The sequence below is a fragment of the Gobius niger genome (genome assembly GCF_951799975.1).
Source record: "Gobius niger genome assembly, chromosome: 17".
Classification (NCBI taxonomy): Eukaryota; Metazoa; Chordata; class Actinopteri; order Gobiiformes; family Gobiidae; genus Gobius; species Gobius niger.
Window position 1 is genome coordinate 8620202 of NC_136868.1, and position 51052 is coordinate 8671253.

Below are 51052 nucleotides of genomic sequence, written 5' to 3' on the forward strand. Positions count from 1 at the left end.
ACTATAAGTTTCCTGGGAGCGTGACATCTCCAGCTCGTCTCAAATGAGAGGTTGCTAATTAAAAGCAGGCAAATATGACATTTCAATAGGTTAGGTTGATCTAAATCCATGATTTGATTCCCCATGGCAGAAATAGCATTTTCTGTGTCTAGATTGTCATTGTACGCATGTTTTGTATTACTGGCAACAGTAAAATCCAAAATGTTACACAGCGTGCCTTTAAACTATTCAAGTAATTTTTCGCTGTCATTTATTACTACGGATTTCCCATCAACCAGTGCTCCTCCTGTGACCGCGACACAACGATCTTTCACCAAAGAAAAAAAAAGAGTGGTGCGCACTGAATGGGTGCTGCTGCCGGATGCTCTCTCATCGAATGCAATTTCTCCATCTGTGAGATCAATAAAGTACCATCTTATCTTATTAGAAGTATAGTTCAGTAATATCAAGTTACAGTAACAGTATAGCTTTTTGTAGTTTGTGCAACTGCAAACTGATATTGAAAATATCAGTTTCACTGGACACGTTTACGCATGACTTTGTTTTCAGCTTGAAGTTACTTTGGGTTTAAGTCTGAATGTACAAAAAAACACCCGATCATTAAGTTATGAAAGTTCACAATGTCATCATAGGTGTGTAGTGTCACGTGATGTAGTACATACTGTCTCTCCACATGATCAGACCATATGTGATGATAAAAAGTTATACATTATGATAAATAGGCTATATTTGGAGGTCTCCATCAGTGCCAGATCAAACTAACTAAAGGACAGCTTCATCCACTGGCTGCTGGAAAGCTGAACTCTCCCCTTCCCTCTGTTTCCCCCCTTATGTATTTGTTATTGGTCAGTAAATTGTCTTTTTCCATCAATGGATTAAGAGAAACAATATTTCTATATCTCTGTACAGTATGCATACGTAATTATGTAATATGCAATTTAAATGTTCATCATAGCCAGTTCCACGTGGCGTAGTTTTAAAAATGTGATTTATTATGAAAAATTCCAGCACCATACACTCTCCTGTAAATGCAACAGATTTCATTAACAGTTCCCAACTGTCAACAGCAGGGGGTGCTGTACTACAAAGTATGGCTCTACAGGCTGTTTTCCCTTTCAAATGCCTTTTTTCTCCCTCTTATTTGAGTAGGCTGCACTGTGATGAAATTAAGTCGGGTCTGACACTATGCATTTGTGCAGTTTAGTGACCTTTTACGGTTTGCAGAAGACTGTACTGACAGGAATGGTCCTTATCATTTTGTTTAACCAGAGGTCAAACTTCACGCTGAAGTTATTACAGCTCGCTTTTTATTGACTTGAGCAAACTATAAGCTCATCTAGTGATAAACAGCCATTGTGCCTGTGTTGGGTGTCGGCATACCAGAGCAGATTAAAGACCGTCGAAACTGCGCGAGCCTTGACGAGACCGCATTAAAAAGCCCAGCGCGTATATTTTCCGTCTCACCCAAGTTTATTCTTCGGCCTTTAAAGCTATTTAAAGTGAAGGGGAAGGTAAATCTTCAGCTCAACAAGCCCCACACAATCCCATTCCCCCGTCTGCACCAATGGAGAGACGCGCCGGAGCTGCTTGCGCCAATCACAGCGCAGTCTGAATACGCACTCCGGAGACGAGGACCATGGAGCGGCCGTGTCGTGTCCTCCTCGATTCTACTAACAACTAACATTTGGGTTTCATTCAAATAAGTGGTGAGTTTGTTGTTTGTGTGTCATTGTGATGCATGTATGCAGCGGCGGGTTTTTTTTTTTTTGTAGATTATGAACTCACGCGTAAAAGGCAACTTCGGCACCTCTCGTGGTGAAGTTGCATGGATTGCCATGAGCGACAATTCCTAGAAAAGTAGGTCGTTTTTCTCGTCGTAAGCCTTGTTTTTCTTGTGCGTAGCTCTCCTTATATCACATCAATTTGACTTTCAGTTGTTTGTTTATTGTGTTGTGTTCAAAAATTAAACTTTGCAGGATAAATGTAGCCCAGTGACCGAGTTAGCCCCCCCAATGCAAGGTGATAAAAGTTCTCACGTCGCTCTGTCTTGCGTAATTTTTTATATTGTACATCAAACAGTCTTGCTACACAATGTTTCTTACTGGAAGTGACTAGATGCAAACTTTCTATGCTATGAATTAAGCCAAGTCTAGGCTCAAACAACTTCCAGCCTGTTGGGAAACCTGGGGGAAAAACTCCTAAACCAATCATTATAGTTTAGCAAGATTAGACAAAGCATTATGACAGCTCTGCTCTCACCACATCAATGACACCCAGGTCGGTTTCCCTTTGCAGGAGTATAAGGAGGAGGTGAACGGGCTCCCGGAGGAGAGAGAAGAAGTCATGGGGGAAATAGAAGGATCATACCGGGTCCTGCCCACTCCTGGCACCAGACTCGGGGCCCAGTTCAACGCTGGTATCAGTACACTGGAGCCCGGGCAGAGCATCAGTGCCAACATGGTCAGCGGGAACCGAAACCATGGAAGAGGCCTGCAGATCCGTGTGCAAGGGCTGGATGATACTCAGGAGTTTTTCGACATTGATGTGAGTCACTTTTTATACTTTCTTTAACCAACACTTTGCTCCCTTAGACCAGTGCTTCTCCAGAATGGTGTGAGTGGAATTCTTTCAATGTTTAATTTCCGTAGAGATTTGATCGGAGTTGGTTGATTCCTTTATTTGTCTTCATGGTTCTTTCCTCGATTAGCCTTCTTGGTCAGCTCTTTGTAGCAACAGGCATCGGTGGGTGATATGGACAAAAATGTGCAACTCAAGTTTTTAGGGGGACTTGATAACGAGAATCCAGATTGTACATGTACAGACAATTGACTATATTGTAAACCATAAAAGGTCAGACCCATCTCTATCCTTTTTTGATTCATTGCATTCACTTACTATTATTCTATTTCACCTGCACCCTTGACCACATACTTGATATTGTACTTTTGTAGATGTTCAAGAGTAACAATTTCAATTTCAAAGAGAGATTAAAACCCACCACCGAGGGCTGTCACGATCTATCGACATCAATAAACAACAGATAAACAATATATTTTTATCTTTATCATCTGTACATTTATTAGCGTTCCCCGCCATTTTTTCTTTGTAAACTTATATTTCATGATTATTGCGGCTTGTGAGGTATTTTTGCAACATTTTGATGAACTTTTAGAACAAAGGTTTACTATCATTATTATGTCTGAGAGTTGACAGTATCCAGTATCGTTAGAGTCAATAATATCGTTTATCGCGATGCTTTCCTGCCATCGAACTTCAAATTTGTTATCGTGACAGGCCTATACACCACCTCTTGTTCCACATTCTTGCCGTTTTAGTCCTGGTTGTCCTTCTACAGGTTAAGCTGTGTTTAGTTTCAGATGTTCCCTGACTTGTAATTATTGATATGTTATATTTCGTCCAGTTTCGGGCCCATTTTACTACTTTCTCAATTTGGGAAGCTCCAATGATGGGTCCGAATGGTCCTATTTGAAAGCTTTTGAGCGTTCCCCGTCTGGTCCTGGTTGTTTACACTCTGCTGGATGCGTTGCGTGTGCCGCGGTGACAGCTGCTGCCACATGGCTTTGATGCTAAAATCCCTTCCTCATTAAAGCGTCTTATTCGGACAACTCGGTGTAACACATCAAGGCACTTTTTTTTGTGTCATGGCTGTTGCGTTTTTTTGCTGGATGTCGCAGCTCTCGGAACATTTGGTTTGTCGAGTAAATAAGATGATTTGATAACAAGGACGCCCTGTTTTGTGGAGTTTTTATTGTGTGTTTCAAAGCATCCTCCTGCATTTGGGACTTTTCAATATCAAAGACAACTATTACATTGGAGCAGCCGACAGGCACGTCTAGATTAGCACAAAATGTTAAAAGGCTCCAAAAGTCACACACCCCCCCGTTACAAAGAAATGTGCCCTTTGCCTTTCCCGTTGTGATTACATTACAGTTCAGTTAATCCCTGTTAAAGATTGGCAGAGGCAGGGATTGAGCAAACTTTGAGATTCGGAGCAGCAGTGTTTCCCATGTTGACTCGGCAAGCGTCTGCAGGAGTCGTTCACGAGGCAAATAGGAAGCAATAAGGAAACCGCTTTATCATAGAGAGAGCTTCCTGCCCCTTCAGCCAGGGCCGCTCATCAAAGCTTTCAATCTAATTTTACAAACAAGGAACTACAGCAACATGTATTTCACTAAGTCTGTAGCTTGATTAATTCCCGCTAATTACGCCGAGTATCTTTTATCCCAAATCCAAAAAACAATGAGGGCAGACTTTTTATAATCTTATCATGCCATATGTTCCTGTCTGAGCCCCCTGGAATAAACCAGAAAGCGTTAATTCAAAGTATTGAAGGAGGAAGTTGAGGACAGCTTGGACCTGCCAATGCTCGGGTGCAGCAGATGTATTAAACACTTGGGCACCGAGGGTTCAAAGCAAATGTGGACGCGGTGTTGATAGGGGAGGCTAAACGGAAATATACAGCTGCATAGAGGACATGGCTGTGATGTCGTCAAGCAGAAAACACGAACAAGATGGCCACTGTCTGCATAGCTCAGTATTCCTTTTCATTCAGTAATGTAGTCATCTGCCAGGAGTATTAGCAAGTAGTGAGGCGTAATATTGGGACGCCCTATGAAATTCTATCCCAATTATTCAGTTCACTGTTCTGCTGTTTGAATCAAGATGTCTCCAGCTGTTGCCATTGTTTTTGTTTATTGTTAATATTTATATCTACCCTCCTTACCGTGTCTGAAATGTCTCGTAAATTTCTTCTAAAGTATGAAAAAAAAGACAACCTCTCGTCTCGGCTTATTATTCCACCCACTGATAGTGAATACAAAAATAGATTTAAAATTGCAACACTGAATGGTTGAAATGGTTGTGGCCTTCAAACAACTGCCTTCAGTGGCTGTGGGTTTTTCCGCTGCCCAAATATATGGATACATTTGTCTCGATCAGCCGTCACTCGGGCCGTGCTTTGGCTCAGTTCTGTAACTGTTTGAGCTAGAAGGGAATGGGATGCACGTTTTGCTCAATGTCTTTAATCGATTAATTGGTCACCTTAATGAACAGTAGTCGATTAACTGTTACCTGTTGGCTGTATCTCATTGTGCAGTATATTTGAATAAACAAGAGCTCTTTTCCCTAGTAATAATAATGAACCATAATCAGAAAAAGTACTATGATTATTATTATTATAGACTTACTTTAAAAAACAAACAAAAAACAATTGCTTAACCTCTTCACCCCCACCAGAACCGAGCTCATCTTCTTGTGTCAAAATATTAGGGCTGCAACTAACGATTACTTTGGTCATCGATTAATCTACCGACTATTTTTATGATTAATCATTAATTGCCTGGCTTTGAATAGTGTATGAAAATTGTATTTTTGGTATCACATAAAGCTAAAGTGGCACCGCTTGGGGGCATGTAGATGGAGTAAACTTAAAGTGAGTGTTTTTGGAGGCTCTTAGTGCTAGTCCTGCTTTCTGATTGGTTGAGACACAGACAGATATTTTGTATCAGTCAATGTACAAAACACAAGAGCGACAAAAAAATTATGAAAAAGTGACAAAAGCTCTTGGCTTTACAATGACCTTTTTAGATTTGGGTTGATTTGAACTGGAGAAAACGCATTAAGGCAGGGGTAAAGAGGTTAAGTGAATGGCCAATGATGACACCCCTAGTTTTAGTGATGTAAAAGCTCCTCTGTGTGTCTTTTACACTGTGTTTCCGTTTTCTAACCAAACATTTTAATTACATAAACGCTGGGGCTTAGGACTAAACCAGAGGCCAAGATCTAAACCAGGACTAGACAGATACAATCTAGATTCCGGATGACTGGAAAAATCACTAAACAGGATTCACCAGGACTAAACCAGTGAGCTAAACCAGGGCTAAACATTGTATTTTATTTCCCCCGTTCTTTTGATTTTGCAACCTATTTCATTTTTCTCAAATAGTGACTAATATTTATATCCTTGTAACATTTTTCACCTTTGGACGCACAACAGACAAATCATATCGCGTCTCTTTGAAGTGCAGGTAGCCCGCATGGTCACCGTCAGCAAGACAGTATGTGCTCCTCTGGCTCTTGTCCACAAGCCCTGCCCACTCGGAGCACAGGAGAAAGCCTGGCCTTGTGGTTTTGGGACAGGGGAGGCAGGGCAACCGGGCCAGAGAAACACAAGCTCCCTTTATATCCGCAGTGCAACTTGCAAGGAAGAAAAAAAGATCTCGAAAGAAGGAGCAGGGGTCGGACCAAAACCAGGACTGAAACTTGAACGAATCAAAAACCAATAACTAGAGTATGCTAAAGGATGATATCAGGGCTTAAACCAAAGTGTGTTGAAGATATTGAGATTTTGTCCTGAACGTACTGTTTGTGTCTTATAATATTTCGTTATATTCTCATCAAAAACATACCTGGAGTTGGTGTGTCTTTCAGTTTGAGTAATCCTGCACATTCCCTATTCAGAGCCCAGCACGCGTGATTCCACACTGTGATGTCATTAGGAAGTATTCCAAAATGTCTCCTCTTGAACCACCATAAACTTTAAAGCCATATTGTTTTAATAGATACAGGCAGCATCGCATCAAGGGGAGGGAGAAAATAGAATCTTTTGGGAAACACAATTTTTCACTCTTTTTATCCATTTTCTGGTGGAATATAAACTTATTTATCACATACAAATAAAGTCAAGTGTAAATCGGGCCCATATGGATATTTTCTCACTGCAGATTATTCAGCAGACGTGAAATAGAGTTCGGGAATGTGACGTCATATCGCTAAGCATTATGGGATTAGCAGCAATTGTAAACTAATGGAGATTTTAGAAGTTAAAATACTGGAGTTATTGTTCACATTAAAACACTTGGACGCCACAGTGAGTTAGATGTATTTACCAGCAGTAACTCAGCAGCTAACGGAGCTGTTCCACGGCTATTTTCTCCACTTTATAAACTGTTTTTAGCTAATGTTAGTCAATGGAAATGTATGCTAACAGCTGCAAAGATGGCCGATCTCCATGGTAACTGTAGACTTTCCCGAACTCTATAACGGCAGTCGTAGCTTGCGCTAGCTAGCCGTTAGCATTAGCACGATGCTATCATGAAGCATCCTGTTAGCATTCTCCGTTCTTTATGTATTTATGCGCTGTTGAACCACTTTGCTCCTCCCCATGTCTTTGTATCTTTATTTGGTAGAAAACTATATTCATAATTCAGAATTTGTTAAAGTAGTTTTTGAATAATTAGAAAAATTAAGATTTTTCTCCATTGTTTTCCCCCTTAACTGTTTTCAAACATGACCATATATGGGTGATTCCAGAGCTGCCGTGTATCCATCCCTGTCAACCTTTCCAGGTCAAAACACGGACCAAACCAGTATTGGACCAGAAACAAACTGGCCAATTAAACCGGGACAACTGAGCCAGGACTTAACTGGACATTAGTCATCACATAAGGTCTACAAACCTTAACTTTATCCAGGTTCTCTCCACTGAACTCGAACTGTGTGAAAGTGCAGCATGGGACTTGGCTGTGCTTTGCTTAGCGTTGGGCAAACAAGGACATAAATAGCGCGGTTGACAGCGAGTAGGTTGTGGTGAAGGGGGGGGGGGTTGAGAGCGGGGCGAGCTTCTGGTGGTAAAAGAGCAGTTCTGAGGGAGCAGTCACGGACGGGGCAAAGTTTGCGGGCCAGTGGGGGAGGGGTGAAGCCCAAAGCTCGGAGTGTGGCTGTGGCCTGGAGGAATGTAAAAAGATGAGCCCATTTAAACCGGTGGAATTGTAGGGATTGAGTTTCATATAAGTTTTCATTTGAGTACTACTTTTTCCCCTTTTGTGGCGGCCAATAGAATCATTTTCTCCCTCAGTCTGAAAATAAGATGAGCGTTGAGGTTTTGTATGTCACAAATAATGTTTTTTGCTTCATAAAGATCATAAATGTTAAAACTATGCTGCACTAATAAAAGGAAAAGACTGTTTCATAGGGCTGAGTACCATTAAACGATACCAGTATGATATCAGGAAAGTAAAGTTGAAGTTCTACTGGTATCGAAATAATAAAAGTATAGATTTTTTCCTATACCTTTAGATGCCAAGTGTTGATGCCTGTTGGGTCCAGCTACAGCACTAAAGGAAGTTCAGTTCAAATAAATAAAATAGTCTTTTATGGATCAGTGGTTCCCAACCTTCTTTGTCTCGCCTTGAGTTATTCATTTATACTATACAACTACCTCGAGGATCTTGCCAAAATTATTAGAAAATGACCAACTAAACTAAGATTATTCAGCATTTAATAGGGTGTTGTGTTCAAAATTAAGCTAAAATATCTCAAAATCAAAACTTCAACTGTAAAGCAGAATAGAACAAACATTCCTTTGAAATAAATTGTAAAATCTTGCTGTTTCCACTTTCTTTTTTAATCTGAAACAATTCCAAGTCCCCCTTGCCAAGTGATCAAGTACAGGTCAGGTGCCCAGCGCTACTGTTTCAATTGTAAGCCATGGCAATAAGTGACATATTTATTCAAATAATTGCACTAGCTAAAAATCAAAATGATGTTCACAAGTGCTCCATAGTTTCAGCAGACATTTGCAAGGGAGCTCTGACACAGTAGTACAGGTGCAGCTAATACTGAAATAAAGTAAACTTGCAATTTCCAAAATATTCAAGTTCTTAGTTCGACAGAGACAAACACAACCATCACAAGCAGCAATACATTTTTATTTAAGTGAAAAGATACAGAATCACAGAAAAGAAGCATAATTCTGTAAAAATGTACTGTACTGTGATATCAAGCCGGTGATAAATTTCTTGATAAAAAGACTAACCGATCACAAAAACTGAACATTTGCCTGACGGTTTGTGAATCTTGCAGTACAATGTGAAGCACACAAAGAAATGTAACATGCAGTCACACTTGAAAGGCAGATATTAATACATTTCAGTGGCATCTTATTTGCAGAAGCGAGTGGAGCAGCCATAATATTTACTGTTAAGAAGGTTAAAGTAGTCAATCATATACAAACAAAAGTTAAAAGTATTTTAGAACTGAGTAACTGAGCATTGAAGATTCTGATATTCCCTAAGAATACACACATGTAACGCAGTACCCTTCTCTGCGTATTTGTATTGTAGTAGTTGCATCATTGTATCGCGTTACTGTTTTGTCTGTTCTGTCATAAGCACTGGCTAATTCAGGTCTGGCTTGGCTGTAGAGGCTAAAATTAAACGTACTCTTGCGTTTTTATTAGTCACTGGAGCGAGCGTTATCTCACAGTACACAAAATTAGCCTAATGACTTTGCTTAAAAGGATCACAGCTTACACCCGTAGACAGTCGAGGAATGCTGGATGTGGGAACGGTGGCGTCAAGAGCACAAGATGTGAATATCGTGTAGGTAAAAGCAATACAACCAACTCAACACGATTATATTGAAGGTTTTGCTAAAAAATTTACCCAACTTTCTTTAGTTTGACAATTTTTGATTCACTTCCTTTTTTTTAATTTACAGTAAATCATATATACATTATGTACATTATATATTGGATACTGATGTCAATGAACTGCTGTGGCGCTTTAATTTGTTTTTTTTTTTTTTTGTTTTTTTTTTAACCAGGAAACCATTAAGATTAAAAACCTTTTTTTTTCTAAGGTCCTGGCCAAGATGTTTTACATTACATACAATTACAAACACATTATGAATCTGTCACTTCCTGTCAGTGGCTTTAAAATTCAAATAAAATATAACTTTTCTTTCCAACTTTTCTTCTTTAAAATTGCTGCTTCACTGAATTAAAATGATGATTATTTCTTAAAACGGGTGTGATCCATCTAAATAAGTTTCAAAAGCATTAAAACCTGTCATATGCACTATAAACAGACCCACAGATGCTTTAAACATCTTAGTCTGCACACGTGTCATTGTCATTTTGATTATCAATTGTTTTTCTTCATGAACACCTTGTCATTCAGTTAATTGATGGTCAAAAACACACTCAACTGGAGATTTTGCCTAATTGTGTTTGCTCAAAAGCTGAGTCCAATTTACTTTTGCTCATCTAACTATACACAATTTTAATATGAATCGAAATTGATAACAACAAATCTTCAGGGTCGGAAATGCATTCACACACTTTAACATGTGAGACATACCAAGAAGAAGAGGTGCAACAATGATCATTTCCTCCTAGTTTCCTCTGATGCTAACGCTTCTGTTTCCTTACAGCACAAAACATTCACACAAATTGTGTATTTGCTGAATTTTATGCACCTCCATTCGTCAAAAAAGTTGTCAGTTTGCTCCAAGCCCTTAAATGCATTTGTTTATTTCTCTCACGCTCTGTCAGCTCCTGGCAGGGGGCTGTGGAGCATGTGTGAGCAACTTAACCTAAGCTTTCTTCATGAAGTCATAGTTGTACTAACGATTGCAGTGCTTTGTAGTCATCATTATCCTGCTTTGGTGGGATGAAGTGATTACATTTGGTATTTGGTGATGTGGTTTTAAATGGTTAGACTAGAAGCTTTGAGAAATTGTACTGAAATAATGGATCCTGCTGTCAGCTGTTATGGCACAAGACCAGCCACCATATAGTTTCAATCAGCCTTTTAGTATGTAGGTTACACAGGTGATCCTAACAGAAGGCGTAGTGCCTCAGCTGACCCCGATTACTGCTTTTGTGTCGCCGCCAACAAACCCTCGCCAAGTGTCCTCGAGTGTTCCCTTTAAACCAGGTGAGAAAAGACGTGTTGAAGTTAGACTCTCTTCAAAGAAACCCACAGCATTCACGAGCCCGTCTCACTGCCTCGTGAAAGTGGTTTTAATATGCATTTGAGCAGGAAATCTCCCTGTGGCAAAAGCGAGACAATGAGCTCCCCACTGGGCCGCATGCAAGCTCCAACACACCCCTGCAGCCGGGCGGCCCTGCCTCTCCTGGAGTCTCGAGTGTTTAGTAAACTGGGGCCTAACCTGTCAAGCAAGATAGACATAATCCCTGGATCTTTACCGGGGCTACCTGATCATGTAGTTCCCAAGTTTTATCGTTCAGTATCGTGCAAAAGCCTTGGATGTTTTTAAGGAGATTAGGAAAAAGTGTGAATTGTGCCCTTTGATGTCGTCTCATAACCCAAAAATCTCCTCGTTCAGTTGTTAAAGCTTCTTCCATTAATCCACAATGCAGTATTAGTCAAAGATATCCTCTTCCCCATTGTTCTTTTGAGAAGGGTAATGTGATACATGGGATGAAATCTTCTAGAACACTTCCGACTTAAACCATGATCCAGAGATGTGTTTTCCTTCTGTTTTACATTGAAGTTCCCTGATAATCTTTAGAAGATGGTCAGCTATAACTCTTAAAGGGACTATACGGAGTTTGAAAATGTTAAAACTAAATATTTTCATCTCCCTACATGTTCCAGCAATGTCCTAATATGTAGAATGAACTCAGACCTGTTCACCACAACTGCCTCTAAAATCCTGCACTCAAAAAGGTGTTAATTCAGGTCCGAAGTGCCGTCATGCACAAGCTTAATATAGATGCTGCAGTTATGCATAAGACCTGAGGTGGCAGTAGTGAGCATAAAATGCCTAACTTGCATCTAGCCCCTTTAAATGTTGTTACAATACATTCAAAACTTGCCCTCTGGATAGTGAAAAATAGATTTATAAATGACGGCGTGGAATGGTTGAAATGGTTATGGCTGTGAAACAACTGGGTTTGTCAGCTGCCCAAATATCTGGACACATTTGTCTCAATCAGTCGCGTCGGCTTCAGTGTGTGCTCCGAGTCAATATTGTCAGATCGGTGTGAAAGGTCCTCCTCCTATTGTTTGTTTCTTTATTTCTCTCTCACCATTTATGGCTTTGAATGATGTGCCAGCTTTTTGGTAACTACATAATTAATACCTGTGCAAATCTCCAGGCACCAAGACTGACTCCCATACAGTGTAGTAGAAATATGAAAAAAGAACTAATTGTATCTTAAAATCATGATAAATTCAGTCCAGTTTTTGTCCTTCCTGTGCAAACGCAAAGCCACTGGTGTCCCACAACCCTGTGAACCCAGCTCTAGCGTCACGCCCCTATCGCCGCAGTAACACTTGTGGCAGAGAAACATCTGTTTGCCATAATCCCTGCTGTCTTTCTGGCCTGATTGGCTGACCCACTGACCCGCCTCGACGCTGGTGCCACTGACGAATCCACACACCACAGTCTCGGTGTGAGCCGGATCTCAATGCCACTCCTGCCAAACTTTCAATTGAAAAGATAATAGGTGTGTTATCGTTTTTGCAAGCGCCTGCGGGCAAGCGGTGCATGTCTGTTAGATTTGTGTCCAAGATGACGCAGACTTGCTCTGACGCAATCTGTGAGCCGGTCCCGGGAGCGAAAATATTTTTCCTAGGATAGTTGGTAAACGGTGGACATTCATCATCCAATCAGAGATGTATTAAGATTAGGCACCAGCCCACTATCCTTAAGGGTAGTGGCTAAGGCAGAGTCAGGGTTAAAGTGACTGGTCGATATATGTTTGACGTTTCACCCATGACTTGTGACTGGTTGATCTACCAACTATCCTAGGGAAAAAATATTTGTGTGCCGAGACTCTCATGAGAGCGAAGGCGAGTACAGTCCCGGAACCAGGTGGGCGCAGATGCCTTTCACCAACTGAGCTCATCTACAGGGACTACTTCATGCCATTGGTATGATGGGAAATGATGCCCTGTGAACCGGTGCGCTGACAGTTGTCTGACTGATGAGGAATGAACTCTGTCTTCATGAGAAATGTGTCGCCCTGATGCACAGCTCTCATCATCACCACAGTTTACTTTAGAGCAGTGTAAATGCTTCATTTTTGACAGAAAGTGCTGTGGATGTCCAACATAGTTCACATACAGGTGCTCGTCATATAATTAGAATATCATGAAAAGTGCATTTACTTCTGTTATTCAACTTAAACTGTGAAACTAATATATGATATAGACTCATTACATGCAAAGTGAGATATGTAGCCTTTATTTATTATGGCTCACAGCTTGTGAAGAACCCCAATTAAAAATCTCAGAGAATTTGGAGTATTTGAAAATTGGACTGTAAGCCATAATCGTCAAAATTATAACAAACAAAGGCTATACATATCTCACTTTGCATGTAATGAGTCTATATCATATATAGACGGTGGTGCTCTTGGCAGAGTGGGTCGTCTCATGATCGAAAGGTCGTGGGTTTGAATCCCAGCTCCCGCAAATGCACACTGTCGTTGTGTCCTTGGGCAAGACACTTCACCCTACTTGCCTCCAGTGTCAGCATACATTGGTGTATGAATGAATGAGTGTGAATGAGTGACTGGTTCCTTACTGTAAAGCGCTTTGGGCCTGATAAAGGTAGAAAAGTGCTATATAAGTCCATTTACCATTTTTACCATGTATTAGATTCACATTTTAAGTTGAATTACAGAAATAAATGCACTTTTTCATGATATTCTAATTATATGACTATCACCTGTAAATAACTCCTTTTTGAGTGATATGAATGAGTTTGAGTGATATGAATTACGGCTATTACCCACCATTCTTTTCATTTGCACAAGTTCACAATTTTCACCAATCGTCTTTTTGAACTTGGCTGTTTCTAAAACTGCTAGAAATCATTTCCGCGTTGATGCTTGAGGAGCCTTCATTGAATGTACACCTTTCACCGCAATAAATGTCTGCCTTTTAAAAATCGAAAGCACAAAATGATGAACCACAGTCACACTGGTTCCTTTGTGGGTTTGACAAAAGCGCGGGTGATTTCCAGACGCCTCGCTGTGTGACTGAGGCTCTCTGTTGAAACGTCGTCGTCAGATCTTTGCAGATAAAGCAGCTTGACACAAAGCGGTCGACCGGAGGACACTTGAGACTAGAGTGGTGTGAATGGACTTTTGCATTTCTCAAGTGGGATAATGAGTAACCGGTGGGAGGAGCCTCTTAAAGAGTAAACACATGCCAGAACAGTGCAGCAAGAGGCAAACATTCAACTGTAATCCACACTTGACAGGAGAATTTCTCAGTCAGCTTCATAAACAGCTCCTCAAAGACAAGAAAACATGTATTAGTGAATAGTATGCTTTTAATTACAGTTAAAGGCCCCATATCACATTTTTTTCATTGCAAAGTAAACAGTAAATGCTTTATAATTACATGCAGAGTAAAGTTGTGGTAGAGCGATCTGCATTTTATGTGATATTTTGTGATAACGTTGCCAGCTTTTTTTCTTTTTCATTTTTAAATAATAAAGCAAGTGTAATACACTACTGCTGTGTCTTCATTATGTTTGGGGCTGGTGGTTGGAGTGTGGACTGGGAAGGAAAAAATAAAATGGGCAGTGGCTCTTTTTAATAGCATGTTTGGCTTCGGCTCAAAGACAACGCGGACAAAGTATTTTAACACATGTTTTCTTTCCTCGGTAACTGGATTCAAAGACAGTATGGAAAAATGAACTCTTTACTACGCACTGTTATGGATGTTGTTTCAGCAGAGGGAGAGGAACTGGGTACTTTACTGAAATAGTTAATTTGAGTGTAATTTTTTAAGAATATATTGCATTTATTGCAAAACTTTTGACTGCTCTTGAAGAATTTGAAACAATGTACTCATTCATTCTGGCAGTGGTAGTGATGCTTGTAAAGTACTAGGTTGTATGGTAGTTGTGGCAGTATAAGCAGTAGTAGACTAGAAAAAAGTCTTTTCCCTGCACTCTCCACTTTTCATGCAATTTCTTTTTCTTTTATGTGACTGTAGAACATTCTGTTCTGTTAAATTGTGCTCTGCAAATAAACTTTCCCTTGCTTAGTAATGGCGGCAATGGTCTAAATGAGAATTGTACAGAATTAGTTCAGTAAATTGTAGAAACATGTGACACAAAGTGCTTTACAGATTAAAATCACCCCAACCCCCAAATGACAACATACCTGCTGCCCCATGAAACTGAGTTTGATCGATATATATCGGGTCGATATTTGTGTATTTTACAATATCGGCTGATAAAGGCCGATGTCTGCTGTTTTTTGCTTTGGAAAGAGCAAAGTCAGAGCTTTAAGATCAGGCCTCAGGGGAGCTGAGAAACATTGCGATGAAAATACGGCCACAGGTTTGTGCACCTCGGATCGTATTTTATATATTTTTATGTTGCAGACTTTTGCTTATAATTTCAGAATTATAAGAGATACAGACTTTGTCGTTTTTTTAGTTTTGGAATATGCTGATTTTTGTCTTTCAAACAAGCTCCATCTAAAGAACCTTCTAAATATCCATCCATCCATCCATTTTCTTCCACTCGTCCGTTTCCAGGTGGTGGGGGCAGCCCTTATGGCTCCTCCTGCAGGTGGTGGGTCCACAGAAGGACAGCCTCATGGTTCTTACCAGGCTGGTCTCTCATAAGGGGCTTCTGGACCCGTCACCTAGGACCTGTTTGCCATGGGAGACCCTACCAGGGTGCACGAAGCCCCCGACAACAGAGCTCCCAGGATCATTCGGGTGCTCAAACCCCTCCACCATGTTAAGGTGGCGGTTCCAGGAGGGGACCTACTAAATATATCAGCCTCAATAAAGCGCCCCCTGCTACAGTTCAACATTTTACAGTTTAGTAGCATCATGCACATGCTAGAAATTTGTTAGAAAAGTTAGAAGTGAGTTTGGATCACAACTAACGGATTAAAACGCTCCCTCTTTCATCGTTCGTAAACAAAGTCAGATATAGGGCCTTTAAGACATCTAGACTCCCACATTTGTGTCTCTGATAGATTACTTTTTCTCCAACAGTATCAAATCCTTTTTAAAAATTCTTTCTCCAGTGCAAAACAGCGGCTTTTAAAAATACTATTTCACATTACGACCAGATGTCCCGGGCTATAATTTTCTCTCAAAGTCTCAGGCCCGGCTTCCAAACCTCAAGCGCAGTCAGTTCTTGGTACATAGTAATTAGCTGTCCGTTTACTGCAGCAAACCCCCGTCGGCCTACGGGACAGTCCGAAGGTGCAGACCTTATTGTGTGCGAATTCGGCCGCGCTCTGTTCTTCGGCATAGGACACATTTTAGGAGCTCATGGAGACGTCCCATACGTGGAAACTATTTTGATTGACACAGGGAACATGTGCGCCAGTAAAACGTGCAATGCAGAGGGATGGTTTACAGATGGGGCGCTGAGAAAGTGTTCACAAATGCAAGACCAAAGACGTGCAGTGTGTAACTTTTGTTTGTTAGCTTGTTGCACAGGAATCTGCCACTCTGAGCCAAGCACCACATAGTGCACATAAATCTTATACTGTAGTTGGCTTGATAGGTCAGAGCTAGGGACGCACCGATCCGATATGAGAGCGATACTGGAAAAGAATATGATGTAATAATATGTGTTTCGGCTACAAATATCAGATACTGAACCCATACTAGTTTTGGCTCTCACCACTTTAAAAAAACAACTTTAGTTAAATCTAAGTGAATATGGCCATGCTGTATGTCTTTTTTAGCTATAATCCTGGAGAATTCAATCGCTGAGTTAGTTTTAACTTCTGCAAATATATATTTATTCGCCGCAAAAAGTGCTGTGGCTAGAAACAACATGCTAAAGCTAGCGGGAGCATGCTAAAGCTAGCGGGAGCATGCTACTACTAACGGCAACTAATCAAGACTGGGTCAGAAACTATGACAGATATACCTAAAGTAGCCTAATAAAACATTTTATCGTCACTGCTGGAGTGGCCAAGTGTTGGCCAGATCACTTTATGTGAGTTGTTTATATCAATGTCACCTAAATATCCTGTCATGTAGTCCATTAGTTTATTAATAAAGTTCAGGAATGTGATGTCATATCGCTAAGCATTATGGGATTAGCAGCAATTGTAAACTAATGGAGTTTATTTTTTATTTTTTGTGTTAGATGTATTTACCAGCAGTAACTCAGCAGCTAACGGAGTTGTTCCACGTCTATTTTTTCCACTTTTTATACTGTTTTTCGCTAATGTTAGTCAATGGAAATTCATAAAATGGAGAAAAGAGGAAAATTCACTTTTTCACTCAGGGCCACTTTTAAGAAAGTCTCTTGGTATCAGTTAATATCGGATATCTGCAGATATTCAACCCTCCCGGTATCTGTATTTGAAGCAAAAAGCTGGATCAGTACGTCTCTAGTCAGAGGCGCAAGTAACTGAAGAGAATAACTCAAAACCCTCCTATGTTTTCTTGAAATGGGTATTTTTTTTATCTCAAAGGGGAGGAGTTGCAAATTAAGTACTTTTCCTTGAATTGTATACAAAATGCATCTAATACTGTCAGAAATAATGTAAGCGTATTTTATCAAACCGTGTGAAATCTGTCTCGTCTTTGTCAGCTGTTCTTCTAATTGATCAAACCAGGCATCTTTTTTTTTTTTCCCTCTTCCAGCCGAGGTCTCTGGGGCAGACGCTGCTGACGGAGGTTTTCCAAAGAGGAAACATTATGGAGAGCGATTACTTCGGCCTGGAGTTTCAGAACACACAGATGAACTGGGTGAGAACTAGCGCTTCCTGTTTGCAAACGTCTACGCCGAGGGGCAAGGCGGGGCAAACAAAGGTGAAAGGTCAAGGGTCACAGCTTGAGGTCAGCAAGATTTAAGCCACATGTGATAAATTCAACACCAGTATCCGCCATAAGCCATTGTTGATAATTGCTTTGTGTTGGACAGGTTCAAAAGTGAATGAAAGGCGACTTATTAGTGTGATAGTTACATTTTTAAAACTTTCAGTTGAAGTTTTATCATCTCCTTCATCAGTGGCTTCCAAACTTTTCACACCAAGCACCGCCTCATAAAATATTTGACCTTTACTAAAGCATAAATTTAATTCCCTGTAGTTAAAATGATTAAAGTCTAAAAGGCCAGAAGCTTCATCACCAGTGGGACGTGCACCGCAGTCAGAGATGATTCATATCCTCTCAATAAAGTGAAAAAAGTTTGAGAACCACTGTCTTGTATGATTGATGTTTAACCAGATTTCCATCACTTTACATTCAGTGAACATATTTTGGTTACAGTATACATGGAACAAGGCGATATCAAAATATCAAACTTTAAACATTCAGTGGTCAATAATTGTCATTGATTGGTTCATTGATTAAGGCTAATGTCCACATTTCAAATGTCCAGATACTCTTCACAGAAAGCCCTCAGTTTATCTTGTTTTCTCCAACATTGTAGGAATGTCCTCATGTCGCTGCAATAGTCTGATAGAAATTGACTATTGATAACTGAAAAAAGACCAACGTTAAAGCTGTACCACCTGATTCGATAGTTGTGAAAGTTGTAAGTAGTTGAGTGAAATCTCTCAGCTGTTGCCTAAATGTGTTTCTAGCTCTGACAGATCCTCTTGAGTTCATTTGAAGCTCATCTTTTAACGGCAAAATTGAATTTAGACGAGGGCTGGGTACCGTCAAATGATACTAGTGTGGTATCGAAAAATTAATATCTTAAGAGAAGTTTTGATGCCTGTTGGGTCCAGGGACAGCATTAAAGGAAGTCACTCAGTTGTTTCAGCTCAAATAAATAATCCAAATTTCAATTAAATTGTATTTTAGGAAATAAATTGACATTCTTGTTCTATTCTGTGGTTCTAGATAACAAGTATTTTAGTATAGATATCAATAAAAGTCGTTCAGGTATCCTATTGAAAACCTAGTATAATTATAGTACTGGTATAATGGTACCCAGCCCTAATTGAGACACACAACAGCCGCACATGGTCATGTTTTTCTGTTGCAAATATTACGTTTACAATGTGGATCTATGGTGCCAAATAATGTTTACTCTACTACAAGAAATATATTCGAATACCACAGCTTCAATATAGATACAAGAAATGAATACATAGGACAATGCAGAGAATTTTACAACTCGCACGACCCAACCATAGCATATCCAGTTGAAATTCCTCACAAATTCTTCGCAGTACTAGAGAAGTGTATTCCTGTCCTTTGAACTCCCCCGTCTGCTGCTGTATCTGTGAACATTGATGACGATAACGTCAGATGATCCACATTTGTCAGAGCCGCGATGTGGATCTTTCACATTCCTCTTTAAATCAGGCCCAGATGGAAACAACTGAGGCTTTTACACACGGCCAAACACATGCCCTGAGCTGGGCCGCAGTATACCGTACACACCACACATTTAGCTCAGTGATGTAGCTCTGATTTCTGTGGCACTTCTGGGAAATAAACCCTTTTTTATTTCCCTTATTAGGTTTGGCTAGAGCCGACCAAGCTCATTGTGAGACAAGTGAGAAGTAAGTAGTCCAAAATGTCTTCTATTACAGCGTATTTTTTCAACATAGCTTTAATGTTATTGACATAAACTGATTTGTTTGTTCTTCAGGGCCTGCAAATACGCTCTTCAGACTGTCGGTCAAATTCTTTCCTCCGGACCCTGGCCAGCTTCAAGAAGAGTACACAAGGTTAGCAACTTCACTACAGGTTTCGTCTTTCTGTTGCATTAACTGGACCGGGCACACTTCACTTCACAGCGCAGTGATGTCATGTTCAGAAAATGGAAATGTTTTCAAACCTAAAAGTATCCACTAAATTTAATTACATTGTCATTATTGCATAGGACTGGGCAGCGGTGGCCAAAGAACTTGATTTCATTATTTGAGTAAAAGTGCTCATACTGCTCATACTGCTGGTGAAATATTGGCAATAAAAGTAGAAGAGGATTCAAAGTTGAAAATACAAATCAGTTTAAAGTGTCAGGAAAAACAATTTTGCACCTTCAAAAGCACAAACATTGCTACCGAATTCCCCAGTTTACGGCAACACGACGGGGGCAAACTTTCTTCCTTTGGGGTGAATCAGTGGCGTTTGATGGTACATCCCCACAGCGCCACCTACTGATCGTAGAGAGAGCATCATTAGGCTTTCAAAAACAACTAAGCACATGGACAAAGTTACTTCTTACTTTGTGGTGGAGTAGAAAGTATTATGTATCTTTCAAATGTAGTGGAATAAAAGTTCTCAATAAAAATTCAACTCAAGTAAAGTACAAATCCTCAAAAACTTTATTTAAATACAGAACTTAAAAAAATGTACTACTACTCTATGTCTGGGAATGATACACACAGGTCATTTACTTCGTGGTGGTATGACTAATCATAAAAATGAACCTTGACACTCAAGACTGACATTACCAGGAAACATGGTCACAATCATGTGGAAAAAATGAGTGCAAAATTCTGCATTCTTGACATTGCTAAATGACTATCAACTATTTGTTAATACAGCAAGCAGAATGAGTCGCTAAGAATGTTGGAAATGGAAGGCATACTGTAGTTTTTCATTTATGACTTCATGTTTTGAATGTATTTGTAATTATGTTATTAATTGATCGTAGGTCGAACATTGTCGCTGTGTAATCTCGTACCAGAACATTAACCAGCTTTGTCTCAAATAGAATAGTTTTTCAACACACACATTTCATTAGCAATGTGCTCATTGGTTAGCATGAGTTAACTTTTTTTCTATTGTTTTTGTAGATACTTGTTCTCTCTGCAGATGAAGAGAGACCTGATCGATGGAAGACTGATCTGCAGTGAAAATACTGGAGCCCTCCTGGTGTCTCACTTAGTCCAATGTATGTTTGAAATGAGCATAACATTAAATTCACACACTCTTTGTATCTGATATTAAACCTTTAAACGTATTACCTACTTTAGGTGAAAATAAGCCACGGCTGCATTATATTATTGTGATATTTTATTCACAATTACAACACCAGTTAGTCCACTAAAGTTATTTTGAAATTAAAATGTGTCATTATCCCAACAGAGCAATATTAGGTTTTGTTTTAAGCTGCGTGCGCTAGTGACTTTTTATGATATGAATGTTGCATCGTGTAATAATGTAATGACAATAATATATAGTGTAATGTAAGCAAAATATTGGACGGCCGTAAACCATCCCTTATTCTGGTACCAAATACCCCTTACCTTGTGTCATAAATTGTTTTCTATTCTTACAGCTGAGGTTGGAGATTATGACGATGCTGCCGACAGGGAGTTTCTGAAGATGAACAGTTTGTTGCCTTATCAAGACAAAGTGGAGGACCGGATCATGGAGCTGCATCGGAGGCACCAGTAAGACTTCAAATAATGCACTTGTTTCCTTTAAAAGTTTACGAAATGAACCCTTTAGAGCTTTTAATTATGTTATAATGTCACCATAAACATACTTGACATGGAACAGCAATGTATAAGGGAGACGCAGAGCTTAAGTTAATTTTGTTCACAGCGAGGATGAATAGATTTTGCAAAGTCTATATGAAGTGTCCGCTGTTTTCAAGTCTAGAAAGGCCAGTTTGAGATGGTTTGTGAAAAGGAAGGGCACTTTACATAGAAGAATGCTGAGGTTAGAGCTGCCAGGAGGCCCCAACGACGTCCAAAGAGGAGATGTATGTTTGTTGGAAAGCGGACATGAAGGAACGGTGGAAAAGGCGGACCATAAGGTAACAAGGCATTGATATAGACACGTTTGTCAGTAAGTTTGAAAGCATCTGGGTGAGAGAGGTCCAGCGGGTAGAGCATTTGTTCACGGATCAAAGGTCAGCATTTTGAATCCATGCTCTGACTGCACAGTCCCAAAATCAACGCTTTTATCCTGGATCCCAAATCCATCCCAAACTTTCCTGAAAATTCTCCTCGTCTTGGATCAGTAGTAACTGTCTGATTAAAGATGCAACACACACCGAAGGCCCCCACCCCACACCCCAGTCTGCAAACTTGTCCTTAAAGGAATAGGCCACCTTTTTTCCATACTGAGATATGTTCTTACCTGAGCTTAGATGAGTTGATACGTACCTGTCTGGTCTTTGTGCGTCCCCATGGAAGAGCGTGGTAGCTTCCATCTTCACCCCTGTTTGGAGCTATAAGAATATGTTGGGAGAGGCCAAATGCTAAAAACATCTTTGGTCTTTGTGCGTGACTAAGGGCACGCACAAAGACCACACAGGTACGCATCAACTCGTCAAAGCTCGGGTAAGAACATACCTTTACAGTATGTAAAAACGGTGGCCTGTTCCTTTAAGGCTACAGTCATTTCTCCTTGAAAATGCAGACATTTTGGTTATGACTGACTCAGGGATCGCTGTAAACTTTCAGGACAGTAAAGAGGCAAGAAAGAAATGCACTAGAACTTTTCTTACTGAAGTGCTTTACTCACTCATCCCCGCACTGAACTAAAATGTTTGGGGATCAGCGGAAAAACACTTTAAACACTTCTACTTGTGTTTAAAAGAGCAGTGACACACGCACCAACAATGTTAGTGCTCATCGCAAGGACTGACGAGTGTGCACAGCTTGGTTGGCATTGCACCTGGAACCCTGTCACGATTTTAAGACATCTGGTCACCCTACCTTGCCTGCCATTGAATGTTGTCTGAGTGAGTGTTGCAGATTATCAGCCACACTTCCGTCGGCCTACCCCAAGCTTACCACTACGGCATGTGGAGAGTTAATGATAATGACAATTGTGTTGCGTTCTTTAGAAGCTTGTCAAGATTGCAAAGCGCACTACAAATGCAGGGAATTATTAAAACAGTTCTTTACTATGTGTTACCCATCAGAGGCCTCCTTGTTATAAAGCCCAACACTAAAGCCAATGGGAAGTCCTTTCAGCCCGGTCTATTAGGTGGCTCTAAAGACGTGCTAATCTCTTTCCTCGGTAGCCAGTCATTGGAAGCACTAACAGCCAGTTCCCCCAGGCCTAATCCTTCACACTGGCCGCTCTATTAGCCTTGAGGCCAGTGGGGCAGGGCCTAAGCAGATTTCGGTGCTTAGCGGATGAGCAAAATTAGACAGTGGTGATGATTGGATGGATATGTCTTTGTAACATGCTGTTTGGTTGTAATCGCCAAGTTTGAGGTAATTCCCCCAGAGAGCCTTGAAATTTAAAAGAAGAAGAAGATCTTTATTTATATAGCGCCTTTCACAGACATGGTCACAAAGCGCTTTACATGAGACAATTGTACTTCCACACTCGATGGTGTAAACTACGTTTGTAGCTTCAGTTTCCCCTGGGGGAGACTGTCAGAAGCGCTTTCGCGACTACACACGTCTGCGCCAACGGACCCTCTGACCACCACCATACATTCACTCACACACATCATTCATCCTGGCCTATTGTGCATGTTTTCAGTGGTAGGGGAAACCGGAGTACCCGGAGGAAACCTACGCAGCCCTACCTAAAAGGATTTACAGAGACACTGGGCAGCACTGAAGAGCTGTTAAAGTGTCAGAAATTATATGCTTGATGTCGGTGGTTTAATGATTTCCTTTGCCTTAGTATTATAGTTTAAAAAAAAAAAAACTAAGCATGGGTTTCAGTCACATGGCTTTATCCTGTTATGGACAGAATGGTGTCAAATGTTCGAGAACAATTTCCCAATGCAGAAGATGGCATATTCGGTTTTGAATGCTTAACATTTTTCTTATATTTCATCACTATGTAACCCATGTTCAGGGCTCAGCAATTAATCTTTATTATTACAGCCAACAATTGCAAAAATAATTGAGGAAAGTATCTGTAGCATTTATGTAACAATGCAATATATACTGAACTTTTTATTTTTTATTTTTTCACTTTGTTGTTGTTACCCAAGTAACTCTTTGACTCACGTGTCCGCCATTTTTTCCCCCAGGGGCCAGACTCCAGCTGAATCGGATTTTCAAATCCTGGAAATCGCCCGCAAACTGGAAATGTACGGCGTTCGCTTCCACCCGGCGGCCGACCGTGAGGACACCAAGATTAACCTGTCTGTGGCACACATGGGGCTGCAGGTGTTTCAGGTGAGGACTGGGAACGATGGTAGAAATGCTTGTGCTGGGAATCAATCACAATTGCAGACAAGGTATCTGCAATTGTGATAAGATCGACTTCATGTTATATTTAGACGATTAAGAACGTTTGGACAGCCTTGACCTTGATATAAACAACCTTACAATTTTACAATTTGCAAGGAAGCGAGTATCGAGAATATGCCAATTTTCTGGCATGCTTGGAATCACAAAGCCAGACAATTTACCTTGATAGATATTCTGCAAAAATTATAAGAGCATACCATATCTTGGATGCTTCTAGAGTCCTGTGAAAGACATCCCCTCTCTGAAAACTACCAAGGTTTTGTTCTGCTTTTAAGATTGTCGTATTTGAAGCTCCTTTATTTATTTCAGAAGTCAGTAAATCAAATTGGTGCAATTAAAAAGACGTTTAGAGTGACCGCAGGTGACGAGTGGGACAGACATTCGACCCCTTTGTCAATGTGCAGATCACTCTATATAATGTTTTTGTTTTCCTCAGGGCTGCACAAAAATCAACACTTTTAACTGGTCCAAGATTCGCAAACTGAGCTTCAAGAGGAAACGGTTCCTGATCAAGCTCCACCCGGAGGTCCATGTAAGTGAGAGTTTATTGTATCATGTACAATAACCTCTTTGCAAAAGTTACATGCAATAATCTTTTCATCTACATCACTTTTACTTAGGTCACTTTATCAACCACTTGCACTCTGACTGTGTACTTACATTTTTATTATATTTTATTTTTTATTGTTCATAGTTTTTGTCCCTTAAAGTTTTTGGTAGTCATTGTATACAAGATGCCCCTATTTACTATTTAATTGCACATTTCCTGTCTGACAAGTGAATTTCTCCATTGTGAAATCAATAAAGGCTTATCCTATCTTATCGTATTGTAATGTGTTGAACCATGTTGTTATTACATGTTGTGTCGGTTGTAGGGCCCTCATCAGGACACTCTGGAGTTCCTCATGGCAAGTCGGGACCAGTGCAAAATCTTCTGGAAGATCTGTGTGGAGTACCACTCATTCTTTCGGCTGTTCGACCAGCCCCTGCCCAAAACCAAAGCCATTCTCTTCACCCGAGGCTCCTCCTTCAGATACAGGTGTGAACTACTGCCTGAATTAATATGAAAACATGTGCCGTTATGCAGTGTGTAACGGATACGCACGTGCCTTTACAGTGGAAGAACTCAGAAGCAGCTTGTGGAGTTTGTTAAAGAAAATGGAGCAAAGAGAACTCCCTACCAGAGGTGTGTTTAGATCTGCATTTGTTGTTATAGTTTTTTTTACCTTTATGGATGTGATGATGGAAACATGTTTTAATATGTGTGTAATAAAATGTGTTTTCTTCATCAGGAGGAACAGTAAAATACGGATGTCTGGTCGCTCCATTAACACCGATGTGCCAAAACCGGTCAGTCTGAAAGCAATATGGTTTTATTGACCACAGACATAAAAATGCTTAGAACTACAAGTTTTAAACATACAGTATTATAAGGCTTTATCCTCAATAAAATACACATATTTTAACACCAAGGCCAAGGGGTACAAAGAAGCCTGACTAAAGCATATTATTAATAATGCAATAACTGTCCTCTTTTCTCATGTTATGCTTCACATTTCAGAGTTTGTCATTCAATGACAGCCTCAGGGCCCAAGGCTCTCCCTCATCTTTGTCCTTCCACCCGGCGCACATCTCCAACCTCTCCAGCCTCAACCCGAGACAGGACGTCCTGCCGCTCTCCGCTCTTAGCCACTCTCCAGCTCCTCAGCAGATGGTCCAGCCGCAGTCCCCTCCTCAGACCACCAGACCCCCCAGCCCGCCGAAGGAAGACTCTAAGACCTCTGCCCCATCTCACTTCGTTTTTCAAGGTGCACCTAGTAATGTGTTTGTGTGTGTAGAGAGTGGCAAAAGCCTACCGTTGCCCTCCCGAAATGCCAATGAGGATGCAGAGCAGGGGGGCAGAAGGGGCACAGGGCACTCAGTGGGAGGAGGGCGGGGGAGGAGGACAGGGGTGTTGTCTCCTGAGGCTTTTGAGGCCGAGTTGCTGAGAACTAAACAGAGTCCCATGTTCTCAATGGCGCACTCCCCTCTGCAGGTGTCAGAGGAGTTCATTGACGATGATCCCACTGAGATCTCGTTTTACGGAGGGGGGGCAGAGGCCTACTCCTATGGCCATGATGAGAAAGTGGATCAGTTCGACTTTAGCGAGGGCTCAGAGCTCAGTAAAAACAGGCTGTTCAGTGTGGGCCTGGAGGACCTGAATGGAAACGCCCATGCGTTCCCTGACAGTATTGTTGGTCACTCAGAGACCAGCTCTCTGATTAATAACCGCTCCGAGTGCAGTTCCCTGGACAACCTTGGACTCAGCTCCGCGGGAGAGTCTATGTCTGCGGGCTACGGGGGCCCTGACTCCGCCTCCCTGCGCCTTCCCGGCTCTGACATCCAGTCAGAGGCCAGCTCCATGGTCAACTTCCCGGCCTACTCTGTGCGCTCCGAGAGCAGCAGCGCGGTGCAGTTCAGTGAGCTGGTGGAGCAGTTGGAGCAGCTGAGTTACCCGCCCACTGCCACCGAGGGCTCGGGCAATGGGTCGGACTCGGACTCGGACTGGGGCTCAGACAGTGTCCTGCCCCCAGAGCAGAACCTTTTCTACTCCAACGCTCTGAGTGGCTCCAGTGGCATTGAGGGCTTCCTGCTGCAGTGCCACAACCTGCAGGCCCTGGCACTGTCCGAGCCCTCGGCGTCGCCCCAAATTAAAATGTAGAGCACAAGCCTCACTGCACTTACTGAACAAAGCACAGAGCGCTGTTAAAGCACATCTAAGCCTCAAACAGCCTTAAACGGTGCTTTTTCAAACAGATACCAACTGACTGAGAGCCTACACAGACAGGTACCAACTAAATACAGTATAAACAAATCTCGAGTATTAACAGAAACACAGTGCTAAGCAAGTGAGACTAACTTAAACAGAATCTCACATGTTGTCATAGGAATGTGACGGTACAAAGTGGAAAGTTTTCCACTTTAAAATTCAGATGTAGAATTTCAAAACTTAATGCCATAAATTTATAGAATGTACTCTTTTTTTCTTCAAGCTGACTTTACATAAAAATGTATTAAGTGTAGATGTAATATTAAAGTATGATTTTAAATAATTTACAAAACATTTATTTGAGCAACTATTAATTCATCAGTCGCCAGTCGACGTGAAGTTGTCCAGGTCCGTCCTGCAAATGGAGACCTCACAAGAAGCCTCGGTACTGTGTGCCTTACTGCCCCCTGCTGGTCATTTTCATTACCAGGAGGTTGTGAAGTCATTAGTGCAACATTGAAACATGATGCAGTTTATTACTCTGGACCAGAACTAGCTCGCAAACCAATAAAAATCATAGTTGTCTGGTAGAATGTAACCCGCATTTTGATGAGCCATTGAAAATACAGCAACAAACATAAAGAAATGAATGTATTAACTTGTATAAAAATGAGTTATATTTACGAAAGCATGTACTGTAGTGTTTATACAGAAGTTCTATTACATGAATGTGCACCACGTCCAGGAAACATTTGCCTCGTGGCCGAGGCCTCTACGATTCTGTCCCACAAAGTTATTTACCATAACAGTCTCGCCCTCTGCATGGTTTTGGTTTTGGCATTCACGGTCTGCAGTCTAGCCATCTGGGGATTTTGTTTTGCACATTAACTTCTCTACAAGCTGTTTCTTTATTTTTCGTAAGCAGTTCCTAGTGCCACCAATTACCTTTGGTGCTAATTTAGCCTTTTTAGATATGCTATGCCTAATTTGCCTTTTCCTAACATAGCTTTTTGTTCCACCCAGTTTTCTGCACTTTTACCACAGTGCACTTAATCTCTCAGGTATGCGTTTTTAATAATTGTAGGCTTTTGCTGGGCAGAGATTTCAGCCTTTTTTTTTTAAGTCGCTCCTCAGTTGTTCTCATCGTCATTTTGAAGGATGGCAAAGCAGCAAAAATGTCTTTCCTTTGTTCCGTTTTTTTGCAATCTCTACAGCCACAACTGTTTGTGTGTCACCTTGGATAGTGAAGTATCGTTTTGTTTCAGTGAAGGCCTGTTGCAATGATTTTCTTTCTTTTTCAAAGGGATAGTCCAGCATTTGGTGTTTGTACAATAGAAGATATTTTCTGTGGTAACTTTTTTTTTCTACCACAAATAGCAGAGAAAGCAGACAGGAGCTGCAAAACGTATTACATTTCCTAAACGGGCTTTCTTATATTATATTTTATACAATTTCAATCATTCATTTACATTTCCTTTACTTGAATATAATATAAAACTGTTCTTTATTCCACTATACATTATACACTCTCCTGTCTGCATCCTGAAAAACACCTGACAGCGTTAACACTGCTTTAATATCCTTGAGTCGATTGCCAACGCCGAATTAACCCAATACTGAACTATCCCTTTAGCCCTCTCAAAAACATAAAGTGACTCTTCAGTTTAACCAAGCTAAAACAACTGCACTTAGACCTTACCTAATTTCCACATAACCCTGGGACTTGTACATTGACTAATTATAAAGCTCTTGTACTTAATGATTGTATGTTTTTACTCAAGAATAAAGTACTTACTTTTGGTACCACGACTCTCAGGCTTAACTTTCTTTTAAAATTGCTCGAACAGCCTCCCCATTACAATGTGATGGCTGACAGAGACCAGAGCACAGACCGTTATTTTTCCTCCTATTGCCGCTAACGTGACAAAAAGCAGATACCGGTTTTGAAGTGAAAACTCACATAAGCATATTTCAGCTTTCCTTTATGACCGTTCGCTTTTCGATTGCAAATCACCTGCCTCCTGTTGTGTGAAGCGATTTGCAATTTATGTTTTAAGAGCAAGATCCAGTTCACTCAGCGCGCACTTTAAACATGTCTAGGACCATTTAAAGGAACAGGCCACCGTTTTTTCATACTGAGACATGTTCTTACCTGAGCTTAGACGAGTTGATGCGTACCTGTCTGGTCTTTGTGCCCGTGGACTCTGACTCTGTTCTGACTTCAGCCCCATTTGGAGCTATAGGAAAACACTGGGAGAGGCCAAATTCTAACAACATCTTTGGTGGGTGTGTGACTGAGCACACGCAAAAAGACCAGACAGTGATGCATCAACTCGTCTAAGCTCGGGCAAGAACATATCTCAGTATGTAAAAATGGTGGCTTGTTCCTTTAAGAGACGACTGAAATAAGAACTGCCACACTAATAGATCATTTAGATTTGCTGTAGAAGTCTAAACTATAGGGTTAGCAAGTTTAATCCAAGATAATTTCCAGAGACAGATCGTTTTGTCATTGACATTATATGACCTAAATAAACCCACTTTGCTTATCGCTTTCAATAACCGTGCCTCATCTACCCTCTTTTGCAGCAAATGCCTTTCCTGACCTAATTGCCCTATTAATAATGGCTTGGGACAGTCACAAAGCGTATTCTGGCTTGTAACAGCTTATCGCCAGCACCGATTTAAGCAGCCAATAAGGTCTCATAAGGTCTGCGCAAACCATTTCCACTACAACGAGTTATTTGTCACCTTTTAGCCACCAAATCTCACATTACAAACTTGCCACCCGTATGAGTATCAGATCATTCTCGTTCAAGATATTGAAACTATCTCTACTGTTAAAGGCACAGCTGTAGGAATAGACGGTTCACAGCAGACGTTAGCAGCCGGGTCAAATTCATGTGTTAAATTCCTCCACCTAATTTCCAGTGCGTGCTCTTGTGTTTGAACAGGCTTTGTGCCAAGTCATTCCTCAGTAAACCCCGTCCCCTCCTGTCCCACCCCCCCACCCCCTTCTCTGTTGCCTCTCTGCGTGTCTGTCCCAGAGGAGCTCTCCAGATCAACTATAAACAACTCCATGCCCTGCAGACAGGCCACATTCCTGATAAGTCTGCACAATTATTTCCGGGTCGAGGACTGCCCTTTTTTTTTTTTTTTTTTTTGGTGCACTCCCCTCCCCTTGCCCTTCCTCCTGTGTTTTCTTTTTCTCCCTCTCTCTCTCTCTGTCATTCTCTCTCACAGCACAAGTATGAGAGCAGCTGCGGTGACCTATGCCTTAGTTTAAAAAGCTTAGCGTATTTGTTCTGATTTGTTTTGCAGACTGTATGAAAGTGGCAAAGCCAGTTCTGTGTAGCCATCGGTGGCCGCTTTGTTGAAGTTGCCAATGAATCTTTTGAAAGACAATTGCGTGGGAAAATGTGGGAGTTGTCGTGTTCAGTTTGTGACCCTTTCTGACTTGCATGTGTTGAACCAAGCAACTTTTCGATACAAAAATTAAAATGAAAAATCTCTTCTATTGTCAAAAAGTCTTTCAAACTATAATGGGTTGAATAGAGCTCTCGTGATGTGACCGGTCATTATAGGCTACTCTGATTTTTATGTTTCATAGCAACTTTTCAATTAAAGTGTTTTGTTATTCCTCTTTCCCAATCTAGGTTTAAGAAGTTGATGTTGTTTCGCTTTAGAATTACAGATTTGATAGCCTAAAATGGTCCTCATATAATATCATATATGGAGATATTTCCTGCCTCAATATATCAAACTTCAAATTTTGTTATTGTGGAAGGCCTAGCAAACATTGTCCATAGACTAACATTAGCTAAAAAGTAAAATAAGCAGAGAAAAGAGCTGCCGTTTTTACAGAATCTCTTCCTGATTTAATTCTTTTCAGCTGTGCAATCTTAAGGCTGAATTAATTTCCGCTGTTTTATTAATTGTCTTTTGTTCGTCTCCTCCAGATTCGGTGGACAGCCCGCAGCTCTCGCCCTGTAACTCCAAAGGCCCTATGTGTCTGTCGCCCTCGTTTCAAATGTCCACCCTGAGTCTGCCGGGACAGGCCTCACCGCTGCAGAGCCCTGTCCTGACTGAGGGGGGCGGCACCAACAAGCTGGAGGAAGAGGAGGAGGGCAGGAGGAAAGTGAGTAAATACTACACACAATGATCACTTCAGATCCATCCATTTTCTTCCACTTTTCTGTGGGGGCAGCTGTTGGAGCTACCCAAATCACATTGCACCAGCCCCTATGGCTCCTCCTGCAGGTGGTGGGTCCACAGAAGGAGGGTCTTTGTCTGATCCGTCACCTAGGACCTGTTTGCCCTGGGAGATCCTCCCAGGGGCACGAAGCCCCCGACAACAGAGCTCCTAGCATCATTCGGCCGCTCAAACCCCTCCACCACTTTAAGGTGGCGGTTCCAGGCGAGGATCACTTCAGATTTTAGTATTATTTATGCTTAGTTTTAATCTTTACCTTCGTGTGCTCAAGTTCAGTAGTAAAGGTGGAGCTTTTCTTTTAGTTTAGAGAAGAAGGACTAAAATAGACATACAAATAAAGTTCAAGTAATTGGAGAGCCAAATATTGTTTTTGGCACAAGGTGTATTATGCGTCTTGAGAGCCAATGGTTTATACAGTGGATTTTCTCACATTTCTGCCTAAATTGGTGATAAAGTGTGGTCTGATTTTCATGAAATCATAAGAATGAGTAAACAGTGTCTGCTAAAAATAATACCACCCAAACAATTACACGTTATCATATTTTCAATGGGCATAGCATGAAAACATTTGCAGGACAGTGTGGAAGAAGTAAGTGAACCCCTGTATTAAATAGCTGGCTGACCTTTCTTTTGCAGCAATAACTGCGTTTCCTGTAATTGCAGATTAGATACTCACAACGATCAGGAACTTTCCTCTTTACAAAACTGTTGCAGTTCAGCGAGATCCTGGGTTCACTTACTTATTCCACTCTGTCCTGTGAATGTTTAAGTGTGGCCTTTAAAAACATGAGAAAATGTAAATGTTTGGGTGGTTTTAGTTTAAGCAGACACTGTTTAATCATTCTTGCAATTTTAATAAAGATCAGACCACATTTTGTGACCAATTGAGGCAGGAATGTGAGAAAGTGTTGACATACATTTTTCTCCCACTGCATAGATGTGAAAATTACTAATTGCCACTTTGTAACTGCTTTTATCTACACTGTTCACTGCTTTTCATGTCTTACACACAATAACTTTTCAACGTAGCCAGATTACATATTTCTTTCTACTTATCTTTATCTCTTCCTGCAGCGTTATCCCACAGACAAGGCCTACTTCATTGCTAAAGAGATTCTGACCACAGAGCGAACGTATCTGAAGGACCTCGAGGTCATCACTGTGGTAAGTTTGTTTCAGTCATAACAAAATAATTACACTGCCATCTTCTTGTAAACTTCTCTTAGTTCATTTTGGTCAACCGTTTATAAAGCTCATTATGTCTTCTCGTTCAGAATGTCTTTTTTAATTGGCCATGTGAAGTTGAAGCAGTCTCTTCCTGAATAAACTTAGTGTTTTAGAGTTTTGCTTTGATCTTAATCACTGTTTTCCTTAAAACGGGAGATCCCAAACTCACCAGACCAACGACTCGTGACCCCCCACTGTGAAATATAATAACTATTTATAATGAATTCCGGTCCGCAACATTTAGAATCTGGTTAACGTCTTGACCCCCGCCTTAACCAAGAACATTTTCTCCAGTTCAGCTTTATCCAAATCTAAAAGCTTCTCGACTGGAGCTTACAGCCTATATAGGCCAGAGTAACGCCTTATTTGGAAGCTAAGACCTACGAAATGGATGAAAAGATGACGAAGAGGAAAAATCTTAGCTCACTTTTTTGATGTCGCCTGTTTTGCTGATATTTTTCATCATATTTTTGTCGCTTTTTTGTTATTTTTTCATCACTTTTGTCGTCCTTTTTGTTGCATTTTTGTCGTTCTTTTGATACTTTTTTTTCCTCATTCACGTCTCATTTTTTGACGCGTTTTTCAAGAAGCTTTTAGATTTGTGTAAAGTCGATCTGGAGAAAACATGCTTGGTTAAGGTGTGGGTTAAGAGGTGATCTTAGTTTGGATAGATACAGACGGCATCGCGTCATGGAAGGGGGCGTGGCCTCGCCGAGGGGGAAAACAGATTCTTTTAGGAAACACAATTTTTCACTCTTTTTAGCCGTTTTCTGGCGAAATATAAACTTATTTATCACATACAAATAAAGTCAAGTCTAGCTCGGGTCCATATGGATGTTTATTCACAGCAGATTGTTCAGTAGAAGCGAAAAAACGGCAGTCATAGCAAGCGCTAGCTAGCGTTAGCATTAGCACGATGCTAACATGTAGCATCATGTTAGCATTCTCGTTTTTTTTTATGTATTTATGGGCTGTTGAACCACTTTGCTCCTCTCCATGTCTTTAATAGAAAACTATATTCATAATTCTGCATTTGTTAAAGTAGTTTTTGAATAATTAGAGAAATTTTACATATTTCTCCAAATTGTTTTCCCCCTTAACTGTTTTCAAACATGACCATATATGGGCAATTCCAGAGATGCCGTCTGTAGCTATAGTGTATTTTTATATTTGGCTTGATTTCAGTCAAAAATGCATCAAGTTAAATGTCAGAAATGTAAAAAATATTGTCTCATAATCATCTTGTGACCCCCACTTAAGCGTCTCATGACTCTCCAAGAGGTCCCGACCCCCTTTTGGGAACCCCTGCCTTAAAACACTCAGACATCCAGACATAAAGCACTGGTTTTCTATAACATTTAAATCCCAGGTGGTAGGGCTTTATACAGAGTCTCTCATGGGTCATAATTTAAAATAAAATGCGCTGGTTGACTTTAGTAAAATGGAGAAAGGATAAACCACATGAACCACTTTGTATCTGGTGTTGTCTTTGTTGGTTTTGAGTCGCTTGTTCTGCCCTCAGTGGTTCCGCAGCGCTGTGATCAAAGAGAACGCCATGCCCGAGGGCCTCATGAACCTGCTCTTCTCAAACATCGACCCCATCTACGAGTTTCACCGCGGCTTCCTCAAAGAGCTGGACCAGCGCCTGGCTCTGTGGTCAGTGCCACTGTTTAAGCTGCAGTTAGCGTGATCGCTACGGCGTTGATGTATCAACTCTTTGACAAATGAGGTGATAACAGTGTTTGTTTTCAGGGAGGGCCGATCGAACGCTCACGTCAAAGGGGACTACCAGAGAATCGGGGACGTGATGCTCAGGAACATGAACGCTCTGAAGGTAATGGGCCTGACGTCGGCTGTTTGTTTAGTCTGTAAAAGAGCAAATAGGATTAATTCCATTATTTGTTATCATGCAGTATTGTTTATATGGTGAGATATTACTGACAACGGTGGCACTGCTGAACCATGTTGATATCGAAAACACATTTTAATTTAGTCTTTTGATTTAAAAAAAGTCATTTAGTTTTAGTCAACATTTAGTCAAATAAACTAAGACTGAAAATAATTTAGTCTAGTCTTTGTTAATTTAGTCAATCAAATATAAAATTCACTTCGGCAACTTTAGATTTACATTGTTAACTTAAAGCAGAACTAAGTAACTCATGCCCCTAGAGGCCATAAGTGCCACTGCAGGTGTCATAGCATGCTGTGTTTTCTTACTCATTAATTGTCCGTGAGGTTAAATACTACACTGACAGAAAAGACAAAGGAATAGAGGGATATTGTACATCCAATTAAACAATTTAGATAATTTTCTGCACACAAACTTGGCTGTAAATACTGTTTAAGTGGTGCTAGCCCACAGTTAGCGTTGCCCGTTAGCCTGTTAGCTTCTTTTTCGTGATTCCATTAGTGTGTATTGGGTCTCCGGGTCAGAGCAGGGAGTGTGGTTTTCTGGCCAGAGACACCAGGGGGAGATGAAGGCCCCCCAATTACCCCAATTAACACTTGTATTACCCCCAGACGGAATACAGAAAGGATTTATTAAGGTAAACAAGTTACTTTGGTCTGCTTTAAGCATATTTGATCAAGTTTCCGGTTCATGGAGCTTATCCCAAATGAACTAGGGACTAGACTTTGAGGGTTTTAGTCCCTTCTTTCTGTTTTTATTACGTCTTTGTCAATGAAAATATAATGAAGATTTTAGTCATAGTTTTAGCTTAATTTTAGCCTGAAACAGGACAAAATATTTTAGTCTGCATAATTAACACCTCACCATATGAGAAACAAATACAGCTACACAAGGAGATGTCTTTGTATTTGTATTCTCCACTCAATTTCCTGCTTTGCTTGTTGCATATTTATAGAAAACCCTTATGTTACTCCTCTATCAGTCTGTGATCTCTGCATGAACCCTCTTCGGTCCCACTTTTCAGGAGTTCACGAGTTACCTGCAGAAACACGACGAGGTGCTGACGGAGCTGGAGAAAGCCACTAAACGCCTGAAGAAGCTGGAGACGGTTTACAAAGAGTTCGAGCTTCAGAAAGTCTGTTATTTGCCGCTGAACACTTTCCTCCTGAAGCCCATTCAGCGCCTCATGCACTACAAGCTCATCCTGGAGAGACTCTGCAAGCACTACTCGCCGAACCACAAGGACTACGACGACTGCAAGGGTAAGAGGGAGACGCCATGTTTTAGAGTAGTATTTAGGAGACATGGCTTAATGAATGCGTAGAAGTCTTTGTTTCCATTTTTAAATTATTATTATTTAAAGGCTGTCTGACGTAATAATCATTTATGAAATACACTGCCTGGCTAAAGATAAAAAGCTACACACACTTTAGCTTTGATTGTTACAATAAGCTTCTGCAATGTCAAAATATTGATTTAATTCATGCTTCCTCTTGTATTGATGATGAGAGAGTCAGACCACAGTGTAAAGACTTCTCCAGCACATTCCAAAGATTATCAATGGGGTTATTTCTTATGTACTTCTTAACCCCTTACCTCCCGTCTGAACCGAGCACATTTTCTCCAGTTTGGCTTTACCCAAATCTAAAAGCTTCTCAACTGGACAGCAACAGTGTAATGCCTCATTTGAAAGCTAAGACCGACAAGGTTTTTGTCACATTTTTTGAAGCGTTTTGTCACTTTTTCTTGCTTATTCGTTGCTTTTTTTTTTGTCGCGTTTGTGTTTCGTCATGTTTTTGTGTCTCTTTTTTGTTGCTTTTTCATCCTCCTTTTCATTGCTATTTTGATGCTTTATTTTAAGCTTTTAGGTTTTGGGTAAAGCCAAACTGGAGAAAATGTGCTTGTCAATGCCAGAGGTCAACCAATATGGGTTTTTCTAAGGCTGACGCCGATTTATGGGGATGTGGTTTGGCCCGATGCCGATATTTTTGGCAGATTTTCAAAGACGTCTGGTCTCTGTCTGTGTCTGTGTATGATGCTTCTAAACTGTAAAATGTGACAGTGTTGAGTTGTGACACCCGGGGGCGCTTTATTAGAGGCATGGAGCTGATTTATTCAGGACATTCATGTTTAGCAGGTACTTTGGAGGGAGCTTGTTTGAAAGATCAGCATTCCAAAAACAAAGTCCGCAACATAAAATACATAACATACGATCCAAACTTGTGACTGATTTTCACCGCGATGTTTCTCAGCTCCCCTGACGTGGAAAAAATGGAAACAAGTATTGGCAATGGACTGCAACAGCGATAAAGGAACTGAACAGGCTAACATTATGGGATGGGTTTGATAAGGAACTTAGTCATTTCTCATTCAGTGTTTAAATAATTATCTTTATCAACTGCAAATTAAACCATTAAACAAATTAACTTAGAAAAGGAAGTGACTCAGTAGAGTAGGCTCGGCAAATTGAGGTCAAAGTCTGATTACACGTTTCTTAATACCTGCCACTTTCACTGCTTTAATTGCTTGTAATACACATTTCATGAGCAAGATAATAATGAGAACGCAAAAGCACCTCTTGGGGTCGAATGCTGCTAATTGAGTGTCACAAATGGGGCCACTGCTTTTTCTTATGATAATGGGTTGTTGTATCATTGTCTTTCTTGAAATAACTGGCACATATTTAAGTAAATTAGTTGCCGTTGCCTAAAACATGTGCAACAGGCTGATTAACCTGTTCATGATTCAACGCATTTTTGTCCTTTTCATTTCCTCAGAGGCCTTGAAGGAAGTGGCCGAGATCGCGGTCCAGCTCCAGAGCAGTTTGATCCGACTGGAGAACTTTCAGAAACTGACAGAGCTGCAGCGGGACCTGATAGGGATCGAAAACCTGACCGCGCCGGGACGAGTGAGTGCACTGACACAGGCCCGGGGCTAGAGGGCGCTGGACTGATTCATGCAACTCTAATAAACTCTGTGAACCTTCTGTTTTCAGGAGTTCATCAGAGAGGGGTGTCTGTACAAACTGACCAAGAAAGGCCTCCAGCAGAGAATGTTCTTCCTGGTCAGTGTGATTTTTGAAGTTTTTTTTTTTTTTTTTTATGTCCACCTGTAGTTAATCACAAGTAAACAATGATGCTGGATTTGTTTTTGGTAGTATCACAACGATTTGGGTGAAAATATGTTAGGTAAAAGGAATTTTTACTCAGGCACTGGATGAGTGTAATAAAGAAAAAACAAGCCTTACTTTGTTACTTTTTTTATCTATAGTGTTATTTATGAGCAGACACTTAAGCTCTTAACCCCCACCTTAACCGAGTGCATTTTCTACAAATCTAAAAGTTTACAGCCTATTTGAAAGCTAAGACCCACAAAACTGATCTAAACTGATCTTTTTCCTTGTGTTGTCGCTGTGTTGCCGTCACTTTTTTGACATTTCATATTATTGCTTTTTTGTTGCGTTTTTGTCTCATTTTCACCACAATTTCATCGCTTTTTGTAATTTTTCAGTTGCTCTTTTATGCGGTTTTACGTCACACATTTTTGTCACCTTTTCGTAACTTTTCAGTTTTTCTTTTGTGGCTTTTTTGGTGCATATTCATTGCCTTTTTGTCACTTTACTGTTGTTCTTTTGTTGCGTTTTCGTCACACATTTTGGTCACTTTTTGTCCATTTTCTGTCACTTTACTGTTACTCTTTAGTTGCTCTTTTGTAGCTTTTTTGTCCCTTTTTCGTCACTTATTTGTTGCTCTTTTGTGACGTTTTTGTTGCGTTTTTGTCGCTCTTTACTTGCATTTTCATCCTCGTTTTTATTGCTATTTTGATGCTTTTTTCAAGAAGCTTTTAAATTTTGGTAAAGCCAAACTGGAGAAAATGTGCTCAATTCAGGTGGGGGTTAAGAGGTAAAGCAAACAGTTATATTTTACCTTTGTAGATTTAATATGTACTTATTTTAATTTTAATTTCCCCACAGTTTTCAGATATGCTTCTCTACACGAGCAAAGGCGTCACTGCGACCAACCAGTTCAAAGTGCATGGCCAGCTGCCTCTTCATGGCATGATTGTAAGTGTTCACATCTTTCCCTCCACTTTTAAGGCCTTGGTTTCTTTAGGACTTGGAGAGAATAAGTAAATTTACAAAAAAGGTAAATAAAGTAGGGCCTAACGTTGCATGTCTCTGCTTCACTCCTGGATGCAGCTCATAGTCCTGGATTGTCCGGTAAGTCTCGAGCCAAAATGGACGCCCAAGACCCATGTTTCTCCAGAGCTTTTGCTAGACATTTTGCTGAGAATCCCACCCAGCAGACAGTGATAGAGCAACTTTTTTATTGCCATTGTAATCGCAATATTAGGTGATGCTATATCCATATCATAAGTTACTGCCACCAAAAACCAAACGGTATGATCACTTTCAGTCATGATCTTCCTTGTTTAGTTCCATTTTGGCCTTGTTTTGGTACTGATTTAGTATTTGTTTTGTCTTGTTTTGAGACAACTTCATAAAAAATAAAATAAAAAAAAGACAATACAAATTTTTCATGCAAAGCTATTTACTGTATTACAGCCTAATGCACCCATTGATTGCCAGTTTTCCTTAAAACATACTCTTGATCAGTGATTCCCAACAATTTTCTAAAATAATTTTCATCGGATGCAAACTCTTTATCTTGTATCTGACCTGAATATCTAACCTGCCGGGAACCACTGCTCCAGAATATACAAAACACAGTATGTTTCCCCTGAGTTACTGTCCCTTGGAACCCTATAAGACCATTCTTTGTTATTTTTTATTAAGCTTCACTTCATCTCTCTCCTCTGTAGGTTGAAGAAAGTGAAAATGAGTGGTCTGTTCCGCACTGCTTCACCATCTACTCTGCTCAAAGAACAATTGTGGTGGCTGCGAGGTAAAAAAGCCATAAACTCATAATGGTTCTTGATGCAAAAATGTATAATGTTAGCTAGAGCTGAGTACCATTAAACGATGGCGGTATGGTATGGAAAAAATCGGAAGCAGGTATCAAAAAAAAAAAGGTTTTGATGCTGTTGGTCCAGGGACAGCATTAAAGGAGATGACTTGGTTGTGCTCTAATAAATTCCCCCATTTTTCTCTGAATGTTTGCCCCATTCCCCCATTTTTTCTATTTCTCTATTTTTACAACTGTTTACCTTATTGTTGCCCCAATTTTTTCCTAAATTTTGCACATTTTTAATTACTAATATTTCCCAGATTATCTCCCAATCTCCTCATCTTTTCTGGATTTTTACCCAATTTTTCCCTTCTTTTTTTTAAATGCTTTCTTTTTCTTTTTGCCTCAATTTCTCCCAATTTTCCCCCCCATTTAGTCCCCATTTTTCACACATTTCCTGACATTGGAGATGAACCCAATATTGTCCATTTGCAGATCTTCCACACATTATTTTTCTGGTATAGGTATTGTAAACCATGGAAAGCACCGGTATCGACAAAAAAATGTAATGATACCCAGCCCTAATGTTGGCGCCTGCATCGTGTATGTGACTTAAAATGACCTGCATGTCACTCAACAATGTGTTTCTATTGTAGCTCTAAAGTGGAGATGGGGAAGTGGATTGAGGACCTGAACTTTGCGATCGACGTGGCCAAGAAATCGCAAGAGAAATCCAACGTTTTCCTCGACTCTCAGCTCTGCGACCGCTCCAACCGTAAGTCCAAACCAAACTATTACTTTTACTTGTTTGTTAAGGAAAATGTGCCTGCTTTCATCAGACGTGCGTTAATACGTGCCTCAAACGCAGCTTCACTAACAAGTAAATTTGAATGAAATGCAGCTTGACATAAATTATTGGATTATATATACTGTGTTAGAAAACAATGACATAATTGTATGGCTGCACTTTACAGAGAGGGGGATCATTATGCTGAACCTGATCTGTACACATTGTAATGTATAATTATGTTTTATGTGTGCTGTTCCCATTGATGTGAAGATGCACATACACTTAAATGGAATTAATTATGAAAACACTAAAGCGGTGATTCTCAAGTGGTGTCATGACAAGTGGTGACCCAAATTAAAATATTTATCTCTCGTAGACGACAGGTTGTTCCACTTTCTTCTGTACTTGGTAGTTTGTGTAAGTTTCGCACCACTTAACATCTTAACTCACACATGGAGCCAAGCACATTATCTCTAGTTTGGCTTTACCCAAATCTAAATGTTTCTTCAGTAAATGCCTCAAAATAGTGACAAAATGAGATGAAGGAGGATGCAAACGCAACCAAAAAGTATAAAAAACTGACCCCCAAAAAAGCAGCAAAGCAACAAAAATGTGCGAAACATGCAATAAAAAAGCCACAACAACAAAATCAACAAAAGCGCAAGAATGTGACAAAAAAAAGTGATAAAGGTGCAACAAAAAGTGACTAAAAAAGTGGCAAAAAATTAGGAAAATGTAGCAAAAAAAGTGACAGAAACTCAACAAAATAGTGGCAAAAATGAGATGGAAAAAGAAAGTGAAAAAAGTGACAGCAACGACACGAGGAAAAATATCCGTTTAGATGAGTTTTGTAGGTCTTAGCTCTCAAATGAGGTGTTTCGCTGGCCTAGAGGCTGCAAGCTCCTGTCCAGAAGCTTTAAGATTTGGGTAAAGTCGAACTGGAGAAAATGTGCTTGGTTAATGGAGGGAGGTAAGAGCTTGAACAACTTCAATTTCAGGTGATGACTTAAGAACTTTCTGCCTACAATGGAAACGTTCTGTACAACTGAGAGCCAATTTCAACATACAGTTCGGTTTGAGCTTTTAATGGTAGATCAGCAGATTTCTGTTGATTAAAGTATTTATTATAAAGATTTCTTAAGATTTCTCAAATACAAACTAATGGAAAAGGAAAAGTACTGGTGTTACACTTCATTGACACCACACTATGTTAGATATATCTGCAAGTAGCTTTTTTTTTTGTCGTGGTAGATGTAGATTGTTTGCTGGAATCCCCTAAAATGTCAGATTTCTATGATTTTCTTTAGTTTATAACATTTCAACTCTATTGTCATACTTGAAAAGGCTTGTGACCCGCTGATAATGAATGTATGACCCACTTTCAGGTCTCACCAGTTGTGAAACACTGTCCTAATGCTTCTAGCCACCCTCCCCCTGTTACCCCGTCTCCCCCTTCACCCCCCGGTCCTCTCTCAGGTTCTTCAGACGAGGTTTCTCTGGAGCAGGAGTCCGAGGATGACATGAACTCGTCCCGCACGTCTTTAGACAAACAGACACACCACCGGGCCAACACCACCATGCACGTGTGCTGGCACCGCAACACCAGCGTGTCCATGTCCGATCACAGCCAGGCCGTGGAGGTACCCCTCCTCCGCCCCGCACCGAAAACCTTCAACTCACCACGACACATCAGCAGCATTAACAATACAGCCACCTCATACCTCTTTATGGGCCACTTCCTCTTTATGGGCCACTTCTTTTGCGGTTTCTGGTTTTCTAACAAAGAAGAGTCCCACTTCAACTAATTATAATGCTGTGGAAAAGTAGATCTCTTTTAGTAGTTCATTCATCATACAGTTTTAATTGTTTTTTTTATTTCAATTGATGCAGCCATAAGCCAGAGATGTGCTGGAATTATGGATATGGAGAGGAGTTTTTGCTGGATTTTTGTAAAATATATTTATTTTGATATCTTCCTGGGTTCCTTATGAGTAAAATGCAAACAATATACATCAATACATACATTATTAATATTATTAGAGGTCAACCGATACATCGATTTTGCAATATCGGCTTTCGGCCAATCTAGCACAGATAAAAGCCAATATCTCCGGGACCGAAAGTGATAGAGGAGCTGAGAAACATCGCAATGAAAATTGGTTCGCTACAAGATTGTTAAACGCATGTTTCACCAACTAAACCTCAGACAATATGGACTTGCTGTATGTCATTTTGAAGCACAGAACTTGGAGAATTCAATCACTGAGTTAGTTTCAACCTCCACAATTGTATTTTTGATCGCCGCGAAAAATGCTGCTGCTAGCAACAGTATGCTAATGCGAATGGCAGGATGCTAATGCTAACGGTACCTAATCAAAGCTAGGACAGAAACTATATAAAGTAATAAAATAAAATTGGCCAATGCTGAAGTGGCCAAGTATCTATGTTTTTACAGAATTATAGACCAGACATTTGTAAAGATCGAGCATATCGACATCGGCCAATGAAAACACAAAATAATCGGCATCAGCCTTAGAAAAACCCAAATCGGTCGACCGCTAAATATTATTATCCACAGATAGGCAGTTCTTGATATGGGTCGAGCTAAATGACAATTAGTGTCCTGACTGGTTCAGTAGCTAAGCTGATGCTGATCACTTTTTTTTATTGTAAAAAGCCAAAAATTAAATAAAAATCTCTCATGCTGAAAAAACTTGCTTTGCAGACTCCAGGCCTACTGTAAGTCAAATAGACAGATGTGTCTTCTCGGATTCAAAAATTATATTATATGTGAGCTACAAAGAATGATCAACTTTTGTACAACATTGTAATTCATTGGTGCCGCACTGTTGATTTCCCATCCTTTCTCTTCACTTCCTAATTCTTTCGATTACTTCCTCTTCTCATTAATACCTTTCTGTTTCTCTAGATCCGTAACATGCACGGGACCACTATTTTACTAACAATCCTCCTCCACAGACTTGATTTCCTGCCGGACTTTCTCTCCATCCTTCATCACTTTTTAAAGCTAACACGCTAACACTCGTCCTTCTATTCTTTTGTCTTCTTTTCCCCCTCTCTTCGCTCTGTCAGTTTTCGTGTCTCCGGCCGCGTCCCCCGAGCTGCCTCCTCGGTACCTTCTGGGTCAGGGGCAAAGGCCTAACACCATCACTCACGTTTGCTGGTACCGCAACCAGAACCTCTCTCTCACTGATTACCTGCGCATGAACCAGGTACTAAACATGATTAACTACTGTGGGTACACATCTTTTCTTAATCATTTTCCATTTGTGTGATAAGTGGATCTAAATATTTTTACCTTTCTACCCAATGGTGAACTCCTAAACTGCACAGTAAACTAATAAAACTCACTGATACACACTATATGTAGGACTATGTTGCCTTTAAGTAAGTTAATTGGTATGATGAAGTCAAGTCGATTCGCTAATAATGTTTAAGTGGCTCCAAAGCCATGGGAACCCAGGGTGCTGAGGCTGCTGCAGCACCCCCTGGTGGATAGTGTGTATATTGCAAGTAATACTAATAAATAGGAAATATGCACAGAAAAGTCATTTTTGGAAGAAATCTTGTCCTTCAGCACCCCCTAGCCAAAATATTTTCCCACGCCTCTGAGTGGCTCTTTTGATAACAATTTGGCAAAGCTTCTTGGAGAAAAAGTGATGCATTTAGAAGAACTTCATGGAATAACCTGCTCAATTTCATTAAACGTCTGGCATCTGGTACACTGCCATTCAAAAGTTTGGAGTCACCCAGACAAGCTTCATTTAGATCAATTAAATCTCTTAAGGAACAGTCTTCATTTCTCTGAATAAGAATAAACTGTGGAGTTTCAGAAATGTCCTGTTTTCTGGCCATTTTGAGAGTATTTGTTTATTTATTAAGATCCCCATTAGCTGTACCCTTGGGCCAGCTAATTTTTCTTGGCTCCTTAAAAAAGATTTAACCAGTTACAATCAATTTAATTCACAGGCCATGATTGTTCCAAATCTATCCTCAGTTTATTTTGTTTAACTTCTGAATATAGTATCACCACCATGATTCACAAAACTCCATAGTAATATATAGCTCTGCTCAGTTTATACTCTATAAATACATTCTGCACTCGGACATCATTATATCAAATTCACAAATGCTTATGCTCCAGATACTCGACTAGCTTAAAGGAAAGTCAACAGTTCTTACTTCTGCTAACATGACTGCACGAGGGTTTTCTAATCATCAGGATGAGCCAACACAATGTACCATAGACGGTGACGAGTGCTGCATATGCACCTATGTTGGTATTCTATTCAAAATCACCCGTTTCCAGCTGGAATAGTCATTTACCACAATGTCTAGAGTAGACTGTATTTCTGGTTAATTTAATGATAAAATAAGGTCATTTTAAGTGACTCTAAACTTTTGAAAGGCAGTGTATGCTCACTTTCATCATTAATTAATTGCATACATTGTGCACTGGTTGGTCAGATTTATCACTTTGTTACTGCCCAAAACTCAAAGCCAATGTCCACATATACACAGCACTAAATATGGTTTAAAATACTTTCAGTTTCTCTTTTTATTCAGTGTGTTTTTCTCCTTTGCTCCTCACAGAACCAGCTCTCGGGATACCTGCTCAGAAAGTTCAAAAACAGCAACGGCTGGCAGAAGCTCTGGGTGGTTTTTACCAACTTCTGCTTGTTCTTCTATAAGACTCATCAGGTGAGGAACTTAAAGCACTGTGTAAACTTTGAATTTAATATGCCTGGTGTAGAAAATAATCACTTTATTGAAAAATCAGTGACAAGATCGTTACTCGTTTCAGGATGATTTCCCGCTGGCGAGCCTCCCTCTGCTCGGATACACGGTGAGCACTCCCGATGAGTCCGACAGCATCCACAAGGAGTACGTGTTCAAACTGCAGTTCAAGTCCCACGTTTACTTCTTCAGAGCCGAGAGCGAGTACACTTTCGAACGGTGAGTTTCCTTTTGTCTTTTCTGCTGCGATTTCGAGGTTTCCCTGTTTAATATGGCAACAGTTTGTCAGAATACAGGCCTTTTCATTTGTCCAGCTGTGGGACTGGCTCTATTGATTGCCGTGCAAAGAATAGTTTTTAGAGTTAAGCCATGTGTTTCAGAAAATTTGACTAGTGGCACCCATAAACCAATGCCAAAAGACCCATCTCAAAAAGCATTTAAAGGTACTTTTTGGTGCTGGACATTGAAAACTTGAAGAAAAATATAGCAGCACATTAGGTTGTCATGAAAATAAAATAGCCTCATGCAAAATAAAGTCTTTGTTATTTGAGTGGGCTACAAGATGTAACAATATCTCTACTCAGGATGAAAATGAAAGGCAAGGTGATTGACAGTGGTATTTTTATGTACTCATAATAATTGCTCAAGATAAGGGTTAAAACACGGCCCCATGAGAGCGTACGTGTTTGTTAAGAAACCACTGAGAGTCAGTGTTTCAGCTGCTCAAGACGTTAGCATGCTGCCGGGATTCTAGGATGAAAACGAGGATGAAAACTAGCATGTTACCGGTTAGCATTCAGCTTCAACATCATAAACACATATAGACTAAGTAACAACCCAGCTCTGTTACTGTAGTATTTCCTCAGTGTTCATAGATGTGAGCCACACATGTGTTTATCGTGTTGAAGCCATTGACAGTTGATTCAGTCAACGGTCAGTTGCTAACTGGTAGCATGCTAACGTCTTGAACTACCCCCACTTGAACCGAGCACATTTTCTCCAGTTTGATATTACCCTAATCTAAAAGCTTCTTGAAAAAAACGTCGATCCGATACGTATTGTGATACAGTAAAAAATGATGACAATAAAGTATCGATACTTGGTATTGCACCACAAAGTATTGCGATTCAAGTCTGATCCGATTTTTTGTCCCAGCCCTATTAGCTACATACTTTTACTTCTGAGCATTACGTATGGTTTCTTAATTTAGTGTCGAAAGTTCCCACATCTCTTTAGTGCAGTACGTCATTCCTTTCTGTGGAAAGTGTTTGTGTCCTCCGGTGTAACGCTGCGTGTCGTCACCTGTTGCAGATGGATGGAGGTGATCAAGAGCGCGGCCAGCACGGCGGGGCGGATGACTCTGCTCATTCCCAAAGGAGGAGGAGGAGGAGGAGGCGGAGGCGGAGGCGCTCCCATGGAAATTAACGGGAACTGATGTAAACGTTACTACTCTGAGGGCTGGGCCTTCAGCAAAAAAAAACTTTCACTTTTAACAAGAATCATTTCAACTGGAGACTGACTAATGCCGCCAGTTCAAACACTTAACCTTTCTAATCGTGTGCGTTTTTTTCATTGATGTTTATGATAACTTTTATGGTGATTTAAAAGTGTATTGAAAGGGAGAGATGTGTTGTCAAATGCTGCCCGACCAGGCTGATACAGATAAACAAAGCCGGTTATTAGTATTACTGTTGTTTTTATGGGACCAATTTGAACACAGAGGACTTTTTTCTTGTTGACTGAAACTATGTGGCTATGATTAGAACAAAGATGATATTTCAGCATGTGCTAGTGGTGCGTGAGGGAAACATTGATTTGTCATTTCAAGGTACGGACGGTACTGTGCAGAAATTTTAAGCATGTCATTAAAGGATTACGGAGGAAAGGATGTTATGAAACGGCGAAACACTATTGAACCAAGGTACTGGTCTAATTTTGCAATCGGAGTCAAAATATAGTTGACCAGACGTATAACAAATATAGCATTAAATCTTGATGTTTTGAAATACTTTTGATAATAATTTGTTCTTTGTGTGAGGAAAGTTGATCCACATACATTTGGTTGCATGGTGGATTAGTGGCGAGCACACTCGTCTCGCAAGAATGTCCTGGGTTCTATTCCTAGGCCTTGCTTTGCATATTTGTTTGAGGGATGGGTCAAATGCAGAGGAGAAATTTGCCAACAGGGACACTTACAGGGTTTCCACGAGGCATTAAAAAGCAAGTCATTAAATTAATTTGACCGAAATCAAGGCCTGAAATGTCATTAAAAAGCCTTAAATTGGATTCAAACTGTCATTAAAGCTAAATTTATTGGATAATGTTGACATGGAACTCAATTTTTACTGTAGAAGTTCATTGAAAATGCCAAAACGATGGTCTAAAACAGCTGCAGTTTTGGCTGAAATTGACCACATTCTTTCTCACATTATCTTATCTCTGTTTGATGAAATGTTTCCAAATCTGAAATGAAATGCTTGTGGCATTAAAATATAATATCGTATTTTAAAGCATAAAATTTGACTTGCTTCTCCCTGTAGAAACCCTTAATTTAAGCAGTACTAAGTAACTCATGCCCCTAGAGGCCACAAGCGCCACTGCAGGTGTCATAGCATGTGGTTTATTACTCATTAATTGTCCATGATAGTAAATACTACGCTGACAGAAAAGCCAAAGGGAGTAAACACTGTTTAAAGTGACGTTAGCCCGCAGTTAGCTTTACCCGTTAGCCTGTTAGCGTCTTCTTTCGTGATTCCATTAGTGTGTATTGGTGGCTCTGACCCGGTGCAGGCAACGCTGCAGTTGTGGTTTTCTGGCTAGAGACACCAGGGGATATGAAAAAACCCCCAGAGGGACTACGGAGAGGATTTATTAAAGGAATAGGCCACCGTTTTTACATACTAAAATATGTTCTTACCTCACTTTAGACGTGTTAATATATCCCCGTCTGGTCTTTGTCAGTGCGCTCTGTCACGCAAACGGAGCACATACGCAGCCTCTCCCACATGTCACATAGCTCCGAAAAAGCTCACGATAGAAGCTACCAAGCTCTTCCACGTGTTCCCTATTTAAAAAAAGTTACGTGAAGTGTTTTCATGCGAAGTATATTTACACAGAAATGTAACATGTCGATTTTATAAGCAAATAAAAAGGGGGACTATATTGTGAGGCGTAATGATACGAGGAGCACAGTGTCCGCGTAGTAACTCCTAAAGACTTCCCCCGCTCACTTCCGTCAATAACCTTTAGGAGTTACTGCGCGGACGTTTTACTCCTCGTATCATTACGCCTCACAATATAGTCCCCCTTTTTATTTGCTTATAAAATCGACATGCTACATTTCTGTGTAAATATACTTCGCATGAAAACACTTCACGTAACTTTATTTAAATAGGGAACACGTGGAAGAGCTTGGTAGCTTCTATCGTGAGCTTTTTCGGAGCTATGTGACATGTGGGAGAGGCTGCGTATGTGCTCCGTTTGCGTGACAGAGCGCACGGACAAAGACCAGACGGGGATATATTAACACGTCTAAAGTGAGGTAAGAACATATTTTAGTATGTAAAAACGGTGGCCTATTCCTTTAAGGTAAACAAGTTACTTAGTACTGCTCTAAGTCTAAAAGTACAAACAAAAATCAAAATCGGTTTATAGAAAAAAATCTCATTTTTCTTCTAGTTCAAAATTAGTCACTTATTTTGCACATTATCGTACGTTTGCTGAAGGGAAGCAGACGGTTTTGACTGAAAGTTAAAATAAAGTTGTTACATTTGGGAGAAGCAGCCTGTGAGATGTTTTTTAGGAGCCGTGACGAGAGCAGCTGGTTTCAGACATTACTGAGAATTTCAATGACAAACTATTAGTCCTGCCAGTATATATATATTTTTTTAGGCTTGTGGATTTCTGAAGGGTTTAATTCACTGTCAATAGAAAAGGGAGTTTGTGGTTTTGCAATAACAGCCGGCGTGGTGCTACATTTCTCCAAAATCAAATGTAATCCTTTTTGTTTTGCGTAGAGTTGACAAAAGGATGTCAAGCTAGCGTTGCTTTATTTTATTTTTTTCCTGAAGAACATATTTTGGAAGTGATTTTTTTCTTTTTGTTTTTCACAGTTTTAGAATAAACTTGAGAGATTTGAGCTATCACAAGCGGCATAGCAATGTTCAGCTCTGGTACTATATGTTTTATGAAGAAACTGGAATTATTGTATGCATCATGTGTGCGTGATTAAGCCAAAGTAGACTATGCCTTTACAAAACCTCTGGAGCTAAATGAGCAGGTGATGATGGAGGCAGATTATCGTGTTAGAGACTGTTGCACAGCTAACACTTTGTATTTATTGGATGGAATATCATCAAGTATGTGTAGTCCCCATGTTGTTACAATGGAAGGATAACCGATAATAAAAGATCATTTGGATTACCTGGTATGTGTATGTTTATTTGGCCAACGTGTCTGTTCAAAAGTCATTTATAGATCAAATATGTATAGATTTTTATGAAATATCTTAGGAATGTCAACAACAGATGCATAATATTGTTTCTGCATGCATTCCCATTGGTTGTAACAGGAATTCTGTGGGGCATTAAAAAGTAATTATATTAATGTGTCAAAATCAAGGCCTTAAATGTCATTCAAGAGCATTACATTGGATTCACACTGGCATGAATTTTGAATTAAAAAAAATTGGGAAAGTGATGCCATTACTCAACAATTCTAACTATACTAGCTGAGACCCGGCCTTCGGCCGGGCCTCGCTAGTCTCCACATTTGATATTCTGAGATTATGAGTGATTACAAAGAAATGTCCAACCCGTCACACAGTTCAGCTGTAGAACAGTGGTTCCCAACCCATTCCAAAAACTATGGCCACTACAAATGAGTAAAAGAATGAATGCAAAAATTTTTTTCAAACAAACTGCTATTGGAGTGTTAGATGCACCCGTGCTCCTTTCTTATAAACTACAACGACAATATTTTCGCTAAACTCGGGGAACAGGATTCAAGAGACAGTGGAATAATTATGGATAAATATTAGGGGTTCAGTTCTAACGCTTTGGTTCACGGTGCAGGACCCGTGGTTTGGTGCAGCACGGTAGTTTACAATCCAAAAAATAATGAGTAGGTTTTGAAATGAAATAGCCTAATTATCGTTGTTAGACAGTATTTATAACCTTACAATAAAATTGGCAATGCTTTCCAAGCTGCTTTAGAATCAAATGTACCTGTGGGCTCAATACGTGAAAGCAAAATAGAAAACAAATGGTCCAGCAGCAAAGTAAAAAGAAAGATAAAAAGAAAAAAAACTACGCAGTGCAGGCCATGCGCTCGTTAAGTGGTAGTGTCATTTTCGCTTTGACTCACACGGAGCATAAATCAGTCGGAGCAGCGCGTGTGATTAGAGGCTCGTGTTTGAGCAGGTTTTGGGCACGCACGCACACGCACACACATACACACACGCACACACACGCACACATTGCCCTGTTTGGATGCGCACGCGCACACATACATACACACACACACGCACGAACACACACACACGCGCGCACACACACAGCGCCCTGTTTGGATGCGCACGCGCACACATACATACACACACACACGCACGAACACACACACACGCGCGCACACACACATCGCCCTGTTTGGATGCGCACGCGCACACATACATACACACACACGCACGAACACACACACACGCGCGCACACACACAGCGCCCTGTTTGGATGCGCGCACACGCACGGCAGTCAGATCTCATGCACTCGCGTTTTTGTGACAGCGGGTTGTCCTCGGACAGCAGCACTGCGGTCCATATGGACCCGTGGCCAATGCACGCGGCCGGTGGGACTCGTCACGTGGGGGCCGTCCGCGGATGTAATAACACCAACCACGCACACACTCAGTACTGTCGCCAGGCTTCCTGGTGTTCCCAAACGGTCTCCCATCCCAGTCCTAACCAGGCCCTTCCCTGCTTAGCATCAGAGGAACGGTCTCCCATCCCAGTTGTAACCAGGCACTTTCCTGCTTAGCTTCAAAGTCGGTATGGGAAATAAACATGGCGGCGCCCAGGCAGCGGCCATTGAGATAGCGTTTTCTATTATAGATAAGTTAATTGAAAATACCAAAATGATGGCCAAAGCCTAAGACATATTCTGTTACCATTTTGGCTGAAATTGACAACATTCCTTTTCTCAAATGTTGCCCTTTTTGTCCAATTATTTCGTGTGTTTGATTAAATGTTTGCAAATCTTAAAAAATGAAATATGTGCTGAGTTTTTCCTGCATTCGTGGCATTCAAATGTAGTATTTGGGCATTGAAAAATAAACCCCGTAATAGCAGAAGCTGAGAACACGACTAAATGTTGACGTGAAGAGGAATTAAATATGTAAAGCAATTAACTTTTCTTTTTTTTTTGAAAGTCAGTTCTACATGAAAGTGATTCAATTCATTTTATTTGTCAAGTAATTTCACAAGGAATCGAAATTGTTCATTCTCTCGTCCTTGTTGTGGAGCAGGGGGTGGGGAGTAAGGGGTGGAAGCACAGGGAGGGCAGGGAAGATTGAACAGTATAGAATTATTC

The 51052-nt window shown here is 40.5% G+C and overlaps 1 protein-coding gene across 1 annotated transcript; it reads left to right on the plus strand.

Annotated features, from left to right (window-relative positions):
* Positions 1-2295: 2295 nt before the first annotated feature.
* Positions 2296-44693, plus strand: farp2 (FERM, RhoGEF and pleckstrin domain protein 2; the record flags this gene model as incomplete). Its single annotated transcript, XM_079574871.1, has 25 exons — positions 2296-2544; positions 17421-17525; positions 19252-19294; positions 19384-19462; positions 20537-20634; positions 21022-21136; positions 23695-23842; positions 24354-24449; positions 24793-24956; positions 25035-25103; positions 25210-25267; positions 25479-25725; positions 30626-30804; positions 31954-32043; positions 33629-33762; positions 33859-33940; positions 35040-35277; positions 36793-36923; positions 37011-37079; positions 37989-38078; positions 38837-38919; positions 39579-39697; positions 41189-41352; positions 44327-44434; positions 44538-44693. Exons 1-25 carry the CDS (start codon positions 2344-2346, stop codon positions 44691-44693), a joined length of 3066 nt encoding a protein of 1021 aa, XP_079430997.1. The 5' UTR covers positions 2296-2343.
* Positions 44694-51052: the final 6359 nt, after the last annotated feature.